At 46.6% G+C, this 71,051-nt stretch overlaps 1 protein-coding gene and 1 long non-coding RNA gene across 7 annotated transcripts; both read left to right on the top strand.

Moving 5' to 3' along the window:
• The first annotated feature begins 1,554 nt into the window (after positions 1-1,554).
• On the top strand, positions 1,555-16,590 carry ANHX (anomalous homeobox). 6 transcript variants are annotated; one of them, XR_009250659.1, is made up of 9 exons: positions 1,555-2,293; positions 4,543-4,670; positions 7,020-7,143; positions 8,176-8,392; positions 8,868-8,988; positions 10,530-10,822; positions 13,740-13,855; positions 15,597-15,678; positions 15,943-15,972. XR_009250659.1 is itself a non-coding variant. In XM_058691600.1 (9 exons), exons 1-9 carry the CDS (start codon positions 2,000-2,002, stop codon positions 16,027-16,029), a joined length of 1,494 nt encoding a protein of 497 aa, XP_058547583.1. In that variant the 5' UTR covers positions 1,572-1,999; the 3' UTR covers positions 16,030-16,590. The 6 variants fall into 6 exon arrangements, 5 of the variants coding, with proteins under 5 accessions (XP_058547585.1, XP_058547587.1, XP_058547586.1 ...); XM_058691600.1 differs by having other exon boundaries at positions 1,572-2,293; positions 13,708-13,855; positions 15,943-16,590; XM_058691601.1 differs by having other exon boundaries at positions 1,573-2,293; positions 8,871-8,988; positions 13,708-13,855; positions 15,943-16,590.
• A 47,873-nt stretch (positions 16,591-64,463) lies between these two features.
• Positions 64,464-69,755, top strand: LOC131489823 (uncharacterized). The gene is made up of 3 exons (XR_009250767.1): positions 64,464-64,642; positions 67,466-67,628; positions 69,133-69,755. It is a non-coding gene; the product is annotated as an uncharacterized LOC131489823 (long non-coding RNA).
• Positions 69,756-71,051: the final 1,296 nt, after the last annotated feature.

A 71,051-nucleotide genomic window follows, 5' to 3' on the forward strand; every position in this document is an offset into this window, starting at 1 on the left:
CAGAGCACGTGCGCTGGAGCGGAAGTGGGGCGCGGGCGGCCGGGCGCGGTGAGTCCCGGCGGAGGGGCGGGCGGGCGGCCTGCCTGAGGCGGGGGGGGCGCTGCGCCGGCCCTGCGGCGCGGAGAGTGGGGGCGCTGGGCAGCAATCGCGGCCTTTGCGGGGGAGCAGCACGCCCCGAAAGGTACGGGGTGGGGGTGCGGCCTCAGCCAGGCTTCGGGGAGGGTGCCCACGTCTGGGCACCTGGCAGAGCCACAGCACCCCCCCCGGGTCCCCTCCATCCCTGCCCGGGGCCGGGTCCCCTCAGTGTCCCCTGGAGGTACCCCCCAGGAAGACACTTTGTTCTTGAAGCCCGAGGTCCCGCCTTCAGGAGCCTGGCCCTTAGGCTCCTGTCCTCTCTTCCTAGAGCCGGTGCGGGGGGGGGGGGGGGGGGGGAGGGCGGGGGTTTGCGCCGGAAGAACCTGGGGTCCTGAGAGGAGCCCTCCCCTTACCGTCCCTGCCGAAGCCCCGGAGCCTCGGCTCCCTGGGGGGTCGCGGGATCCGAGGCCTACTGCCCTTCGCGATGGGGAGAAACACTGGGCTCCAAGGTAGGATCTGGTGAAGCCCGAGGCCGTGGCGGCGTAGAGCTCTTCCCCCTAGTGGGCGGCCCCAGGCGCCAGGAGGCCCCAAGAGGCGGTGCTGGGCCGAAAGAACTAGAAACTGCTGCTAGACCCTCTTTCAAAGAGCGCGCACACAGGCCTGTTGGCTGCAATTCTGGGCACGCATGTCGTCACCACATTTGTGGAAAGCGGTTTGGTAGCATCTACAGAAAACACAGGTGCCACATAGCACTCCCCTTTAACCTTGCTTACATGAGTCTGTTCAGTAGAAGAGTAATCCTGAGCCCAAGGTATTAGGGTTGTCATGCTGCCTAAGTGTCCAGGAGTGGAGAGATGTGGAAAGAAGCCTGGCCCCTACCGTCATGGGCCACTTGACAGGACCGTTCATATGGACCAGGAGATTAATCACAAGCAATCTGTCTCTGTTGGTAAAACTGCTGTATGTATATGGAGATTTTTATAAAAAAGAAAATTCACAAAGCCTTCCGATCCAACTTGCCATAGCTTACCTGTGTGTGTGTGTGGGGGGGGGCGACGGGGGGAGGTTGCGGAGTAGATGGACTGGGCACAGGAGGCCTTACAGATGTTCGCTCCTTTGTGTATATGTTTAACGTGTGGGATTAGGACAATCTTTAAAACTTTGTGTTTTTCAAATAGGTTGGCTTTTTTTTTTGTTGTTTTCAAAATCAAAATAAAAAGCAGATGGTGCTAGTCCTGCCTCTGGAAGGTCCCATGGCTCCTCTTTGTAGAGTGTAAGCAGTGTCTGCCCAGCCCCTGGCCCAAGGTACCTCCTTACTGCTTCAAGAGGCCTTGGCATCCATTGCACAGATACTGGGGAACTCTAATGACCCCAACACACATGGTCCGTGCCCTGATTGAGGTCAGAAACGGAGGGGAAAAAAAACCCCACCATTACCTTGTGTGTATAAGAAAGCAGGGGAGGGGCACCTCGGTGGCTCAGTCGGTTGAGTGTCTGACTTCAGGTCATGATCCCAGGATTGTGGGATCCAGCCCTGGGTCGGGCTCTGTGCTGAGTGTGGAGCCTGCTTGGGATTCTCTCTCTCTGCCCCTTTCCCGTGCTCATACATGTGGTCTCTCTCCCTCCCTCTCTAAAATAAAATTCAAAAGAAAATGAAGAATGTGGGGGACACAGAGAGGAGGAGATAGGAGAAGACCAGGGTGGGGCCTGTGGACAGGACACAGACAAAAGGTTCGCGGGAATGAGATGCGCCATCGCAGTGACAGTACCTAGTGCACAGCAAAGGACTAAAGAAAGGAAACTAGCCGGCATCTGACACCCCTCTGCCTTCCGCTGGGGAGCTCTCACAACCATGTTAAAAATGCCTGTGGCTAGAGGGGCCTCGCAGAGTTGAGGATTGAGGTGCAGCCGGCATGTGGCCATCATGATGACTGTTGTGTTGTTCGCAGAGGGGCCGACCCAACGTGGGATGCAGAGCTTCCTGAAGCTGCTGAGGGAGAGTGGGGGCGCTGGGCCACCCCTGGCGGAGCTGGTGACTCTTGCAGGCAGGCTGTGCCGAGACCTCCAGGATGACCCCGCCCAGGTGCAGCCCTTGGTCACAGCCGTGTTGGACAGTCAGCTCCGCCTGCACCTCTTGGACAATGCGGACGTGGCCTTCGTGTGTGCCCGGGTGCTGGCCCAGCAAGAGCAGCACCAGGCTGCCTGCCGGGTGCTGGAGGTAGGATGGATCTGTGAGGGGGGCGCAGAGAGGTTCAGTGGCCACCACCATCCCAAACACAACGGAGATGTGGGGAGATTTTTTTATAAACGGAGCCAGGATGGTCCACTCTGCTTCACAGATTCTAGCTACTTTGTAATCTGAGGCAACACTGTCCATTTATGAGATCCATTTTGAGTGGTGGTCCTGGCTCGGGGAGCGGGGCTCCCAGGTGGTGAGACGGTCAAACAGAGCCAGGCTTTCGATCCTTGAGCCACAGGTCTGCAGTTGAGAACGCAAACCGAAAGTATCGTTGTCACTCCTCTGGTGATACTTGGATGCTGACTCATTTGGCATTGATGTGACCTGACCTGCACCGAGGTGAAGCCATTTATGGTCTGTAGCCACTTAATGTGACCGTGGTGCATTCTGCTGCCTAAATACCGGTATGTTTGATTCTAATGTGCTGCCTGCCCCAGATGACACTGGGGTGGTGCATATTACGGAGCATATGCCTGTGTTACTCCCTAAAATCTGAGACATTCTGAATTCCAAAGTACATCTGGCTCGAAGGGCTTCATGTAAGGGATTTGGAGGCATCCTTTTCCCTCTTTCACCCCCAGATACAGTTCATGCCTGGTTCATGCTGAGTTTACCTTGGAAATCCTCACTTCTTTCCAGTTCTTTCCGTTTCCACTCCTTCTGCCACAGGCTGTGTGGGGTCCTCCTGGTTGCTCCCCTAATGTCCCCCCCGTCCCCTTGATTTGTCCCTGTAGCAGCCACAGGGAGTTTGAAAACTGCAGATGGGCCATGGTCTGCATGAGTCTGCAGGTGGCTCAGGAGCCTGCCATCTGAGATTGCCTGCTTTTTAGTCTCTCTTTTGGACTCTCCCCCTGCTTCCTTCATGTAGCCATGCTGCTTCCTGCTGTCCCTACAACTCCTGAGATCTTTCTGTGTCTCAGGACCTTTGCATGTGTTCTTGCCTGTGCCAGAGGCCGGAGCCTGGCTCTTTGTGTGCCTGGTGTCTTTCTTCTTCTCTGGTTTCTGCTGTAGATGTCACCCTGTCTAAGCAGTGCCCACTTTATTCTCCAGTGGAGAATCTTGTTCACCCTATAGCTCCTTCCTCAGTTCCTAATTAGAAGAATTATTTGTTGGTATTCATTTTGTCTGCCTTCCCTTGCTGCACTGCAGGCCCCATAAGAGAGGGGCTGCCTTGGTTCTGCTTGTTACAGGATCCACAACATGGAACATAACACCTGTAAGTAAGAGGGGCTAAGTTTTTCCAAATTTGTCAAAACGGATCCGGGAAACAAACAAGGGAAAACACAGAGTTGTAATAATGTCTGTTAAGGCACTCAATGATGAAATGTGTCAGTGACACCAGTAGTGAAAAACTCCCAATAGAGGGATTATAAACACAGTCTGGATGGTCCAGAAATGTCTCTGAGAAGGTGACGTATAGCTGAGACCTGAGAGATAGGATGGGGACACCACACCAGGAAAGGATGTTTCCTGTCCAGGGCCACATCCTGCAGGTAGCAAGTTTCCCATATACATTCCCGGACGGCTGTGCCCTCGGCCAGTGAAAGTCACAGCCCAGAAAAATGGGCTTTTCTGATGCTGTGGAGAGAAAGCTAAATGATTGTCAGCACCTCCCTTGCCAAGATGGTCCTGAGGACATTGGAGTTAAATGCAAGAACCCCACACACTGACTACAGCAGCTGGGTTCTGGGGGAGGCCAACCGCAGGTATCCTTGGCCATCTCCAGAGTCTGGTTATGTGATCAAGTCCCACTGGATTAGTGAGCTGTCACGGGGCACAGACCAGGACTTCATCCCACTTGACTCAGAATGCACTCGCTGGGCACTGGAGGGGCCAGCTCTGCTGGGTGGGAGAGAAAGGTCTTTCATGCAAGATGTGGGTCAAGCCTTGGAATCCCCATGTGGTTCTAACTGTGGCTCTGCCTCTTGCGTGTTGTGTGGCCCCAGGCCAGTCATTTGTGTTCTCCTTGCTTCCTGCTCTTCATCTGTAAGCAGTGACTGAGAGCTGTGTTCACCTCATGTGTTGTGTGGGAGGGTTGAAGGGCTGACGTGACCTGAGTGGCTGGCTGGGCCACCAGGGACAGAGCCTGCTGGTGATTGGATTGCTGGGTTCATGCCCTCATTGCTTGGCACATCAACAGGCAGCTCTTCTCAGGGATCAGGTCGGGTCAGATGGCAGTGCTCCAGGCAGGCAAGGGCAGCCCGGTCTCAGCAGGCTTTTCTCGGCAGGGTTGCCGTGTGCCCGGAGGCAGCCAGGAGCTGGTCCAGCTCTGGAACGACATTCACTACCATCTGGTCATGAAGCGGCTGGGCGTGGCTGTGCTAACCCCAGTGCAGAAGTTCCGCTGCAGAAAGAGGTATACTGCTGGTCTGTCTTTGTGCTTATTCCCTAGGACTCCCGAGGGCTGTGCCTTCTAAAACCACAGGGGGGCCGAGGTGAAATAGAGGCAGGGAGATAAATGCAGAAGTCAGAAGAGGCGGTAGTAGTCAAAAGATCATAGGCTCTACGTCAGCCATTGTGCCCCACGCTGAGTGTGTGCCACACTCTCCACCTACCTGCGCAGCTGGGGGAGGGGTGCATTCCCATTTATGCTTGCAGGGTAAGGAGAAGGAGCCTTTTCCAGGGCCCAGGCAGAGAGTTCTAGTTGCGGCAGGAGACGCTGCCTTCTGGTGAGGGCTCTGCAGAGAAGGGGGCAGCAGGGGGGCGCCCTGACCTTACTCCCTTCCTCGCCTCTTCTTCTCCCTTGGGAAATTTCCAGCACCTGTGTCTTAGGTCATCTGATTCTCGCAGACAGGCTCTGCAGGTGCCATGGCCTGGATCTCAGTGCCATCCCTTAGGGCTGCAGGACATTTTATTTTATTTTATTTTATTTTTTTAACGTTTATTTATTTTTGAGACAGAGAGAGACAGAGCATGAACGGGGGAGGGTCACAGAGAGAGGGAGACACAGAATCTGAAACAGGCTCCAGGCTCTGAGCTGTCCGCACAGAGCCCGACGCGGGGCTCGAACTCACGGACCGCGAGATCGTGACCTGAGCCGAAGTCGGACGCTTAACCGACCGAGCCACCCAGGCGCCCCAAGGCTGCAGGACATTTTAAGGAGAATAAAGAGGAGAGTGATGCAAGCATTAGAGGAGATACGTGTGGTGCTTAGAAGATTGCCTGGCACGTGAGAGATGCTGGGCCCATCCTCAGCACCAAGTAAACATTACAAGTGCTAATTATTATTATTATTACTGTCATCACCATTCACAGATGAGGAAACTGAGGCACAGAAAGGTCAGCAACTTGCCCAGGGTTACACATGAGAGAGATGCAAAGCTAGGCTTCCAGGAGAGACACTGAGGCTGCACAGCCTTTGTTCTTCATCTTGCGTGTTCCTCTCTGACCAGGAGGAGCTGCAGGTCTCGCTCTGAGCTCCTGCCAGCCCAAGTGACAGGGGGTTCCTGTCCCACAGGGCCTGGTTACTGGCCTGGTTACTGGAAGAAGAGATGGATTCCTTCTGGATCAGAGAGAATTATTTTCCCAGTGCCCACAAAAGAGTGAGATATGCCCTCAAAACCCAGCAGTTAATCAGCCTTGGGGTCTTCAGGAAAGCAGTCATGTCCCTCCATATAGGTGCTAATGGCCTGCCAGAGTCCAGTGCAATGAAGTAAATGATTTGGGATCAGTATGCAGTATTTGGAAGGGGCCCCTGATTGCTGGGTGCTATTGGAGGTGCTGGGGGTAATGCTTGGGCCCTACTCTCCTGGGCTGACATTGGGTATGGACAATGGGTGGTAGATGAGGAAACACTGTGGATTCCATAATCAGAGTGGGGAGTACTAGACAGAGAATGTGCTTAGTAGAGGACTATCCTGCCTTTGTTCTTTGCTGTGGGTTGGAGGTTGCAGGCAGGCTCACCTAAGCCTTGGCTTGGAGGCCTGAGCTCTGGGACAGCAATCCCTAGATGTGTAAGGAGGGGATGATATTGGGGTTACAGCCATCATGGTTGGTACACTGCCTAAGTGTGGCAGGGTCTCCTAAAGGTGGTTAGTACAGGAGCAGGGGCAAGAGGTTCTTGGGAATCTTTGGGAGTGATTGTAGAAAGGGTTGTGTCAGGGCAGATTTTGGAGGATTTGCTGACGAGTGAGATGTGTTGGAGGAGGTAAAGAGAATAAAGCTGGACTCCAGGGCTCTTGGTCTGATTGACTGGAACACAATGGTTTCTCACTGAGATGCACAGAACTGGGGGAAGATCCGAGAGCAAAGGATCGAGCTCCATTTGGGATGTGGTATGTGTGGGATGCATTTTTGACATCCATGGTGATTTGTTCATTTGGTGTTTGGGTACCTTGGGTGTTCCCCACAGGTAGTATTTGTTTATACATCACTTTTTCCTTTTGGAAAAACTCGTGTATATACACAGGAAAGAGTAGCATAGCCCACCTCAGTGTCTTCATCATCCACTTTCAGTAGTTACCAGCCATTGGTCAGCTGTGGCATCTCAGTGAGCGGTAGTGGAAACCTGGTGACACCCCTCTGAGGTGCCCTGATATGTGGGCCCCTCCTTTCTTCAGGGGATGGATGCTTGGGACTCTGCAGCTTAGAGAGGAGGAGCAGCCAGTGAGATGAGAGGATGTCTGGGGGTGCAGTGTTTGAGAGCACACGAGGTGCATCCAGGAGAAGGGGTGTCTGTAACCACCACTTCACTGTCTTTATCCAGAAACCCACCACCCCTCTCCCTCTGCCCTGATGGCCTGAAGAGCCGAAACTTTCCCAGAGAGGTTCGCCGGAAGCTGCACGACTTTGCCTCGAGCGTGAGCACCAACCCCAGCAAGGCCGAGCGGGTAAGAACCCAGGAGATCGAGGCTCGACAGCCCCCCGTTTAGCCTACCCCCCTGACCTTAGGCGACGCCACCACCCTTAGATGACTCACACCTTTACCCTCCCCTCCTCTGGACCTCCCCAGTGGCCCGTCTGCCAGGATGCTGGGGGCTTCCGCCTCTCTCAGAACTTTCCTGGAGACGGGAGCTCATTGGCTGGCAGCTCGTGACCATCCAGCCTGCACTCGTGGAGGGTCTAGTTTTCAAACGTGGGGTCATCATATCCCCACTGCTGTCGTGGAGCTTCCAGCCTGAGGGAGGCAGGTATTTGCGGAGCTCAGGGCCAGCAGGGCGCCATCCTCAACGTAGCCCCGGGAAACTGGAGGGACGGAGTGGAGTGGGGTGAGGTTGCTAGGGGTAAAGAGGCGAGACACGACTAGTGGGAGTTTCCCGGTGCTCCAAAATCCCGGCCTGTTCTCTCCGCCCACTTCTCTGCTCTGTCCAATCGGCAGGGCGCTCCCGCGTTAGCTCCACCTACTTTCTCCCCCTTTCTAGAGCTTGTCCAATCAAAAGGGCACTCCTGGTGCTTGCTCCACCCACCATGTTACCTGTCCAATCAGTAGTGCTCTCCCAGTGATCACCGCGCCGGCCGCGTAGACTGGGTTCTCCCGAGCGCCGAGCGGGGGCCGCAAGAAGAGATACTCTGCGGGGTCCTGGGTCACAGGCGTTGGTCACGGGCCGTCGCTGCCCCCTGCTTCGGAAGGCTCCGGCCCGGCAGGCCTTGTCCAAGCCCTCCGCGTTTCTGGGTTATCGTTGGCGAGGCCGCCGTTGCGGCGCCAGCGGTGAACGAGGCCGGGCTGCCGGACGTGCTGGCGGCGCAGATGGCCAGGCTCGGGCCTCCTGCTCTGAGGCGGCTCAGCTTCTCTGCTGCCCTTCTCCGAGAGTGAGGCCGGGCTCCGGTTCGCCGCCTCGGTGAAAGCGTTGTCGGGTCGCCCTTGTGCACGCCGCTGTTCCGGGGACGGTGGAGGGCCTAGAGGTTGTGCTGTTTTGGGGCAGGAGAACCTGGCCTTGGAGACGAGCCTGACCGTAGAGCAAGTGTACAACTGGTTTGCCAATTACCGGCGGCGCCAGAGGGCCCTTCTCCAGCGCCTGGAGCCAGCGCCGGAGGACACAGTAGAGGACCCCAGTGTGAGGGAGAGGGGTCCGGACCGCCCCCAGCCCTCAGACCACCCCCACCTTGGCTCTGGGTGTGTGGACAGGCCTCAGTGGCCAGGTGAGTGGTTCCAGGGCTCCCCCCTTCCTCGTGGTTGGGGGTTCTTTCTGCCGCCCGGCACCCTTTGTTTAGGGCTAAGCCTAGTTAGGTTCACTCTGGTTATAGGGACAGCACCTTCACTCCCAGTCTGCACTTTGAGGACGTCACCTTGTGGTTAGTGAGATCCCTGAGGGTGAGGGTCAGGATGCCCCTAAGTGGGGCCTGCCACAGGTGTTTTGCATTTAGAGATTATGGTGCGTCCAGGGCCAGGAGTCGAGAAGACTTGGGAAGTGAGCCAGCCACCATGATGTAGGGGTTCATGGGCTTGTAATTATGGATTGGTTTCAGACAAAAGACATTTAAGGGACAAAGGATATTGTATTGAGTCAGTGGTTGACCCCTTTTTTTCAGCCAGTAGGGCTGCTCTTAACCTGCTGGGAAGGAGGCTGGGACTGGGAGCATCAGCAAGTCTCCTTCCTGTCTGATTGGCTTTCAGCAGGACAGGAGGAAAGTGGGCCTGCACAATCCAGAGAGACCGCCCAAGGGCCATGGGAGTCGCTGGCCCTGGCCCCGGACTTTTCTGGAGATGAGACTATGCCAAAGCCATTGCCTCCCAGGTACTGCCATCCCATGGGACCATGGGACCATCACCCTGTCGAGTTTCCCCATCCTGGGTGGGTGACCAGGCCTGGAGCAGGCATGTGAATCCTGGGGCCAGCAGTGGGACCAGGTCAGTGACTGCAGAGATTCTGCCATTCTGGTATGGGAGAGCCACTGGTAAGGAAGCCATGCATGTCAGGGACCCCACACTTGCGCCCTGGAGCCGGGCTCCAGCCGGACTTCATGTATGTACCGGAGAATGAGGAAAACAGATTTGGAAAGAAAAACCTGCAGACTTATTCCTAAAGGTGAACCCTAGCTCTTGTTTCATTTTATTTCTAGTATTTTTGTACTGTTTGCATTTCATTGAGTCAGTAACAGCTAACATTTCTTGAGTTCCTCCTGCATACTAGGCACTGTCCAAGCATTCTCCCTCACCTGGGACGAGGCGTGAACCTGATGTAAGCATAAGGAAAGTGCCAGCCATCAGCAGGACTAGGTCTGAGCGAGGGGCCAGGTCCCATCTTGTGTAACCATCAAGATGTGGACACTTTCCATTTCCCACGTGACATCAGCATCTCTCATGACACTGTCTGTGCCTGGCCCTTCACATGCAGGCTGGCACTGCCCAGGTGTGTGAACTTAGGCAGGTTCCTGTGACCTCTTAGTGCTGTGCTTTTCTCATCTGCGAAATGGAGAGGGCATGCCTTGCAGGTTATTGCAGAGATTATGGGGTGGGTTGGGGGGAGTGGTAACATAAACCCAGCAGTGTTTAGACACAGTGAGTGTTTGTGCCGCATGGAGTCTGATTGTTACTGACTGCTGCCCGGTAATTCCTGTAAGGTCAACCATCATTATCCACTCAACTGTTAGGTTCTTCCTAATCATATCTTGCTTTCATCGTTGTGGAATAGTGCTTTATTGAAGTTCCTTTTGAAGAAACTGCTAATGTATCTTAGGTTTCCAGTAATGTTTGTTTGTTTTTTAGAGAGAGCATGGGCAGGGAGAGGTCTGGGGGAAGGAGGAGAGTGAGTCAGTGAGTGACAGAGAGAGAGAGAGAGAGAGAGGGAGGTGGGGAGAGAGATCGAGTGTGGGGGAGGGGCAGAGAGAGAGGGAGACAGAGGATCCCAAGCAGGAAGCAGGCTCCTCGCTGACAGTTTAGATGCAGGGTTTGAACTCAACGAACCACGAAATCGTGACCTGAGCTGAAGTCAGATGTTTAACTGACTGAGCCACCCAGGTGTCAAGAGACATTGAGAATCCCAAGCAGCCTCCACGCTCAGCACGGAGCCCAATGCCGGGCTGGATCCCATGACCCTGGGATCCTGACCTGAGCTGAAATATAGGGTCGGACAACCAAAGGTCATAGTATTTTTTAAGTGTTCTAGAACCTTAGCAGCTACATGTAGAACAGTGAAGGCAGTGTAATTAGGGACGTGGTGGGCCTCACAGCCATCAGTGGCTGGGTCGAGTCGGGAACCTGGATTCCCAAACTGGGCTGGAGTCTCCTCCTGGGAGTCTCTGCCCTCCAAGGGATGGTGTTTGCTGTCTTCCCCAGGTCTCTGCAGGGTGGTGAGATGTACCAGGAGGGGCCTGGCCATGATCCTGTCACTCTTCCTGCCATCTGCCCAGGCCCTGGCGTCTGTCCTCTGGCTGCTGGCAGTGACATGCTAGACCCTTCTCTGGCTGCCCCTGAGTCATGGCTGATGTCTCTTGCACTGGCGTCCTCCAGGGAAGTTTCCTTCCAGACCGGGCATCTGGTTCACGGGCCTGGGTTGGACTTCATGATGCGCCCTGCAGATGCAGCTGTGGCTGTGTCCGTTACTGCTCTGGGTGAGCCCAGCTCCACAGGTGGGTCCATTCCAGACCACACTCTTCTGCACAAGATGCCACAAGTACTTGGGTCTCATTTGAGGGGTTGTGGGAAGGGCCAATACTCTCCTACTTTTCTAGTTTGCAAAATAAAATGTGCATATGACTAATAGTAAGACAGTGAGGAAAGAGTTAAAACTAATTACACATCTGCCACCCTGCATTCCCCATTCTAGTCCACCTGACTTACCTGTCAACGCTTGCTGCAACAGCAGATGGTCGAGCTTATTGGACCTCCTACAGCATCTCATGATTGAAATATCACTTCTTTAGTTTCTTCTTAGTTGTTATCTAAAGAGTATGTATTTACATATTGTGTAGTCTACCAAATACAAAAGCATCTTGTGACATCTCACCTTGTAAGGAAAATATTGGCACCATCAATTTGTCTGTCACCTAAATTTCTTAATCTTCTATGGGTACCTCCATATTTCCTGGAGTTTGTAATTCCCTTTCTTTTTTCTTATATTACGTGTTTTTATCACATTCTTAACTTCTTCCAGCTTTCCGAGTGTTTCCTCTGAAGACTTATGGCTGGAGCCCTCCTTCCTGTTTCCATCCCAGTGACGTTTCCCTAGACCTGGTGTGGGGTCACCATCCCGAGTGCTCCTCTCATTGTCTCCTTGGGTTTGCATCGGTGTTTCCTGAATTGCAGGTCTTGTTCTTTCTTCCTTGACTTCTTTGTTATGTTTGAGAACATCTTCAATTAATTGTGCAAGAAAGGGTACTTGCAAGATAAATTTTCTGAGTCCTTACATATTGTGAAATTGTCTTTAATCTGCCTTCACATTTGATTAACAGTTTGTCAGGGAAGGAGTTTTGAGTTTAAATATTCTTCCTCCCTTAGATATTTACAGATATATTTATATCATTGTTATTAGCATCTGATGTTGGTGATTTCATTTTATTTTCTTCCTTGCAACGTATCGTTCCTTTCTTGGAGTTTTATTTTTTAAGTCTGGGTGTTCTGAAATTTCACAATGATGGTCTTAGGTGTGAGTCTTTTTAATTCACTTATCTGTTAAGCCTTTCAATTTAGAGAAGATAATGTCTTCTTTAAGGTTTGGCTATTTTTTGGACAATGTTCTTTGATAATTTATCCCTTCCACATTCTCAGTTCTCTTTAGAGCACAAATCTCATTCTGATGTTGGAAATCCTGGACCAGTCTCCCAAATGTTTACCTTTTTTCTTGCATTTCTTTTCTTTTTCATCGTATGTGCTTTGGAGGTGTTAAACTCTGTCTTTCAGTATTCCATTTTGACAGGTAGGCGTTAAGAGAATTCCAGGCTCTTTTTTTATTTGAATTTTCCCTTCTTCGTGCATTCTATTACTTTTTATAGATGCAGTGTCTTTGATTTTCCTGAGTATTCTCAATAGAAGTTTCAAAAATATGTTTTGTTGTCTGAAGGCAGGAATATTGGGGCTGTGGATTCTGGCCCTTCCTTGGATAGGGAAGGAGGAAGGGTCAGAAAGAGGAAAGGCCCTGGAGACTCATTGCTCTGTAGGCAGCTTTTCAGTTTGATCATATCGGTCCCTCATTTCTTGCTGTCCATGTTTTTTTTCCACTGTCAGAGACCTACGTTTGCCTGTCCAAATTTACCAACAAGGCTGGAGTGGGGCAGTCACTGGCCAACTTCACACTGGGACGAGGGGAGCTGGTCTTCACACCAGGTCCAGCACATGTGAGGGGTGATGTTCTCTAGGAACTGGTGAGCCTCCCTGCTGACTGCCTGAGCACCAGGATGTTACCCTGCTCTCCCTTACCGCTCCCTCCCTTCCAACCTCCTTAGGGTTCTCAGGACCTGACCTTATACCCCACCTTCCTTTCGGATGCCCTACCAACATAGGATGTACTTGTGCCCTGGGTCTGCAGACTGTGGACATCTCCCTTCCACTAATTATCCCTTCCCTGACTCTCCCTTTGTTCTGGGCTTTTTGCTTATTACTTGTTTTTCTCTTGGAGGAAGAAGATCTAACCCAGTGATCTTTTATGTTTGAATCAGAAATGCTCAAATCAGCACTTAAACTGTATTTAATGTATCTCAGAGTACTTTTAAAGTTCCACAGAAAAGAGGAAACAGTGGAAAGTGGAGGTAAAATCATACATACACCAAATTGTCAGGAAAGTTCCTTTGGTTTGAGATTGTCTGGGCAGCTGGCTGGCAGGTTGGGTCGTCACTCTGGCAGACAAGACAAAGGACTGTGAGCCCCGCCTGGCTGGCCTGTTGTTCTGAGTCGGAGATCAGGGATTCCGATGCTAGGTTTACCACCTGGTAGACTCAGGGAAGACACGAACCTTCCTCCTTCCCTTCCTTTGCTCCAGAATGTTTGTTGACCCAGAATTGATCAGATTCACCATGGCTTATCTTGAATGATATATGGAGATACTCTCTTCAATGTAGAGAGAAGGAGCCAGGTAAGGTCGTGACACCTTGCACCTCATTGAAATCATGGTGAAACCTCAGGTAAAAGGTGAAAACGAAAATAGCTAAGGGCTGGTGGCTCAGCCTTTAATGGACCAGCACGAGATAAACTGAGAAGTGGACTGCCCATTCCCTGTCCTCATGCAGCAGGGGTGTGTGGGGGGCAGATTTGGATGCTGAATCTTTGGCATTGGGGGCTGGCATGAAGTCTGGGTTAATTAAGCAGAACTTGAAGTCTGCAAAATTGGACTTTGTCTTTGTTTCTGAAGCCTAAAAAGGCCATTGAGATCAACAGTCGTGACTGTTCCTCAGCAAGGGAGGCTGAGGCTTGAGGCCTGCCAGGTTGGATGCTGCTTCTCTCCATGGAGGTCTTGATTGTGCTGCTTGTGGGCTGTGTTCTCTTCTCCCAGCACTGGGTTGTGGACTTTGTTTCTGTGTAGGATTCGCTGACCCACCTGTTGGCAATCCGCAGAGCATGTACTTGGAGGAAGGTCCGGGCACTGGCGGTGGTCAAGAAGAACAACAGGCTGGCGGCTTCCAGGTGACACAGCCCCCGCCACAGCCTCCTGAGTTCATCCTGACCCAGAGGTGAGGCACGCAGAGCCATGGGGCTCAAGCAACATATTCTCAGGCCGTGGGTAAGGTATTGTCTGGTTTATATACAGACTTGTGACCTCAGATGTGCAGATTGAGTCCTTTCCTTATGGGTTTCTGGAAGAAAAACAACATTCTTCCCACCCTGCATCTACCAGAAGAAGAGGGTAGTTTTTCCCTGAGACAAAAGAACACCTAGAAATATCAGAGCAGGTATGAGGTCTGTGTTGTGGATAGTGCTCACGGTTTGTGTCTTCTCCAAGATCACCCTGGGCCCCAGCAGCCTCTTTTTTGGCATTTTCTTTTCCCTAGACAGAGGTTGTCTGAGTTTTTGAGCAGCATCAAGATGGATTTTATATTCCAAACCGTAGTTTCAGAGGTGCTTGGGAGAGCCATGAACAGCCTAGGGGCTGTAGATTTTGGCCGTGGGGCCCAGGACAACAGGCCAGGGGAATCTAGCGGTAGAGAAGAGGGATGGAGAGTGTGAGAAGTTGGGGGTCCTTTGGCGGATCTATGATAGGGGTCACCAGGACCAGGTCCCCAGGGTTCACAGTCTCCCCAGTCTGGGAGCTGAAAGCCAGGTGCCCAGTACGGGCAGAACTACAGTGCGATGTGTGAGAAAGGAGGGGAGCAGTTCTTGAAGTCACTAATTTTCTTGCTGAAACAGCAGATGGTGAGAAAATGCAGACTATGCAGGTGGACTCACTTTTTCACTCGTGACCAGGAACCGTGATGGAGAAAATGCCCCCGCTGGGTACCTTTGTGGTTTGCTTGGTCTCCCCACTGGCTGTATCAGCCTTGGACTCCCAAGGCCCAGCCCATCATTGCTCTGATCTGATGACTTTGATTCCTTCTTTAAAAGCAAATTCATTGGGGCGTAAGTGGCATTCGTTAAAGCAACATGTTTAGATGGTACAGATGGTAGTTTTCTGAGTGCGACTTATGTATCCACCACGAAGCTATAGCTGCTGAGCCGTACAGAGCACTCCCACCAGCTTCTAACCCTGACACCCCCAGGACCATGGATCTGCTTTCTTTATCTGCATTTTCTAGAATTCCGTGTAAACGACATCTAAAATTTTCAATTTGGGTGGGGCGAGGGGTCTGGCTCCTTTCACTTGGCTTGAGTACTTTGAGATTTTCCCCCTGTTGCTGTGTGCATCAGCAATCCATTCCCCTTTATTTGTGAGTCCTGGTCCTTGATGTGGCTGGACCATGGTTTTTTGATCCATCACCGGTTTGTAGTCATTGCTGAGTCCCTGGGTTGGGGTTGCTTTGAGCATTCCTGGACATACGTGTTTGCCTTCACGTCTCTGGGGTGTGTACACAGAATGGCTGTGTAGGTGTGCGTCTGCCAGTTTAGGGAACTACCAGACTATTGTCCCGAGTGGCTGCACCCATTATCTTCTCTGCTCTCCCAGCCTGGTCCTAATGGCCTCTTGTCTCCTTCACACCCCAGGCCTGCCCCTTCTTGACCCTTCCTTCGGGTTTCCACTTGCCGGCCCTTCTCTGTGAGCCTGCCCTGAAGTGCTCTCTGGCTCACCCAAGCCCCCTACTTGAGGTGTCACACAAGCCTCTGTGGCACCTGCACACCGGAGGGCCCTATGAGAGGACAGTGTTCCTGAAGAGCATCCAGCACCTGGAAGGGCTGCTTATGTGCAGAGAGCAGTCAGGGCATGTAGTGACCTGGCGCCCCATTGATTCAGAGCTTGTCCTGACATCGTCTCTTTTCCAGCCCCCTGGAGTTGGCTCCGGGCCCCTCTTTCTCCAGCCCTATGTCTGCTCTGGACCTGAGCCAGCCCTTGCCCTCCAGCCAGGTGAGACCCTACTACCAGGTACCATGGGTTTCCCTTTGAATTCTTGGATTCTCAGGTCATGCCTTTGGAGTGAATAAAGCAGACAAATGGAAAGAGGGGTGGGGATGCCTCAAGGCTGGAGTCAATTGAATGGGAGCCGGGTGCCATGGGCTAGTGTTTCCCATTGAGTCCAGAGAGGGTGGGTCCCAGGGTAGGGGTGCCTGGGTGGGAAGGTGGAGCCAGGCAGAAGGTGCTTCTGTGCGTAACGCTGTGTTGGCTTTCCAGGTGCAGTGGCCCGATGGCCAGGCCTCTAGCGATGCCTTCTGGGGAGCCCGGATGCTCCTTGAGCTTTCAGGGGGCAGCCTGGGTTGAGAGAGATATCCTTTGGGGTATCCAGCCAGTGCCCTGGGGAGCAGATGTGGACATCCAGCCATTCAACACACGTTACAGAGCTTTATTCCGACTGAAAAAAGGACCCCAGAGTTCCTTAGGAGGTTCCAGTGAGAAGCATTGGGGGCCAGTTAGCCCCCTGCCATGTTTCATAGTTTGGTTGGCTGGCAACTCACTGTATTGGAGGAAGCAAAGCACTCGAGAATTCTCTTGAGCCCAGAAGTTAGAGGGGTCTGTTTCACTCAGGCAGCAAGAAATTGTGACCTCAAGCTCCTGGGCAGGTTCTGGGGAGGGAAGGCCTTTCCAGAGCAAGAGGAGAATGTTTTGCTGTAATGACGAGGCCACACTTTACCCAGTTAAGTTGGTTAGTGGGGCATGGGCAGTGTTCTGACATATCTATATCTTGGGGGGGCTTCTTCAGAGGGTTATGTGGTTGGGATGGCTCAGGCAAGATGCGACGGTACATTTCCCCCTGAGGTTGTAAATCATTGTGTTTGTAAAACAAATGTTCTGTTCTATTAAATTACAGTTTAATGTTCTGAACTCCCCCTTTTACTCTTTTCAAAAAATTTTTTTAATGTGTATTTTATTTTTGAGACAAAGCATGAGTGGGGGAGGGGCAGAGACACACACACACACACACACACACACACACACACACACACACACAGAATGAATCCCAAGCAGGCTCCAGGCTCGGAGCTGTCAGCACTGAGCCTGACGTGGGGCTCGAACTCATCAACCGTGAGATCACAACCTGAGCCTAGTAGGACGCTCAACCAACTGAGCCACCCAGGCGCACCCCCCACCCCGCCCCTTTTACTCTCTTAACTACATCTTGGACACCTGTCCCTTTCAGTCCCTGATGGGCACTTCATGGCATGAGTGGGCATTGATTGATGAATTAGTACCCTGTTGATCTGATTGTTTCTAATGTCTCTGTTTTATAAACAGTGTCACAGTGTCCCTTTGCCCTTTACCTATTTTTTGTTGGAGAAAAGAATTTCCCTGGTGCTACAAGCCACCATGTTCAAGCACACCGGGCCCAGGGGGGCCGACTGTGATGTGACTCTTGATGCATGTGACCCTCCTTTGCAGGGGTGACGTTGATACTCCTAATTTTCACCTCCAGGGATAGGTCCTTGGTCCTTGCCTCTCCCATTGTGTCAGTTGACAGATATGTGCTGAGCAGTCTGTGTGATACAGCAGGGAGCAGAGTCCATTTCTTGCCATCAGGCACCTCACAGGATAGACAGAAATAAGGAGCAATCATGGGTAGTTGCATATCCCGGGATGTGTGATGCATTAATGATGAGACACCCAGGGCTTCCCAAAGGGAGGCACCTGAGCTGAGACCACCTATGCTCCCTGCCTTCACCTTGACTCTGCAGACCTTCATTGCCAACACAGCACGTACCGAGCGGCAGCAGCAGCAGCAGTAATGTTTCCACTTGGGGACGTTCACTCGCATTCGCAGTCGGTGTTCCCAGAACCAGCAGTCTTTCAGTTGTCAAAGATTTCTTTATTGTGCAAGTCACAAGCTTGTAAAAAGTTGCCAATGGAACACAAACGTTTCTGATGCCCGTCATTGCTCTACCTCTGTGTCGCCTTTGCATACAGAATTCTACATTCCCATAAGGCAATCATCAAAAAGGAGATCAATACTGATACAGTACCACCTTTTTCCAGACCCCATTAAAGTTCACTCAGTCATCCCACTAACGCCCCAAATTACAAAAGAGCCATCACATAGCACATGCTGCGTGTACTCAGTGCATCTTTTCCTGGCCTGCAACAGCCCCTGTTCCTCCCTTGACTTTTATGACTGACAGTTACTCTGTGGCACGTCACCCCAAACGGCCAGGTCTGATGTTTCCCTGTAATTCAGGGAAGGACTTTTTGGAAGGAATATCCCAGAAGTGACAGCAGGTACTTATGTCTTACAGGTGGCACATGATTTTGATGGTCCCATCATTGTTGGTGCTTATTTTGATCACTCAATTAGGGTTTTTTCTGCCAGGCTTCTCCACTACCAAGTTACTGTTTTTGTCTATTTTGGGGGGTGGTGCTTCAAAACTATGTAAACATGCTGTTTCTCATCAAGCTTTCTGTTGACTCCTGAATTTCTCTAATGGGTGTAAATTCTAAGAATTCATGAACACATTACCAGCTTCCCTCATTGACACCGTGCAGGCTCATGAAGATTTACTCTTCAGACTTCTCATGTGCCAGTCACCCAAGTAGTGATTTGTTTTAATCACTGAGGTACAATTCATTGTGCATTACCTGTCACCTTAGGAAGTGCCCTGTTCAAATTCATCCTGCCCTCAGTCATTCAAAGTCTGCACAAAGTGTCAACACAGTTGATAAACACACTGTAGTGTGAGGGTTAGAGGGTTAGGGACTAACCCTGGGCTGCTGTGAGAGGTACTACCCTTTGGCCTTCCTGGGAAACATGCAGAGCTCTGGACCCATCCCAGCCTTGGCCTTATCTGAGATGCAAGGCGGTAACTATGTGAGGTGGTCACAGTCCGAGGCAAGACCCTTCTCAAAGGGCTGTGCGATGACCTCCCAGGTATCTTCCTTCTTCCTACCCTTTATAGATACTGGGCTCAATACTGAAAGTTCAGAGCACTACTGACTCAGCCAGCTGGAGCATTTCCATTTTGTGGGCAATGGACTATAGTCTCTGGAGCTGACCCTTGACAGACTCCAGTTCCTTTGGAGGGCCACCTGTGCAGTGGTCAGGTGGCTCGTGTGGATGGAGGCTGCTCGGCACCTGTGGGAGGGGCTTCTGCTGAGCATTCCACCACCCAGCCCCCACTCTGAGGCCCACCACTCCCCTCCCTGCTTTCTGTGCTGATCCCAGGCCCCTCTGCGGTGGGGGGGGGGGGGGGAGCACAGTCATTTCTGCCCTCACCCTGTTTATGGGCCAGCCTGGGCCCAGTAGACATAGGTGAGGTACTGTGACCAGGCTGAGGGGCCTCTTTCTGTGCCTTGCTGAGGCACTACCTCTACTGAGATTAAAAAGGATATAGTGGCTATTCCAAATGGCCGATGGCTGACAGGGGCCCAGAGGAGGTGTAAGAGGATGTGATCTGGCCATTCCTGGGCTTTCTGGGCTCCACTGACCAGCTCCAGGGAGGCCAACTCCCTTGCCTCTCCTTTTCTTTATAGTCCCATGGGCCCCACGAGGTTGAGAGCTATGGCCAGAGTTCCCAGTCAGGGTCAGAAGTGACCACCTAGCAGTGGCCTTGGTCTGTGAAGGGCCCTGCCTTAACCCCCACCCCCTATGGTCTGGAGACTGCTGGATAGAGCAGAGGGTGCCTGCATTGGTCTCTTGGGTCTCCTGTAACAAAGCTGCACGAACTAGGTGACCTAGAGTACCAGATCTGTTACCTCACAGATCTAGAGGCTGGAACAGTGAGATTAATGTCATGGTCATGAAATCTTGAGGGGAGCTTTCTCCAGGTTCTGGTTTGGGACAGCAGAGCTCCAGTCTTCACATGGTGTTTTCCCTGTGTGTGTCACTGTCCAGTTCCTCTGGCTTATTCCAACAATCATCATAGTGGAGTAGGTATGATCTAAATGACTTCATCTTGACTTCATTATCTCTGAAGACCGTATTTCCATATCAGGTCTCATTCAGGGGTATTGAGGATTAGGGCTTCAACATATGACATTTTATAGAACACAGTTCAGCCCATTAACTGTGTCCCTGCCCCTGCTGGTGGTCACCTCCCAACTGGCCCAAGGCACTGTGGGGTCTCCCAGCACACCACCTGAGTGGCTCAGGCAGAAGACCATATCCTGCCTGACTGCTGGAGTTGGGGTGGTAGTGGGATCACCCACCCAGGGAGAGCTGAGATGAAATCGTTCTGGGATTCGAGGTGCTGAAGTTTTGAAGGTAGGATGAATGGAGGCCTGTCTCTGGATGCTGAGCCAGAGAGGGCACCTCTCCAGGGGTGTGGGTGCCCACTGTGACCTGGGTAGACAAAAGCACTTGCAGCCCCAGGTCTCCAAATACAAAAGCCCCTTTTGTTTTAGACAGACATCCCCCTCCCTTCTGTGTGCCTGTGTAGCCCCGAGGTTTTGTGGGGAGCCAGATCTTGGTCAGCGGGATGAGGTAGGAACCAGAAGGAATCTTTAGCATCCAGAGCAGGAGAGATGTGGACAGAAGTGAGGTGGAGGCATTTTCTGCTGCAACCAAGTATGAAAATGTAAAAGTATAGGGGCGCCTGGGTGGCGCAGTCGGTTAAGCGTCCGACTTCAGCCAGGTCACGATCTCGCAGTCCGTGAGTTCGAGCCCCGCGTCAGGCTCTGGGCTGATGGCTCGGAGCCTGGAGCCTGTTTCCGATTCTGTGTCTCCCTCTCTCTCTGCCCCTCCCCCGTTCATGCTGTGTCTCTCTCTGTCCCCAAAATAAATAAAAAACGTTGAAAAAAAATTTAAAAAAAAATGTAAAAGTATAAACATGCCGAGTGATTGTACTTCGTGGAGTCCAACCATGGGGAGCCCCAGGGTGGTGTTCAATAGCCTTTGTGTATAACAAACAGCATGTGTTTCTTTGTTTTCAAATGAGGTGGAATTATAAAATGAACTTTTTAAAAGTGTACAGTTCGTTGAAATTTGGTACATGCATAATATTGTGCAACCACCATCTCTGTCTAGTTCCAAAACATGTTCATCACTCCAATAGGAGACTACCCATGAATCACTTACTTCCCAGCCCGCCTTCCATCTAATCTCTGGTAACTAGTAGTTAACTTTCTGTCTCTGGTTTTACCTCTTCTGGATATTTTATATGAATGGAATCCTATAATGTATGACTTTTTGTGTTCAGCTTTTTTTCTCTTAGTGTAATGTGTTTAAGGTTCATACCTTGATCACTCTGGCTGATTATTATTCTATTCTATTGCTGCACCACAGTTTGTCCATTCAGCTATTGATGGACATTTGCTTTGTTTTTACCTTTTCACCATTGTGAATACTGCTTTTTGAACATTCATGTACAAATTTTGGATTGAATACCTGTGTTCATTTGTGTGTGTGTACATTCCTAGGAATGGTATTGCTAGATCGTATGCTAATTCTATGTTTAGCTTTTTGAGAAACTGCCAAACTATTTTCTATATTGGTTGCAATATTTTATGTCATCATCACCAATGTATTAGAGTTCTAATTTCTGCATATCCTCACCAACTCATGTCAGTGTCCAGTTTTCCCCCACATATTTTCATGTGTCCATTGGCAGTGACATTGAATTGGGCAATAATTTCTTGGGTATGATACCAAAAACACAGGAAATTACAGAAAAAAATAAATTGGATTTCATCAAAATTATGAACTTATGAATATCAAAGGACACTATCAAGAAACTAAAGAGATAACCTACAGGGGTGCCTGGGTGGCTCAGTCAGTTAAGAGTCTGATTCTTGGTCTTGGCTCAGGTCATGATCTTATGGTTCTTGGGTTCAAGCCCCGTGTTGGGCTCTGCGCTGACATTGTGGAGCCTGCTTGGGATTCTGTCTCTCCCTCTCTGCCTCTCCCACACATGCTCTTTCTCTCAAAATAAATAAACTTAAAAAAAAGATAACCTACGGAATGGGAGAAAATATTTGCAAATCATACATGTGATATGGGTTTAGTATCCAGAATATATAGAACTCTTATAAGTCAACAACAAAAGTGCATAGGAGAGAGATTTGCTATGGCTTCCCCAGAGAGACTTCATCTTCAATAGTGAGCATAATCTCTTTCTGACTTTCTCAGTGGCTTACCTGTGCTTTCTCATGTAGTAATTCACACAATGTATTATACAAAATGGTTCCTTTTAAAAAAAATGTTAGAGCAGCAGGGAAGGGGCAGAGAGAGAGCGAGAGAGAGAATCCTAAGCAGGGGGCTTAATCCTTGAACCGTGAGGTCATGACCTGAGCTGAAATCAAGAGTCGGACGCTTGGGATGCCTGAGTGGCTTAGTTGGTTAAGTGTCTGACTCTTGGTTTCAGCTCAGGTCATGATTTCGTGTTTCGTGAATTTGAGCCCTGCATGGGACTCTGTGCTGACAGTGCAGAGCCTGCTTGGGATTCTGTCTCTCCCTCTCTCTCTGCCCCTGCCTGCCCCACTCAGTCTCTCTGTCTTTCTCTAAATGAATAAATACAATTTAAAAAAAAAAAAAAGAGAGTCAGAGGCTTAACTGACTGAGGCACTCAGATGTCCCAAAATGTTTCCTTTTATCAAAGCTTTGGCAGCTCATAATCGTGGCACACCATAGTACTTTTCACAGACTGTGGCTGTTTCTGGATCCAGCCAGAAGGCTCCAGCACAGAGAAAGGAGAAACACAGACCATCTTGGCTGCAAGTCCTTGGAGTGATGGGCCAATCCCTCAGCCACCCCAAGGCCAGCTGTCCCCATGTTCTTGCCCTCATGAGTGAAGGTCTTTTTGTTGTTTCAGTGTTGACACAGTTGAAAAAAATATATTGACAACTTGAAAACTAGATGTATGAAAACATGGAAGTTTAAATTTATGAGTACCCAAACCAGAATTTATTAAAAATGTAACTTTCTGTCAGGGAAGTAAACTCATCAGTTAAATGGTTCTCTTTTGTTGAGAAGTTAAGTGGCAGCATATTTATAATTACACATAAAATAATGTTTGTATTGCGAACATTGACATCCTACATTAGGTGAAATATGTAAATATATATCAGGCTTTGATATTAAAATGAGAATTTGTTAATGCTCAGTTAACTGTCCACTGGGAACTGTGAACCCATATGGCCCTGGGGTATTTTCCAGTGGGAGATTTCTAGGCAGCACTGCAAACTTTTCTATGCTAATTGGCCAGTTTCAGTTTTTCCTTATTTTAGGGTCTATTTTATTCATGTGTATTTTTACTAGTACATCACCCCTTCCTCTAGGTTTCCAGTTGGCTGGAACATGCTCTCAAGACAGCTTATCACAGTATTAACTGGTCAGTGGCTGAGGTAGTGTTTGTCAGGCTTCCCCACTGAAGTTCCTCTTGTCCCATGTCCTTACTGTGTGTCCTCTTTATTTTTAAAAAAAAATTTTAATGTTTATTTATTTTTGAGACAGAGACAGAGTGCAAGCAGGGGAGGGGCAGAGAGAGAGGGAGACACAGAATCCCAAGCAGGCTCCAGGCTCAGAGCTGTCGGCACTGAGCCTGACGCGGGGCTTGAACCCATCGATGGTGAGATTGTGACCTGAGCCGAAGTCGGACGCCCAACCTACTGAGCCACCCAGGCGCCCCACTGTGTGTCCTCTTTAAAAGGAAGTCACCATGTGGAGCCCACACTTGAGGAGAGGGGGGCTAGTTCCACCTCTGTCATAGATGGCTGAGTGTCTACCTGAATTGTTTGGAAATCTTCAGCAGAGATTTCTAGTCACTTAAAAAAGTCTATGTAATCATTTATTTTTACCAGTATGGACAGGTGGGTAGTTATTTTAGGCTCTGGGTTATGCTCCAGGACTACAGTGTTTGGTGGATCCGTTGATTTCTGCTGTGATTATTGAGAGCTTTTTCCATTGGCTCCTGTATGCTTTTGACATAATTCCATTTTTGTGGAATTTTTATTGTTGATACTTCGTTACTTTCTGATACTTAAGGATTATCCTGGCTCCTATATTTACTATCTCAGTCATAGTAACAGCCATTTCTTCAAAGAGCCCTGGTACCTTTTATTAGAGGATGGTATTCAAAACTTCAATATGGGACCTAAATATGCTCAGCTAACAATGCAAGGAAATACATGCATGTGCTCCAACCTATATATGATTATAAAATTTTTATGAAAATAAATAAAGGAAACCTCATTTATTTTCTTTATTTTTAAAAAGTTTTTGTGTGAATTCCAGCTAGTCAACGTACAATGTAATATTACTTTCAGGTGTACAACACAGTGATCAACACTTCTGTACAACATCTGGTGCCCATCACAAGTGTCCTCCCCAGTCGCCATCACCCATCTGACCCATCCCCCCGACTCACTTCCCCTCTGGTAACCATCAGTTTGTTCTGTATAGTTAAGAGTCTGCTTCTTGGTTCACCTCTCTTTTTTCCGTTTGTCCATTTGTTTTGTTTCTTAAATTCCACATGTGAGTGAAATCACATGGTATTTGTCTTTCTCTGACTGACTTGTTTCACTTAGCATAATACACTCTGGTTCCATCCATGTCATTGCAAATGGCGAGATTTCTTTTCTTTCTTTCTTTCTTTCTTTCTTTCTTTCTTTCTTTCTTTCTTTCTTTTTTTTTTTTATGGCTGAGCAATATTCTACTGTATCTGTACCACATCTTTTTCAACCATTCATCAGTCAATGGACACTTGGGCTGTTTCCATAATTTGGCTATTATAGATAATGCTACCATAAACATCGGGGTTCATGTATCCCTTTGAATTAGTGTTTTGTAGTCTTTGGGTAAATAGTAGTAGAATTGCTGGAGTGTGGGGTAGTTCTATTTTTTTTTTTTTTAAACATTTTTATTTATTTTTGAGACAGAGAGAGACAGAGCATGAACGGCGGGAGGGCCAGAGAGAGAGGGAGACACAGAATCAGAAGCAGGCTCCAGGCTCTGAGCTGTCAGCACAGAGCCTGATGCGGGGCTCGAACTCACGGACGGTGAGATCGTGACCCGAGCGAAGTCGGACGCTCAACCGACTGAGCCACCCAGGCGCCCCAAGGGGTAGTTCTATTTTTAACTTTTTGAAGAAACTCCATACTGTTCTCCAGAGTGGTTGCACCAGTTTGCATTCCCACTAGCAGTGCATGAGGGTCCTCTTTTTCTCCATCCTTGCCAACACCTGTTGTTTCTTGTGTTGTTGATTTTAGCCATTCTGACAGCTGTGAGGCGGTATCTCATTGTGTAGTTTGGATTTGCATTTCTCTGGTGATGAGTGATGTCCAGCATCTTTTCCTGAGTTTGTTGGCCATCCACATGTCTTTAGACAAATGTCTATTCATGTCTTCTGCCCATTTGTAAGTTGGATTATTCATTTTTTGGGTGTGAGTTTTATAAATTCTTCATATATTTTGAATACTAAGTCTTTATCGGACACGTCACTTGCAAATATCTTCTCCTATTCTGTACATTCTGTAAATTGACTTTTAGTTTTCGTGATTGTTTCCTTTGCTGTGCATAAGTTTGTGGGGGTTTTTTCCTTTTTTTTTTTTAAATGAAGTCCCAATAGTTCATTTTTGCTTTTGTTTCCCTTGCCCCAGGAGACATATCTAGAAAGAAGTCACTTTAGCCAATGTCAAAGAAGTTACTGTGTTCTCTTCTAGGATTTGAAGTTTTCCTGTCTCACATTTAGGTCTCTCATCCATTTTGAATTTATTTTTGTGTATGGTGTAAGAAAATGGTCCATGTTCTTCTGCATGTTGCTGTATAGTTTTTCCAACACCATTTGTTGAAGAGACATTCTTTTCCCCATCGGATATTATTTCCAGCTTTGTCAAAGATTAATTGACTGTATAGTTGTGAGTTCCTTTCTGGATTTTCTATTCTGTTCTATTGATCTATGGTGTCTATTTTTGTGCTGTTATGGAACCAGGCTGGATCGCTGGCGGAAAAACCAAGCAGCACTCCAAGATCTTGGTGGATCGGAGTTTTATTTTACACCAGAGGGCTCAGAGGAGATTCCTCTCCAGACATCTGAGCCCTGAGCACAAGCATGGGGGGCAATTTATCACCTGGTACTTCTACATTCCGCATTAGTAGTAATTTGGCATGCGGCAAGTGGGGCAGGAAGAAGCCAGAAGAGGAGTCTCTAAGCTAGGGACTAGAGCTTATGTGAGTCCCCTTGGCCATCTTATGGTGCATAATTTTACTTATTTTCCCAGCGGTGCCAGTACCATAGTGTTTTAATTACTATTGTTTTGTAATATAACTTGAAGTCTGGAATTGTGATGCCTCTACCTTTGCTTTGCTTTTTTTTCAAGGTTGCTTTGGCTATTAGGGGTCTTTTGTGGTTCCATACAAATCTTACGATTGTTTGTTCTAGCTCTGTGATATATTGATAGGGATTGCACTGAATGTGTAGATTGCTTTGGGTAGGGTAGACATTTTAACAATGTTTGTTCTTCCAATCCATGAGCATGGAATGTCTTTAAGGGAAACCTCATTTAGATGTAGTTGGGATACCCTGAAGGGGGAGTTTCCCTGCAGGAAGCGCTCATTGCAGACTGCATAACCAGTGGAAGGAAGGAAGATTGGAGACATCTTCATGGGGGAGGACATTTTTCACATAGGAATTTCATCTCTTGCTTTTATACAAAGAAGGAAGATCCCTCTCTGCCCCAGCACCTACCAGCACTTGCAGCCAATAAGAAGTTATCACCACCCTGAACTGTTATTCTTCTATAGTAAACTGTTGTTTAAAACAACTCTCAAAAAAAAAAAATACCTCCCCTTTAAGAGTACATTTATCCTGATGAATACCAAGTGATGTATAGAATTATTGAATCACTATGCTGTATACCTGAAACTAATAAAACACTATATATTAATTATACTGGAATTAAAATAAAAAAACCCCAACCCACCCTAATTTCATACTAAAATCTAATAAAAGGTGACCTTTCTTTTTGTCTTGTTGGATTTGTGTATGTTTTGCCATAATTTGCTCATCCCAAACGGCAATTCCTCTGCTTTTTCTTTTTTTTTTTAATTTTTTTAACGTTTTTTTAAATTTATTTTTGAGACAGAGAGAGACAGAGCATGAATGGGGGAGGGGCAGAGAGAGAGGGAGACACAGAATCGGAAGCAGGCTCCAGGCTCTGAGCCATCAGCCCAGAGCCCGACGCGGGGCTCGAACTCACAGACTGTGAGATCGTGACCTGAGCCGAAGTCGGACGCTTATCCGACTGAGCCACCCAGGCGCCCCTCCTCTGCTTTTTCCAAAGAAACTCATGTTGCTGGTAAAATAACTGGCTATTTTATTTTATTTTTTTTTAAAATTTTTTTTTTTTCAACGTTTTTAATTTATTTTTGGGACAGAGAGAGACAGAGCATGAACGGGGGAGGGGCAGAGAGAGAGGGAGACACAGAATCAGAAACAGGCTCCAGGCTCCGAGCCATCAGCCCAGAGCCTGACGTGGGGCTCGAACTCATGGACCGCGAGATCGTGACCTGGCTGAAGTCGGACGCTTAACCGACTGCGCCACCCAGGCGCCCCAATTTTATTTTAAAGGTTGATAACTTCTGTGTGGAACTGTCAGTATCCATATTAAGGTAAAGATGAGTTCAGACTGATGTCTCCAATTGGCTACATATTACTTGGACACTAATCTTCTGCAGTTGCTTATCTGTAACTTCTCCAATAGTGAGAAACCCAGCCCCCACCATCTGTCATTGAATTCATTGCCCCCTTCTAGATTATATAGCTATTTTAGCATTGTTAGCTACTACCCTCCTAGGAAAGAACTTTATCATATAGACTTCATGGTTTATGTATGGGTCATTTTGCCTTTAGTCTACAGATTATATTCATTCCTAAACTTACTCAGTTTACCACTGGTTGCCTCATCACAGGTAGTGATTTTCCATACATTTCATTACAGTTAGATTCTTTGTCGCTTTCTGTATCCCATCCTGTGACACTCTCGTACCCTGAATAATTTAACTTGAATAGATTATGATTTACTCATCCATTGTAAAAATCTACTGGTTTAGGAAAATACATAATGACAGATATCCATTATGTGGGAAACAAAGGCAGAAGGAAATGGCAGATAAAATTAAATTTCCTTATAACCTGCAGCCCATTGACAAATACTTGAGGCAGGCAGAGTAAAACATTTCTCCAAGAACTCCCTCCAGTCTTATTGGTTTGCTAGAGGGAAAAACAACCTTAGCTTGACAATAGCTAGGCCTCCAGTATCCTGTGAGTCTTCTTTACCAGATGAAAATCTCTTTGGAAACTTCCCCTGGACTTTACCTCCCCCAGATCCCAAGTATATAAACAGTTTCTCCTTAGAGTCCTGATCAGCTCTTTCTGCCCACAGGTCCTGTCCCTGTGCGTTAATAAAATCACCTTTTTGCACCAAAGACATCTTCAAGAATTCTTTCTTGGTTGTTGGCTCTGAGCCCCACTATCACCCCCAAAATGTCATCATCCATCATTGAAGTATTCTATGGAATATTTCCAACCCACGACCACATGACTTATTTACAATCTTTCTAGTTTTGCCTTTTCAAGACTGTCTTATAAATGGAGTCATACAGTGTGTAGCCTCATGAGACTGGATTCTTTCCCATCGCAAAATACATGTAAGATTCACCCATGTCTTTGTGTGGGGTGATGGTTCATTCCTTTTTACTGCTGAATAGTAGCACATTGAATGTATAGGGGAGGAAAAATATTATTTCTGCCCTTCTAGGTTCTTGGCTGAGGCCCTTTCCCACAAGAAAAAATTAGCAGGAGAAAACCAAATTTAATAACAGGTATACATCCTGTATACATGGAAGATACTCAGGAAAACTAAATAACTTCCAAAAATGGCCCAAGCTATCACCCTAAATGCCATCTTCAGCTAAAAGCAAAGAAAGATTTTTGGTGGTGGGAATGCCAGTTACTGTGAATGAGGGTATGGTTGTTATGCAAATTTAAGTCTGTGTGTTCTTTGATAAAAGTGTCCTGAGATGTTGTCATTCTTCTGTTCCTGGTACAGAGAGGGACACCATTCCAAACAGAGCTTTCCTTCATAAACGTAAAATTTGGTCACCAAACACCAACTTCTGCTAGGTTTTCAGAGATTCTCTTGTGTCTATTGTTTGTAAATATTAATCAGCCCAAATTATCCTTGTGCCAAAAGAGGCATATTTTGGGGTGGCATATTCTGCTTACTTCATGTGGATGTGTTGGGAAAATGAATAAATTTTACATCATAAGGTGGCTGATGGGACTAAAACAAGCTCTGGTCTCTGGCTTAGAAACCCTTCTTCCAGGTTCTTCTTGCCCTGTTTGCCACGCACACGAAAACTCCCCCACAAGTATGAAGGCTGACAACTATAAATTACCCTTCCCGCTTGCATTCGGCGCTCAGATCTTTGGAGAAATGGTCTCCTCTGAGCCCACCGGTGTTAAATAAATCCCCGATCCGCCAAGATCTCTGAATGCCTCTTGGTTTTTCCGCCAGTGTTCCTGCCCTGTTCCATAACAAATTTGGTTCCCTGACAGGGAAACCCAACTGCGTTGGCACATTGTTGCCACCGGTTTGGGAGAATGGCGAGTCGGTGACAGAATGAGGGATCTCAAGGGAGAAGGTGCGCTCTGCCTGGATTTCGGCAGCCTCCCCGCTCGGTCGCCTCAGGCTGCCTGCTCCACTGTTCCTGCCGGACTCGAGGAGGCTTGGCAGGTGAGGACCTGGACCCGACGTCAGAACCGGTAAGGCCGGGGCCCAATCTAGTCAGGCCCACTCGCAAGAGTGGAAGGAGGACCTGATCACTCCCTGAGACTTCAGAAGTCTTACAGGTAGGAATTCTATGGGAGGGAATGTAATAACCTCAGATGTGTATGTGAATTTGAATGTGTGACTCAGTCTAGCTTGCCTGCCGAGTTCGATTCTGTGGCTCTGCGCGGTAGCCCTTGGGGTCTCCAGGGGCCCACGGAGTCTGAGTGGGCCCATCTGTGATTCTGTGATGGATGGCGTGTGGTCTGTGGTGGCATCAGAGTGGGTCCTGATCATGGGTTGCAGGGCATGGTTTGCATTTAAAGTTATCTTCTTCCAGAAACGCTGTGGCTGAGCGTTGCCTGAGTTCCTTCGGGACATGGCCAGGTGGCCATCTGGCTGGTCTCCTCATTGGAGGGGGAGGCCCTGCCTTCTGTCTGTCTTTGCCATACCACCTCACGGGAGCATTGTCGGGTCTGGACAGAGCAAGGAGGGTTTTTTTTGGGAGACTGTGGAATTGGGATAGCCCCCGGCTTGTTGGGGACCCTCTGTGAGTTGGAATGGCCCACTTTTGGTGTGGGGGGGCCCTCTAGGGGTACCTTGGATGTCTGATGGTCGGCTGCATTTGGCATATTGTCTCCAGAGACCCAGGTCACCCCGATCAATTTCCATACGTCGACTCCTGGCTTGAAATTGCCTGAAATCCTCCGCCTTGGGAGCGATTCATCCATAGTACGCAGAGCCAGGCAAAGGTTTCAGCCACTTTAACTGGAAACTCACCCAGGGAGCCAAAGAATCGACCCATGGCTCCCCTAATGTTCCACCTCCTCATGACTCATTAGGCTCCCTCCCCCCTGCCCCTGAGCTTGAAACTCCTCCCCTGACTGTCTTGCCACCTTCTCAGCCACCCATTTCTCCTTCCCTTCCGGCCTGGAGAACTCTCCCCCACAAGGACCAGCAGCCAGATTGTGCCCTCAGCCAGGCACAGGCGCTCTCCAGATGCCAGGTACCAAGAGGCTCTCCTCCAGGGGATCACAGCAGGGGCTGAGAAGGCCATAAATATGCCCAGCAGCAAGGGGATTCCCCCTCCCTCCTGCCCCCTGCCCCGCAAGAGGGATTATTATAAGGGGCTAAGCGAGGCTTACACCCTGTTTGCTCCAGAGGCACAAAAGAGCCATGACAAAAGGACAGGGAAGGTATAGCTGCCAAAAGGGGGGAGACCCAGAACCTCCTTAGCAAGGGGTCAATGAACCTACTGCAAGGGGAAAGGACATTAAAAGGAATAAGTGTCCCAACCAGGGAAAGTCCCAGAAACCCAGCCGAAAACAGGAAGAACTTTAAGAAGGGGAACTTATTGTGTTGCATCCACACGACTCCTGAAACAGAATGCTACGGGCACCAGTGACAGTCACAACAAAGTTTATTACAGTGAGAGGCAAGGCTGACCGATCAGGACCAACACTCTTGATAAGAGTGTTGGCCCCGAACAGCTGGGGTACAGAGTTTTTATAACCGATCACATCGTTTTATCATCACCTGGGAACAGAACAAAGAAACAGTTCCCAGGTGAGTTAGAAACAGTTGCCAGATGAGTCAGAAACAGTTATTGAATGAGGTGATTATTTTAGACTTTCTGCCGCTAAGTTGCAACCAGTGGATCTCTTTGACCTTGTCTCTGATGCTCTTTTTTTTGAGCTTTTGTTTCCTTCATTGGTAAAGCCTGATTCACAAGAGTATGAAGTATGATTTACAAGAGTAAAAGCAGGGCTGTTATCTTTTGACCTTCAGTGTCAGAACAAAGTTGTTATCTTTCAAGCTAAGCGTTAGCCCTACAGTACAATTTAACCCTTACAATCGGTCTAGCCGAGATAGAACCTGACTAAAAGGGGACACCGACTCTCTCTCTCTCTCTGTTCCTCTGCTTAATAGATGTGAGGGATTCTCCCCCATTTCCCAGGTTAAAGGCTATAATTGGAGCCAACAGTGGTCAGTCTACCTTGGGACAGGGACTTTAAGGAATATTCCCAAGCAGTTGCTTCGTCTACCTTCCCCTCCCCCTCATGTTTCTGCGCTAACTTGGGTGTGGTCCTATACCAACCTCAGTGCCTCAGGCACCATAGGTTCCTCCTCCCACCCTCCAGGTCAAGGAGTAAAGTGCACCCTCCTTGGGCCACCCATTTCAGATACCTCCGCTGGCGCCCCAAATGAAAATTGACAATGGGGAAAAATTGATTGACTTTAAGTGGATGCAGGTGAAACATATTCGATGTTTAAACTAATTTAAGTTTATTGGACCTGCCTTTAAAGTTATCGGCAAAGGTCAAATAAGCTTATGTTATCTCTGTTGCAATTTGTTAATGATAGTTAATTTTGTCTGTCTCAAAGTTTTCATGGGTAATTGTTAAGATAACATTCAAGGTCCTTGGTAACCTGAAACTTTCCAAATAGGATGGAATGCTAAAACTTTGATTATTGAACATAGGTTTGTGTTTTTAACTTCTTATTGCTGAGAAATTAAGGCTATTCGGACCTATTGGAAAACATGCTTTGTACTTATTGGTTCATGAATTTACCATCTAAAAAATTCTGATGTAAACACCTCTCAGTTGGTTACTAAGTCCTCAATTGGAGACTAAGATTTCCTAAGAGTTAAAATTCTGCTAAGTGTACTTAAGACTGATGAAAATAAAGAAAGCAACCCTGTATGTAGGAAAGTAGGAGGTATATAAAAAAGACATAAGGAATGGAAATACAGTTTTGTTGAGGGTAGAAGAAAGTAATTTTGTCCTAAATGAGACTGGTTATTTGGAAAGAAATGGCTTTGGGACAAAATTTGAAAGCAAAAGGAAGTTTTAGAAGGTGGAGATGAATGAATTTTTTTTTTCTTTTTTCAACGTTTTTTTTTTTTATTATTTATTTTTGGGACAGAGAGAGACAGAGCATGAACGGGGGAGGGGCAGAGAGAGAGGGAGACACAGAATCGGAAACAGGCTCCAGGCTCCGAGCCATCGGCCCAGAGCCTGACGCGGGGCTCGAACTCACGGACTGCGAGATCGTGACCTGGCTGAAGTCGGACGCTTAACCGACTGCGCCACCCAGGCGCCCCTGAATGAATTTATAAAGTACACTGGTGCAAGGTTGAAATTCTGCTTTTCTCTCTGCTCAAATGACAAAGTTTTCTTGAACTGTTGATCTGCTCTTGATTAGACAATGCAAACAAAGATTTGTCCTCTGGGAAAATCAAAGTTTTAGGTTTCATCTTTATCATGTCTTTGATTACTTAGTTAAAACTTCTCAATGTTAAAGGAGCTAGGTTTTGAGAACAACTATATAATGCTATATATTCACCTTTGGGATCTTTTATTGCCACTTTGTTGAATAAATATAATTTTAAGATTTGTAATGATCTGTAATCCTATTTAGGATATACTTATGACTTCCTGGGGTTTTAACAAACTTCTCAGGACTTAAATGGTAAATGAAGTCTTTTTGACCAATTAGGGATCCTAAGTTCCTTGGAAAAGCACTGTCATACAATGGTAAACCTTAGGCTGTATTGCACAGGTAAATGTTGTAACTGCCCAAGTATATACGCAATTCCTAAAGTTTTAATGTTTTGATATAAGGTCATCACTTAATATTCTGATTACTTGAAATGTTATGTGTCACAGAAATAACCTAATTTGTTTGTCAATTGCACCATAATGAACTCTCATCAGATCTTTAACAATGTCTATTTCTGAGATTTTGTCATTTATAACTGTTCTTATTCTCTCACAAAGCGTGTTTCTTCAAGGAGATTTATAAAAAGGACTTTGGGGACAAATACAGGTATTCTACATCTTTAAGATTAATACTAAAAGGGGTAAGAATTTCCAGAACTAAAAAGCTGCATTCAAATTGAACAAGAATTAGGAACATGGGATTAAATGAATTGATGAAGATTATAGTTTTGTGATTCTTGTTGAAAGTATTGTTGGTTCTCTACTGTTTCCTCTTCCAGATTAAGGAAACTTTCTCTTAAGATATCTATGATATACAAAAATGTCATAAACTATTCATTTGTAAGCTGAAGTATTTATCTTTTCTCTCTACATAATTCCCCTGAGATTCAAAATCTCTTAATGAGTATTCTTTCTTTCATGGCAATTACAATTGTTTGCATAAGTTCAGTAAGAATCTGTTCATTTTGTAACAGGTCACCATTGGAAATACTGGTTATTTTACCAAGGCTTTGACTGGAATATCATATTTGAGGATGACATTCATAGACTCAGATATGACCAGACAACTTTAAGGAACTAGGGTTGGCTTTATAAAACATGGAGTCATAAAGCCCCTTGGAAATGTTGGCCTGGTGCCTTGCTTACAGAGTTCCCAGCAGCCTCACCAAGTGAGTAAAGAAGGTCACTTCCTGGCAGGTGCAGGAACCTCAGGATATCTTGGGGACCTCATGAAGAGAAATTCTTCCAATTCTACAGGTATTTCAGGCCTATCTGATGGCAAGTATTTGGCTTGGCTTCTGGCTTCTTGGCTTCTGGGAACCTTTCTCATAAAAGGTTCCCACAAAGCAAACTTTAAAAGATCCTCATAATCAATCGCTATTCTTGCTGAGCCTATGTAAATAATTAGACCAGGTTTGTGAAGACTGGACTTGTTCTACAAAGGCATTGGTCTCAATTTGTCTATCTCTGGAAAGGGGGGTTTTTTAGAGAACAACTATGTTTCAACAATGCACCGTTATGGATGTTAAATTCCAGTTCTGATTGTCTTTAAATCTTTGTTGTTTGCCTAAACTAGACAACTTGAGGTAAACTTCAGAAAAAGTGTCACAGTATTTCATGTATAGACAATCTTCTGTGCCTGTTATTCTGTGGGGATAATAATAAGACCCCATGGGCATAAGATTATTTAAACAACTGGAAAACAGGATGGATCTCTAAATATGCAAACCATATCTTCCCTAAACCTGATCTGACAGTTACCAGAAACCCGCCCCTTTTGAAGACTTGGAGGTGGACTTTACAGACAAACAACCAAATAGAGGATTCAGTTGCAGGTATCACCCCATGGGTCCATCACTCCAGAGCTAAGAAGGCCAACTCAGAGGAACCCTCAACCTGGAGAAGTGATCCAGATCCAGTCAACCCGCTTAACCTGACCCTCAAAAAGACACTGGCCCCTGAGACCTCCAGCCCTGCTCCAGCCACACCCCGGAAGCTGGCTGGCCTGTACACGGCAAAAGCTTGAGGAATCAATGTGTGGACTGAGCCCAGGGGTTCGGATGCAGCTGTACCATCCCTTGCCCCTTACTGGTGTCCTAGTCCTGATCTTGCTTCTTGCTGTTGGGCCAAAAGAGACGGCACCAACAAGCTGGCCGTGGAACGGATGGCAGACTCCCTGGGAACCCGACAAAGCCAAATCAACTCGCTGGCAGCAGTGTCCCTCCAAAATAGGCGAGTCCTCCACCTCCTCACTTCAGAAAAAGGAGGAACTTGTATCTTTCTGGGAGAGGGACGTTGCTATTTTGTAAACCAGTCAGGGATAGTCAGGACTAAGGTTAAGGACCTCAAGGAAAGAATGCAATGGAGACAACAGGAAAATATCGGTCAGTGGAGAGGTTGGGATCTCACAGACTGGGCATCCTGCTTCCCTGCCCTGGCAGGGCCCCTCCTTTCCATAATTTTACTTATGACCATCGGCCCCTGTATACTAAATACCCTGGTACGTTTTATTGAAAACACTGTTGCTCACCAAACTGCAGCATGTATCTTAACCCTCCGAGGGTACCAACCCCTAGAACTAAAAAGTGATGCCTAATAAAAGATTTTAAAAGGCATCAAAGGGGGGAATGTTGGGAAAATGAATCAAGTTTTACACCATAAGATGGCCGACAGGACTAAAACAAGCTCTGGTCTCTGGCTTAGAAACCCCTTTTCCAGGTTCTTCTTGCCCTGTTTGCCACGCACACGAAAACCCTCCCACAAATATGGAGGCTGACAACTGTAAATTACCCTTCCCGCTTGCATTCAGCACTCAGATCTTTGGAGAAATGGTCTCCTCTGAGCCCGCTGGTGTTAAATAAATCCCCGATCCTCCAAGATCTCGGAATGACACTTGGTTTTTCCATCAGCGTTCCAGCCTGCTTCCGTAACAGATGCATCCCCGTTTGCTTAGGAATTCATCTAATGAAAGACATGCTGATTTCTTTAATTTTTTAGCCATTATGAATAGAGCTGCTGTGCATAACTGCATGCTTAGTTTTGTTTGGAAGTAGTTTTTCAAGGGAGTTGTCTAACTACTAGAGGTGCTCTTGTTGGATGCTAACGTGAGATTTATTTAGCTTCGGAAAAAACTGTCAACTGTCTTCCGGAGTGTCAGCATGTGCATTCCCCAGCATGAAGGAAAGTTCCTGTCACTCCTCACCCTCCAGCAACTGGTATTCTTTTTTTTTTTTTTTTAATTTAGCATTTCTAATAGGTGCAGTGCTATCTCGTTGTTTTATTTTTATTTATTTATTTTTAAATTTTTTTTAACGTTTATTTATTTTTGAGACAGAGAGAGACAGAGCATGAACAGGGGAGGGTCAGAGAGAGGGAGACACAGAATCTGAAGCAGGCTCCAGGCTCTGAGCTGTCAGCACAGAGCCCGACGCGGGGCTCGAACTCACAGACCTCCAGATCATGACCTGAGCCGAAGTCGGCCACTCAACCGACTGAACCACCCAGGCGCCCCTACTATCTCATTGTTTTAATTTGTAATGTCCTAATGATGATGTTGAGCGTATTTTTGTATGCTTACTTACTATCTGTATATCTTTTTTAGTCAGATATCTGTTGAGATCATTACCCAATATCAGTTGTGTTGTTTCCTTTTTTAAAAAAAAATTTATGTTTATTTTTGAGAGGGAGAGAAACAGAGTGCAAGTGGGGGAGGGGCAGAGAGAGAGGGAGACACAGAATCTGAAGCAGGCTCCAGGTTCCGAGCTGTCGGCACAGAGCCGGACGCGGGGCTTGAACTCGTGAACTGTGAGATCATGACCTGAGTGGAAGTCGGATGCTTAACCGACTGAGCCACCCAGGCGCCCCTTGTTTATTTGCTTATTGTTGAATTCTGAGAATTTTTTTTTTTTGGTATATTTTGAGTACAAATCCTATTAGATGTGTGTTTTACAAATATTTTCTCCCCGTTTGTGGCTTGTATTTTGGCTGCGCAAGGTCTTTCACAGGGTATAAGTTTCAATTTTATAAAGCTCTTGTTATTTTTTTTAACCTTTGTGGATTGGCTTTTGGTGTGATGTCTTAAAACTCATCACCAAACCCAAGGTCATGTAGATTTCCATTTATGTTTTCTTTTTGATATATTTTTTAAAAAGTTAAAAAAAATATTTCAGAGAGAGAGAGAGAATCCGAAGAAGGCTCCAGGCTCCCAGTGTTAGGCAACCTGGTCTGGATCACGGGGGGGGGGGGGGGGGGGGGGGGGCGTGGGAAGAACCAAGCTGCCCTCTGAGATCTTGGAAGGCAGGAAGTTTATTTCACACCAGCTGACTCAGAGGAGATCACTCTCCAGAGGCTTGAGCCCCCAGAGGATTAGCAGAGGGAACAATTTATAGTCTGCTACTTCCGCTTTCCGCATTAGCGGTAACTTGGCACCTAGGCCGGTGGGGATGGGGGGGGAGGTGGGGGAGGAGGGTAGGAAGAACCCAGAAGGGGAATCTTCCATTGGGGACTGGAATTTCCCTATCAGTCCTCTTGCCATCTTATAACAGATTTTCCCTATCATTAGCGGTTAGCACAGAGCCCCCCGCGAAGCTTGAACTCAGGAGCAGTGAGATCTTGATCTGAGCCAAAGTCCTCGCTTAAGGACTGAGCCACTCAGGTGCCCCTCTTTTTGATATTTTGACAGAGTTACATCTTAAATATATCTACAATTTTGAGTGAATTTTCGTATAAGTTGTAGTTACTGCCTACATTTAGTTTCATTCGATATGGTTTTCAATTGTTCCTTAACAATTGTTAAGGAACTTAAGAATTGTTCCTTAAGTATTTGTGGAGAGATCAGCGGATATTGGGCCGCATTTCAGTTCGAAATCTCCAAAATGTAATCAACTCAGCTGGAGCCGGGAGCGGGGCGGTGCCTCCACTGAAAGGCGCGCGCCCCGACCTGCTTCTTCCCCCAGCGCCCGCAGGGGGCGCGCGAGCCCTGCTCCCTGACCCCCGCGGGGCATGCGTGCTCCTGCCTCGTCCGCCTGCAGTCGGGTCCACAGGAGCCCGGTCTCCTCAGGATCCGCTGTGGGGGATTCGAGAGGACGTGGAGCCGCGTCCACGCTGACAGGAACCGTTCTCCTCAGGACTCACTGTGCGGGCTTCGAGGAGACGTGGAGCCGCGTCCACAAGAACAGAAATCAGGTCTCCTCAGGACCCGCTGTGGAAGATTTGTGGTGACGTCGGGGCTGCGTCCCCAGGGACAGGAACCGGGTCTCCCCAGGACCCGCCTTGTCGGAACTGGGGGGACGTTGGGCCTCATCCACGCCAAGAACCCGGTCTCCTCAAGACCCGCCGTGGGTGCTTCGGGAGGACGCGGGGCCGCGTCCACACCGCTCCGGGCTCCGGGGCCGCGGGGCCGCGCGTCCGTGTTCCTGTTCCGCGCCGACTCGGTTCCCGCCGCGTCCTCACGCGGCTGGCGGTCCGGGAGCAGGTGCCCGGGCGGTGCTCGCGATCCCGGCGCTGTGACCCTCCCACCGCCTGTTGCTCGCGTGGCTCCCACCGCGGGGCAGCGGGGTCTCAGTGTGGCCCGGCCTCCGGCACCGGCTTGCGCGTGGCCTCCGCTTCGTGGCGCGAGGCGTGAGTTACTTACTGTGCGGTGACTGCAGACGTGCAGTGAACTTGTCGCAGCCGCACAGATGCTCGTCATCCCGACACTCCGGCTCCCCAGGCGGGGCTTCTTCGCCACATTTGCCGCTTCCCGTGTGTTTTACCCCAAACAGGGTCACTCCCCCGAATGAGGAAATCCCTGCGGTTTCCCACTCCGGCAGCCCCACCTGCGTCCCCACCCGCCTCCCCCGTCTGAAGTGTGTTTCTCGGTTCTGATCCGGTTTATTCTTCTGGAATTGTTCCCCAGGATTTCCCTTACTTGCATAACCTGGATGGATTTGGGGAGCAAGACGTTCCAGTCTGAGTGGTCTTTTTCCATGAGGCTCGTGGCAGTGAGCCTGTCTTCAGTGTCCGTCCCTGTTGTGACACGTATCGGTTTGCTTTTCGTCGTGATTCGGTGCATGCGACAACACTGACGACGTTTCAAGTACAAAGGTCTGTGGCGGCAACTGCATTCACACCGTTGGACGTCCATGTCCAGAACTTTCTCATTTTTGGCAGTGAAACTATGTGCGTGAGAACACCAGCTCCGCGTTCCCCTCTCCCATCGGTCCCTGCAGCCACAGTCCCTCCACTTTCTGTCTCGGAACTGACTTCTCTGGGTACCCTCGCGCATTCAGTTTTGAGGGGTACACGTCTAGGAGTAGAGTCGTCGAGCCATATGGTAAATCTGGTTTTATCTTTTTGAGGAAATGCCAAACTATTTTACACATAGACTGCATCATTTTACATTTCCACAAGCAAGATTTAAAGGTTCCAATTTCTCAGCATCTTTGCAAACGTGTTATTTTTAGTTTTCTTGATTATAACAATTCTGGCATGTATGAAAGGGTATCTCACTGTGGTTTAAAACTGCATTTCATTCTGACTAATGATGTTTAACATCTTTTCATGTGCTATTGACCATTCGTTTGTCTTCTCCGGAGAAAGGTCTATCCAAGCCCTTCATCCACTTTTAAAATTGAGTTGTCTTTGTTGATAAGTTGTAAAAGCTCTTTTTATATTCTGGATAACAAACTCTTATCAGGTAAGTAATGTGTGAATATTTTCTCCCGTTCTGTGGGCTGTCTTTTCACTTTCAGGATAGCATCCTCTCAGACACAAAGTGTCTAATTTTGAGGCAATTAAATTTCTTTATTTTTTCTCTTCTTGCTTGTGTTTTTAGATCTAAGAGCACTGCTAAATCCAAGGTCATGAAGATTTATCCCAATTTGTTTCTTCTAGGGTTTGTAATTTTACCTCTTCCATTGAGACCTTTAATCTATTGAGTTAAGTTTCTATGTGCTGTGAGGTAAGGGTCCAATTTTATTCTTCTGTACAGGGATAGCCAGTTGTCTAGCACCATTTGTTGAGAAGACCATACTTTCCCTAGTGTAATATTGTCACCCTTGTCAAAATTCAGCTGGCCATGGATGAAGACTTTATTTCTGGGTTCTCAATTAAATCCCACTAATCTGTACGTATATCTTTATGACACTATCACCATATTTTATTTACTGTGAATTTGTATTAAGCTTTGAAATTGGGAAATATGAACTTCAATATTTGATTTTCTTTTCCAAGATTGCTTTGGCTATCTTTTGGTTCCTTGAAATTCCATGACTGTTAAGATTAGCTTGTGGATTTTTCCCAAAGGCCTTAGTGAATTTTCCTGGGAATCACATTGAAGCTGCAGAGTGCATTGTGCACTATTTCCACTTAGCAATAGTACATCTTTAAAAAAAAAATGTTTTATTCATTTATCTTAAAGTAAGCTTCATGTCAAATATGGGGCTTGAACTCGTGACCCTGAAACCAAGAGTTGCATGCTCTACCAACCAGGCATCCCAAGCAATAGTAAGTATTTTCATCACCATGGGTTACCTTCGCATTTATTTAGGTTTTCTTTAATTTCTTTCAGCAGTGTTTTACAATTTTCAGTGTACAAGTCTTGCACCTTGATTACATCTATTCCTAAGTATTTTATTAACATTGATGTTACCTAAAATGAAATTATTTTCTTAAATTCCTCTTCAGATGATTCATTGCTAGTGTATACAGATAAGAGAGATTTTTGTGTATATGTATATATACATATACACCACATTTTCTTTATCCATTCATCCATCGATGGACATTTGGGCTCTTTCCATACTTTGGCTATTGTTGATAGTGCTGCTATAAACATGGGGGTGCATGTGTCCCTTCGAAACAGCACACCTGTATCCTGTGGATAAATGCCTAGTAGTGCAATTGCTGGGTCATAGGGTAGTTCTATTTTTAGTTTTTTGAGGAATCTCCATACTGTTTTCCAGAGTGGCTACACCAGGTTGCATTCCCAGCAAGTGTCCTTCTTAATACCCATCACCCATCTAGCCCATCCCCACCCAACTCTCTCCAGCAACCCTCAGTTTGTTCTCTTAGAGTCTCTTATGCTTTCCTTCCCTTCTCTTTTTTCCATTCCACCCTCCCTTCATATGTTTTGTTTATTAAATTCCACATGAGTGAAATAATATGGTATTTGTTTTTTCCTGATTGACTTACTTTGCTTAGCATAATACACTCTAGCTCCATCTACATTGTTGCAAATGGCAAGATTTCATTCTTTTTGATGCTGAGTAATATTCCAGTGTGTGTGTGTGTGTGTGTGTGTGTGTGTATATATATATAATATATATATATATATATATTATATATATATATATATACCACATCTTCTTTATCCATTTATTAGTTGGTGAACGTTTGGGCTCTTTCCCTAATTTGGCTCTTGTTGATAATGCTGCAGTAAACATCAGGGTGCATGTGATGTGCCCCTTTGAATTTGTATTTTTGTATCCTTTGGGTAAATACCTAGTAGTGCAGTTGGTGAATCATAGGGTAGTTATATTTTTAACTTTTTGAGGAACTTCCATACTGTTGGCTATTTGGATTCTTTGTGGTTCCATACAAATTTTAGGATTATTTGTTTTACTTTTGTAAAAGATGGTGTTGGTGTTTTGATGGAGATTGCATTGAACCTGTAGATTACTTTGTGTAGTGTGAACATTTAAATACATTAAATCTTCCATTCCATGAGCTTAGTTTATCTTTCCATTTGTTTGTGTCATCTTCAATTTATTTCATTATTGTTTTATAGTTGTAGAGCACAAATTTTTCACTGCCTCAGTTAAATTTATTCCTAGGCATTTTTGGGGTACAGTTGTAAATGGGATTATTTTCTTAAGCTCTATTTTTAACTAATTAATTAATTAAATATATAATTCATTGCCAGTTAGCTAACATATAGTATATACAGTGTGCTCTTGGCTTCGGGAATAGATTCCCGTGATTCATTCCTTACATACAACACCCAGTGCTCATCCCAACAAGTGCCCTCCTCAATGTACTTTACCCATTTTTCCCTTTCCCCTGCACCCCGCCCCCATCAACCCTCAGTTTGTTCTCTGTATTTAAGAGTCTTATGGTTTGCCTCCCTCTCTGTTTGAAATTATTTTTTCCCCTTCCCTTCCCCCATGGTCTTCTGTTAAGTTTCTCAAGTTCCACATACGAGTGTAAACATATGATATCTGTCTTTCTCCGACTGACTTATTTCACTTAGCATAATGATGGAACATTCCAGTTCCATCCACATCATTGCAATCTTTCTCATTGCCAAGTAGTATTCCATTGTATATATAAACCACATCTTCTTTATCCATTCATCAGTTGATGGACATTTGGGCTCTGTCCATGATTTGGCTATTGTTGAAAGTGCTGCTATAAACATTGGGGTACATGTGCCTCTATGAATCAGCATTCCTGAATCCTTTGGATAAATTCTTAGTAGTGCTATTGCTGGGTCATAGGGTAATTATATTTTTAATTTTTTGATGAGCCGCTACACTGTTTTCCAGGGCAGCTGCACCAGTTTGCATTCCTACCAATAGTGCAAGAGGGTTACCATTTCTCCACATCCTCGACAACATCTGTTGTTTCCTGAGTTGTTAATGTTAGCCATTCTGACAGGTGTGAGGTGGTATCTCAGTGTGGTTTTGATTTTGATTTCCCTGATGATGAGTGATGTTGAGCATCTTTTCATGTGTTTGTTGGCCATCTGGATGTCTTCTTTGGAAAAGTGTCTATTCATGTCTTTTGTCCATTTCTTCACTGGGTTATTTGTTTTTCAGGTGTTGAATTTGGTAAGTTATTTATAGATTTTGGATATTAACCCTTTATCCAATATGTCATTTGTAAATATCTTCTCTCATTCCATTGGTTGCCTTTTAGTTTTGCTGATTGTTTCCTTCGCTGTGCAAAAGCTTTTTATCTTAATGAACTCCCAATAGTTCATTTTTGCTTTTGTTTTCCTAGCCTTTGGAGACGTGTCGAGTAAGAAGTTGCTGCGGCTGAGGTCAGAGAGTTTGCTGCCTGCTTTCTCCTCTAGGTTTTTGATGGCTTCCTGTTTCATATTTAGGTCTTTCACCCATTTTGAGTTTATTTTTGTGTATGGTGTAAGAAAGTGGTCCCATTTCATTCTTCTGCATGTTGCTGTCCAGTTCTCCCAGCACCATTTGCTAAAGAGTCTTTTTTCCATTGGATACTCTTCCCTGCTTTGTCAAAGATTAGTTGGTTATACATTCGTTGGTCCAATTCTGGGTTCTCTATTCTAATTTTAGTATATGTGTTGCCGAAGCAAGCACTGCGTTCTCTATTCTATTCCATTGGTCTATGTGCCTGTTTTTGTGCCAATATCATACTGTCTTGATGATTACTTGATGATTTAGAGGCTAAAGTCTGGGATTGTGATGCTTCCTGCTTTGCTTTTCTTTTTCAACATTACTTTGACTATTCAGGGTCTTTTGTGGTTCTGTATAAAATTTAGGATTGTTTGTTTTAGCTCTGAGAAGAATGACGGTGCAGTTTTGATTGGGGTTGCATTGAATGTGTAGATTGCTTTGGGTAGTACTGACATCTTAACAATATTTTTTCTTCCTATCCATGCATGGAATGTTTTTCCATTTCCTTGTGTCTTCTTAAATTTCTTTCATAAGCTTTCTATAGTTTTCAGCATACAGATCTTTTACATCTTTGGCTAGGTTTATTCCTAGGTATTTTATGGTTCTTGGTGCAATGGGATCAATTTCTTGATTTCTCTTTCTGTTGCGTCATTATTGGTGTTTAGAAATGCAACTGATTTCTGTACATTGATTTTGTATCCTGCGGCTTTGCTGAATTCATATATCAGTTCTAGCATCTTTTTGGTGGACTCCTTTGAGGTTTCCATGTACAGTATCATGTCATCTGAGAAAAGTGAAAGTTTGACTTCTTCTTTGCCAGTTTGGATGCCTTTTATTTCATTTTGTTGTCCGATTTCTGAGGCTAGGACTTCCAACACTATGTTAAACAACAGTGGTGAGAGTAGAAACCCCTGTTGTGTCCCTGATCTCAGGGGGAAAGCTCTCAGTTTTTCCCCATTGAGGATGATATTTGCTGTGGGCTTTTCATATTATGGCTTTTATGATGTTAAGGTATGTTCCTTCTATCCTGACTTTCTTGAGGGTTTTTATTAAGAAAGGATACTGGGGGCGCCTGGGTGGCGCCGTCGGTTAAGCGTCCGACTTCAGCCAGGTCACGATCTCGCGGTCCGTGAGTTCGAGCCCCACGTCAGGCTCTGGGCTGATGGCTCAGAGCCTGGAGCCTGTTTCCGATTCTGTGTCTCCCTCTCTCTCTGCCCCTCCCCTGTTCATGCTCTGTCTCTCTCTGTCCCAAAAATAAAAAAAAAAAAAAAAAAAATAAAAAAAAAAGAAAGGATACTGTATTTTGTCACATGTTTTTTCTGCATCTATTGACAGGATCATATGATTCTTATCCTTTCTTCTGTCAATGTGATGTATCACATTGATTGATTTACGAATATTGAAACAGCCCTGAAGCCAGGAATGAATCCCACTTGATCATGGTGAATAATTCTTTTAATACACCGTTGAATTTGATTTGCTAGTATCTTGCTGAGAATTTTTGCATCCATATTCATCAGGGATATTGGCCTGTAATTCTCCTTTTTAGTGGGGTCTCTGTCTGGTTTGGGAATCAAGGTAATGTGGGCTTCATAGAATGAGTCCAGAAGCTTTCCTTCCATTTCTATTATTTTGGAACAGCTTGAGAGGGATGGTACTAACTCTGCTTTAAATGTCTGGTAGAATTCCTCTGGGAAGCCACCTGGCCCAGGACTCTTATTTGTTAGGAGATTTTTGATCACTGATTCGACGTCTTCACTGGTTATGGGTCTGTTCAAATTTTCTATTTCTTCCTGTTTGAGTTGTGGTAGTGTGTGGGTGTCTAGGAATTTGTCCATTTCTTCCAGGTTGTCCAATTTGTTGTCATATAATTTTTCACAGTATTCTCTAATAATTGTATTTCTGTGGTGTTGGTTGTGATCTCTCCTCTTAATTTTTTGATTTTATCTACTTGGTTTCTCTCTCTTTTTGAGAAGTCTGGCTAGGGTTTATCAATTTTGTTTATTTTTTCAAAAAACCAGGTCTTAGGTTCATTGATCTGTTCTACCTTTTTTTTTTTTTTTGTTTCTATATTGTTTATTTCTGCTCTAATCTTTATTATTTCTCTTCTTCTGCTGGCCTTAGGGTTCTTTGCTGTTCTGATTCTAGTTCCTTTAGGTGTGTGGTTAGATTTTGTATTTTGTATTTTTCTTGTTTCTTGAGATGGGCCTGGATTGCAGTGTATTTTTCCCCTTAGGACTGTCTTTGGTGCATCCCAAAAGGTTTGGACTGTTGTGTTTTCATTTTCATTTGCTTCTGTATATTTTTAACTTTTTTCTTTAATTGCCTGGTTGACCCATTCATTCTTGAGTAGGATGTTCTTTAACCTCTATGCATTTGGAGGCTTTCCAAATTTTTCTTTGTGGTTGATTTCAAGTTTCATAGCGTTGTGATCTGAAAATATGCATGGTATGATCTCAATTCTTTTATATTTATTGAGGGCTGTTTTGTGACTCCATATGTAATCTATCTTGAAAAATGGTCCATGTGCACTTGAGAAGAATGTGTATTCTGCTGCTTTTAGGTGAAAAGTTCTGAATATGTGTGTCAAGTCCATCTGGTCTGGTGTATCATTCAAGGCCATTGTTTCTTTATTGGTTATTAAAGCCCCCTGCAATTGCCATATTCTTATCAATAAGATTGCTTATGTTTGTGACTAATTGATTTATATATTTGGGTTCTTTCAAGTTGGGGCCATAAACATTTATAATTATTAGCTCTTCTTGAAGGATAGACCCTGTAATTATGATATAATGGCCTTCTTCATCTCTTGTCACAGCCTTTACTTTAAAATCTAGTTTGTCTGATATAAGTGTGGCTACTCCAGCTTTCTTTTGACTTCCAGTAGCATGATAGATGGTTCTCCATCCCCTCACTTTCAATCTGAAGGTGTCCTCAGGTCTAAAACGAATCTCTTGTAGACAACATATAGATGGATCTTGTTTTTTGTTTTTTGTTTTTTTTAAAATCCATTCTGCTACCCTATGTCTTTTGATTGGAGGCTTTAGTCCATTTACATTCAGAGTTATTATTGAAAGAAATGAATTTAGTGTCATTGTGTTACCTGTCGGTTTCATGCTTGTGGTGATGTCTCTGGTCCTTTGTAGTCTTTGCAGCATTCCACTCACAGAGTCCCCCTTAGTATCTCTTGCAGGGCTGGTTTAGTGGTCATGAACTCCTTCACCTTTTGTTTGTCTGGGAAAGCCTTTATCTCTCCTATTCTGAATGACTGCTTTGACAGCTAAAGGATTCTCAGCTGCATATTTTTCCTATTCAGCACATTGAATAATTCTTGCCACTGCCTTCCGGCCTGCCAAGTTTCAGTGGACAGGTCTGATACTACCCTTGTAGGTTAAGGCCTGTTTGTCCTAGCTGCTTTCAGAATTCTCTCTTTATCTTTGTATTTTGCCAGTTTTACTATGATATGCTGTGGAGAAGACTTATTCTTGTTGAATCTGAAGGGAGTTCTCTGTGCCTCCTGGATTTGGATGTCTGCCTCTCTCCCCACATTAGGGGAGTTCTCAGCTATAATTTGTTCAAGTAAACCTTCTGCCCCTTTCTCTCTTCTTCTGGAACTCCTATGATATGGATATTATTACATTTCATTGAGCCATTTAGTTCTCTAATTCTCCCCTCATGGTCTAGTATTTTCTTATCTCCCTTTTTCTTGGCTTCATCATTTTTCATAATTTTATCTTCTATCTCACTTATTCTCTCCTCTGCTTCCTCTATCCTTGATGTCCCCACATCTAGTTTATTTTGTACCTCATTTACAGGATTTCTTAATTTGTCATAAGTATTTCTTAGTTCCTTGATCTCTACAGCAATAGAGTCTCTGCTGTCTCCTGTGCTTTTTTTCAAGCCCAGCTATTAATTTTATGACTAAAATTCTAAACTTTTGCTCATATATATATATATATATATATATATATATATATATATATTGTTTATATCTGTTTTGAGCAATTCTAGCTTTCATTTCTTCCTGGGACTTCTTTTGAGAATTCTTCCATTTCATCATTTTGGCTAGTTTTCTGTCCCTTATGTGTTTTAATATCTTATGTGTCTTGTACCTGCGAGCACCATTATATTAAAAAAGGATCATACACTGTCCAGAGCCTGGTTCTTCAGGAGGTGTTTTTGGAATGTGTTGTGTGCTCTCTTTTGTTTTGACTCTGGTTGCTTTATCTCCCTACTTGTAGTGGTGGTTTGGGCCTTCCACCAGGTGTGCTTTGATTTGTTCATTGAAGTAAGTAACCCTGGAAAAATTTTAAAAAGTGGGGATGGTGGAATAAGCTTTATCTCATAGAAAGAGAGAAATGACAGGGGTGGGAGAAAAGAAAAGAAAAAAATTGACCAGCCAGAGAATCAGAGAAACTATATGGCTTAATCAAGAGAGAGGGAGAGGGAAATAAAGAAGTAGGAGATACAGAAGAGGTGTGAAAAGAATAGATTAAAAATGTCTGCTTAGAATAACCAGAATAGAGAAAGGAAGAAATAAGCAGAAGAAAAGGAAGAAGGAAAAAAAATGTATATGTATATATATGTATATAAGAATTGACCAAGAATCAAATCAGAAAATGCAAAACTGCTGGACCCATATCTAATGGTGCCTTGGAAACGGTGGCTGTGCTGGTCTGGGGAAGAGACTGTCAGTCTGGTCAGTGTCAGTTTTGCTCCAGTAGATATGCAGTTACCAGGTGTGGAGGGATGTGTTTTGGTGTAGGCGGTTCCTGCCTCCACTCTGGGCCCGCTGTCCATTCCCCGAAGCCCCACCTTGTTGGTGATGGGAACGAAGAGGCTATACCCCAGTCTCTTCCCCCCAGACAGAGTGTTCCAAACCACTCTGTTCAGGCCATCCTCACAGTGCCTCGTGGGTGCAAGTGCACCGGTTTGTTCCTCTCCACAGTCTCATGTGCCTCTCAGGTGCTCTTCTGGGATTCAAACACCAATATCTTAAAGGATCCTGCTCCATGCACCCTAGTTCCAGGGTAGAGCCATTTCACCCAGCCAGCCGACAAAGGGCCTCTGGCTGGCGGGAATCTGTAGGGTCTTTTGTCCTTGGAGGCTATATGCCTTCTTCCTACAGCACTCAAGGGAGAGGATTGCTCTCTCCAACTGTGCCTCTGAACTGGCTACTGAGCCTGGGCTGGCTCCCCTTCTCCCCAGGCATGTGCACAGGGTGGCAGACCCCAGTCCTAAGAAAGCCCCACAACCCTAGAATGAGATAGAAATTGGTTCTTTCTACATTTTTTCCATTCCCCAGTCTGTGGTATTTCTCTTGTCCAAATTCAATCCTACACTTCCAGAGGCTGTCTCTTTCTTCCTTTTGTCTCTCCACAGAAGGGGATCCCTCCCCTCTGTGCCTACGCCACCCATTTTATCTCTTCCAGTGTGTAATCATGCACCTGTGGGCCACCAAGTTGTCCCTGTGGGCCCCTGGAGATGTTTCTGTCACTCTGTAGCCCAGATTCTTGGAATTCCAAGTCTTACTGCCTCAATCCTTCTGTGTTTGAGGGATGAGGAAACTTTGGGTCTCCCTAATTCTCTGTCATGTTGACTCCACCTCCAAACCAGTAAGCTTTTTTTATGGAAAGACCCAGAGATGACTTTTTAGGCTTAGACCTTAGGCTTAGAGCCACAGAAAGTCAGTCAGGAAGATCTGTCTTGGGCACCCCTCTGGCGGACAACACAGCACTGACCAGCACCTCCATGTGAGGAAACTACCCAAAGTCAGTGGGAAATCACATGAAATGATTCGAGGGAACAAGTGCCTGGCACTGATAAGGGAGCATAAGGCAAGCTGAGGGCCAAGCACAAGCTAACAGCACACCCCTCCTCCACCAGGTGTGTGGTATTCCTCGGACACTCCTGGCTGCCCAAGAACAAAGAAAAGGAAAGAAAGCAAATGATTGACTGATAGAGATCACAGTCATGCAGGACAGGAGTCTCCTTCAGTTTATGGATAACTTATTAACCTGCAAGAAAAAGGCAATCTGATCCATAGCCTAATCTCCAGAAACCTATAGACTCCGTTTTCTGGGGCCCTAAAATCACTCTCGTCAAGATGTAAGGGGGCTTAAGTGCTTGCCATCGTGATGTGGGACCCAAGGCAAATGAGAACTTAAATTCCCTTACTGCCTATAGCCCATTGACAAGTCCTTGAAACAGGCAGAGTGACCTTCTTCTAGGTGCTCGGCTGCCTTGATGGTGATACTTTGCTAGGGGCAAAAGGGAATCATAGCTTAACATTATCCTGACAACCCCCCCCCCCCTCCAGGATTCTGTGAGTTTCCTTAAATATACAAACATTTTTGCAAACCTCCTTTATCTTTAATCCCCAAGTATATGTTAGCAATTATACAATGAGCATATGGCCCCTGAAGGGTCTCATGACTGAGGTTTTACTAAGCAGTAATAAATGATGTATTCCTAACAACAGCTAGCCCCTCAAGGTCCTGGAAACCTTGCTTCCAAAATTCCTTAGACTTACACTGTCCCTAACCCCCTCCCAACCTGATCAGTTATCCATCACGACCCCAGTACAGCTCTTTCTACCCACAGGTCCTATCCCCATACTTTAATAAAACCACCTTTTTGCACCAAAGACATCTTCAAGAATTCTTTCTTGGCTGTCAGCTCTGAACCCCTCAGCACCCCAAAACCCCATCAGTGCTCACAGGGTGCTGGGAATGGGGCTTGTTCCCAACAGTAGACTGAAGTTAAAACAGCCCTATAATTCATGGGATGGAGCACTCAGGAGGCTCTTCCCTCAGTAGCGGGAAACTAATTAACCCTGGACTAGCACTGCTCTGGACCACTTCACAAATCCTACAAGCAAGACCTGAAATGACCAAAGAATTCCCAAGTAAATGAATCCCTGAACAAAGCTCAAAAGCTCAAACTTTTTGTCAGCTTGCCTTATGCTCCCTCATCATTGAATTTCTACCACTTTGTTTACTTCCATGTGAAATTCACTTATATTTTATAATATATTGCTAATTCTATCCATCTATGCCCAAAGGTAACACAGCTGCCATGATGTCTGTATTATTGACATTGTTTCATTTCAAATCTGTTTTTGGCATAGGGTGTAAGATGGGCATAAATGAAGTTAGATAAAACTTAGCACATTTGGGGTATCTATATCTGTCTAGAAAGTCCTAAGTATTAAACTTCAAGTCAGAGGCTATGATTATAGCTCCCAATAAAATCATGAAATGTTTTGTTAAGAGACAAGCCCATATTGTTGGGGTAGAAATGTGTGGTGTAAGATTGAATACTGATATGTACCACGAAGGATAATATATTTTATATGCTAAGTTTCTTATGTGTCCTCTGTGCCTATTACAAAGTGCACATTTTCTGTTAAAGTCTGGAAATAGTGTCCATCTATCTGTAGGTCATGACCTAATCTGTGACTGTTGGGTTCCAAGCTCCTTGGGAGCTTCCCAGATGTAGTCTGAACCAGCCCTTGTTTGGATGACAGGGAGAGACCAAAGAAAGAGGCAGGCCACCCCACATTGGTAGGTGGCAGGTTTAAGAAGCATGGGAACTTGCATATGTGGCTTGTATTGGGCAGAAGCAAAAAGAATAGATCTCCATACTTGCCTGCCACCTTTTAGAAGTTTATATAGAGGCCATAAAGGAGTTCAGTCACATATACCATCCAGATAGTCTCAACACCACATCACTATCTCAAGACAGCCTCTAGGAGCAAGGAAGAAAAGCAGACCCAGTTTCCAAGGACAGGGGAGGGGATAAGGAGCCTCTGATTGCCTGAGTCCATGTCACAGCAAGTGGTGGTCATGTCATCTTGAAGACCTTTTCTTACATGCCAACCCTCATGACTGGCTCTTACAATCTCATGTGAATCTCTCTTCTGCAGTGTGCCCTGACTGTTCAGGACAGGGTTTCAGTAGCAAGGAGATGGCTCCTGTGGCACCTCTCTGCCTGTGTTGGAGGCAGATGCCACAGCAATAATATAGGCACATGCAAGAGAAAGCACAGGTTAAGGCAGAGATTCCAGAAATGAGAAACAACTTTTTCCACCAAGAGGCCCATGATCCCAACCACTGAATATTATACTAGGATAGAATCACACAGGACATTCCCTTGTGTCCTCATTTAAGAAACATAATATGTTAGCATCCTCATCAGGTATGAACACACAACATTCTGTTTGGATAATGGCACAGGTGCCTCCTTGCAAGGCAGCAATGATGTCCAAGGCTATTGAATTTTAGAGTGATGAGGGAGAGTGGGGCAAGCTGAGGACAAAGTACAAGCAAACAGCACCTCTCCCCACCGGGTGGGATATGTGTGATATTCCTCAGACACTCCTGCCTGCCCAAGAACAAAGGAAAGGAAAGAAAGCAAATGATTGACTGAGAGATCACAGTCATGCAGAACAGGAATCTCCTTCAGTTTATTGATAACTTAGTAAACTTCAAGAAAAATGCAATCTTATCCATAGCCTAATCTCCAGAAACCTACAGACTCTGTTTCCTGGAGCCCTAAAATCACCCTCATTAAGATGTAAAGGGGTTTAAGTGTTTGCCATGGTAATATGGGACACAAAGGCAAATGAGAAATTAAACCAAACTGGCTAAGGGTTTATCAATTTTGTTAATTCTTTTAAAGAACCAGCTCCTGGTTTCATTGATCTGTTCTACTGGTTTTTTTTTTTTTTTTACTGCTATAGCATTGATTTATGCTCTAATATTTATTATTTACTGTCTTTTTCTGGTTTGAGGTTTTATTTGCTGTTCTTTTTCCAGGTCTTGAAGGCATACGGTTAGGTTGTGTATCTGAGACCTTGCCTTCTTCTTTAGAAAGGCCTGAATTGCTGTATACTTCCTTCATGACCATCTTTGCTACATCCCAGAGGTTTTGGGCTGTCGTTTTTCCATTTTAATTGGCTTCCATGTACTTTTTAATTTACTTTTTAATTTCTTGGTTAACCGATTCATTCTTTAGTAGGATGTTCTTTAATCTCCAAGTATCATTGTCTTTCCAAATTTTTTCTTGTGGGTGATTTCAAGTTTCATAGTGTTGTGGTCTGAAAACATGCACAGTATGATCTCTATATTTTTTAACTTGTTGAGGGCTGATTTGTGTCTCAGTATGTGATCTATACTGGAAAATGTTCCACGTGCTCTTGAGAAGAATGTGTATTCCACTGCTTTAGGATGAAATGTTCTGAATATATCTGTTAAGTCCACCTGGTCCAGTGTGTCATTCAAAGCCTCTGTTTCCTTATTTTCTGTTTAGATGATCTGTCCATTGTTGTAAGTGGGGTGTTGAAGTCCCCTACTATTATGGTATTATTATCAAGGAGTTTCTTTATGTTTGTGATTAATTGATTTATATATTTGGGTGTTCCACACTGGGGCATAAATGTTCACAATTGTTAGATCTTCTTGGTGAATAGACCCCTTACTTATGATATAATGCCCTTCTTCATCTCTTGTTACAGTCTTTATTTTTTATTTTTATTTTTATTATTTATTTATTTATTTATTTATTATTTATTTATTTATTTTTGGGACAGAGAGAGACATAGCATGAACGGGGGAGGGGCAGAGAGAGAGGGAGACACAGAATCGGAAACAGGCTCCAGGCTCTGAGCCATCAGCCCAGAGCCTGATGCGGGGCTCGAACTCACGGACTGCGAGATCGTGACCTGGCTGAAGTCGGATGCTTAACCGACTGCGCCACCCAGGCGCCCCTATTTTTATTTTTTTTAATGTTTATTTATTTCTGAGGCAGAGAGAGACAGAGCATGAGTGGGGGAGGGTCAGAGAGAGAGGGAAACACAGAATCAGAAGCAGGCTCCAGGCTCTGAGCTGGCAGCACAGAGCCCGACGCGGGGCTCGAACTCACAAACTGTGAGATCATGACCTGAGCCGAAGTCAGTCACTCAACCAACTGAGCCACCCAGGCGCCCCTACAGTCTTTATTTTAAAAGCTAGATTGTCTGATATAAGTATGGCTACTCTGGTTTCTTTTGGCGACCATTAACATGATAGATGGTTCTCCATCCCCTTACTTTCGATCTGAAGGTGTCTTTAGGTCTAAAATGGGTCTCTTGTAAACAGTATATAGATCAATTTCATTTTCTTATCCATTCTGTTAACCTATGTCTTTTGATTGGAGCATTTAGTCCACTGACATTTAGAGTGAGTACTGAAAGATATGAATTTGTTGTCATTGTGTTGCCTGTAGAGTTGGAGTTTCTGGTGGTGTTCTCTGGTCCTTTCTAGTCTTTGCTGCTTTTTGTCTTTTTTGTTTTTTTCTCCCCTTAGAGAGTTTCCCTTAAAATTTCTTGCAGGTCTGGTTTGGTGGTGAAGAACTCCTTTAGTTTTTGTTTGTCTGGGAAACTCTATCTCTCCCATTTTGAATGACAGCCTTGCTGGATAAACAATTCTTGGCTACATATTTTCTGATTCAGCACGTTGAATATATCCTGCCAGGCCTTTATGGCCTGCCAAGTTTCTGTGGATAGGTCTTCTGCAAACCTGATCTGTCTTCCCTTATAGGTTAAGGACTTTTTTCCCTTGCTACTTTCATAATTCTTTCGTTGTCTGTGTATTTTGTGAATTTGACTATGATATGCCTCGTTGATCGTTGGTTTTTGTTGAATCTAAAGGGAGTTCTCTGTGCTTCTTGGATTTCTGTGTCTGTGTCTTTCCCCAGGTTAGGAAAGTTTTCCTCTATGATTTGCTCACATAAACCTTCTACCTTTTTTTTTCTATCTCTTCATTTTCTGGGACTCCTATGATTCAGATGTTATTCCTTTTTTTTAAAATTATTTTTTAAATGTTTATTTATTTATTTACTTATTTAGAGACAGAGCATGAGTTGGGGATGGGGAGAGAGAGACACACAGAATCTGAAACAGGCTCCAGGCTCTGAGCTGTCAGCACAGAGCCCGATGCAGGGCTCGAACTCACGGACTGCGAGATCATGACCTGAGCCGAAGTCAGACACTCAACCGACTGAGCCACCCAGACGCCCCGTGATGTTATTCCTTTTTAATGAGTCACTGATTTCTCTATTTCTTGTATCACGTTCTTTTGCTTTAGTTTCCCTCTCTTTTTCTGCTTCATTATTCTCCATAATTCTGTTTTCTATATCACTGATTTGCTGAGCCACTTCATCCATCCTTGCCGCCATGGCATCCATTCGAGATTACATCTCAATTACAACATTTTAAATTTCATTCTGCCTAGATTTTACCTCTTTTATCTCCGCAGAAAGGGATTCTATGCTTTTTTTTCAACCCCAGATAGTATTCTTATTATCATGATTCTAAATTCTACTTCAGACATCTTGCTTATATCTGTGTTGATTGAGTCCCTGGCTATCATTTCTTCCTGTTCTTTATTTTGAGGTGAATTCCTTCATTTTGTCATTTTGGAGGAAAAAAAAGAACTAATAAAATAAAATTTAAGGATTAAAAAGATTAAGGACAACAAAAAAATCAAATAAAGGGAGCTAGATCCTAGGTATATTTTGGTCTGGTTGTTGAAAGAAGCTTGACTGAATAGAGAAGAAAAGGGAAAGAAAAGAAAAGAAAAAAAAGAAACCATTTAATTTTTTAAAATGTATACAATAAAATAGAATAAAATGAATTGAAGAAGGTAAAATAGAAAAAATAAATTTATGAAAAATAAAAACATATAGTAAAATTTTTAAAATTTATGTATATATAAAGACAAAAAATAAAAAATAAAATTTTATCTTTCTGTATGCAAGAATAAGAAAAGAAAAAAAAAGACAATGAATAGATGGACTAGTGAACAGAATGAAATCCAAATGAAATTACATCCAGTTTCCCCCAGAAGTCAAAGTATGAAGCACTTAATAGTCTGTACACTAAGCAGGTGGAGAGATGTGTAGTGGTCCTCTATAGCTTGGTTGGTGCAGTTGGATGGAGCTTGGTGTAATGGCTCCATTCTCCTCTAGGTGGTGCTGCTTAGCTCATGGGGTGGATTAGTGTGGCGACCCAGCACATGTGTGCGCCTGTGTGCGCCTTTGCAGGAGAGGTGAAAATGGTGTCACCCAGCTTCCCAGTCTCTGGCTTGGGTTCTCTATGTGCTCACCAACCAACAGTAAAGCACCCTTCCTTTGTCTCTGGCTTCCATCTACTCCCTACTTCTATACTGTCCACATCCAAGCCATCAGCCTGCGGGCGGCACCTCCCTCCTGAATTTTATCTCAGATGGTGCTGTATTTCCAAACCCCTCACTTTTGAGGGCCCTGTAGCTTGGACCCACTCCAGTCCTCTGGGGGAAGGTCTCACCAGTCAATGGCTGGGTGCTGGCTTGCCCCCAGGAACATTCCTGCAATCACACCTCTGAAGAGGCTCAGAGATTGTGGCTGGGTGTCAGCTTGCCCCAGAATAAGTTTGTGCGATTGCATAGTGGCAGCAGTTCAGGGAATATGGTAAATCACAACATACAACCAGTGCCAGGTTTCACCACAGGCTGGCATGTTCCAGTACCAGCAATCATATTCTCCGGGGTCTGTTGGGACCTTTGCCTGTGGGGAGGCCAGATGGCCTTTACTAAATGCCCTCCTAGCAGGGGAACTGCTTCTCCTGTGTGGCTCAGAGACCCCTCAGACCTTGCTGCCTGCTCCTGAGGATTCACCCTTCCCACCAGAGCACCGCCAGATGCTGCAGAATTTCTGATGCTGCTCTCGGCTGTTTAGAGTCCTAATGGTATTGAAATCCTCTCCTCCTTTTCCCCTTTCTTGTTCAGTCACTTGTGGTGTTTCCACTGTCTTTCTCTCCAGCTACTTTTGGGGGGCAAAAGTACTTTTCCTGTACTCTACCTCATTTCTCTGTCCTCTCTTTGCAAATACAGCTCCCCACCCTCCATGGCTTCCCTCTTCCCCATTTCACCTCTTCGTGCTGCAGAATCAACTTCATCCAAACTCTTGTTAATATTGCTATTTTGACTCCTTCCCCTGAATCATGAATTTTTCTATATGTCATCTAGAATATGGGGCACCTGGGTGACTCAGTCGGTGGAGCATCCAACTTTGGCTCAGGTAATGGGTTTGAGCCCCTCATCAGCTTTGTGCTGACAGCTCAGAGCCTGGAGCCTGCTTCAGATTTTGTGTATGTCTCTCTCTGGCCCTCCCACTTGCGCGCTATCTCAAAAAAATATTAATAAACATTACATTTTTCTTTAATTTGGGATTTTTTTCCCTCCTGTTAATTTGTCTCAGGTCAATTTGATTTTTAGATCAGATTGAAGAACCTTGAATGGTAAAGGAAACATTTCCTGCACCACTGTTGGCATAATCAGCAAGATAAACTTTAACTGGCTGGACACCCCTGCAGCTGAGAGATTCTGGGACCTCTGACAAACATCCAGAAGGTTATAATCCTTATGATGTCAGCCTGTGGATCTAATGGAAGCAAGAGTCATGAGAGTCTCTTTTCTCTCACTTACTAAATTTAGATCAGCAAGAGAAATATTTGTGGAAATAGTTCCTTGGGCTTAGTGACTCCGTAAAGTTTGGCAGAGTACTCTTGGTTTGACTCATCCATTTCCTCTCAAACATGGTTACCATTGTGCTTTTGTGTATTTGTCATAAATACACATGGGGGTGGGGAGGAGGGACACAGGTATATGGAATCTAGATACCTGATGTTCAAGCCAGGCTCACAGAATGGCAAGTTCAGAGTTGTCATCAACCTATTTAGATAAACTTTGCTGTGGGTCCCCTATGTGAAAAGAGATGTGTTTTCTTTCATCTTGTTCTGTGTCCTAAGAGCTTGGTTTTATGACCAATGAGAATACTCCCTCTGGTCTCTGCCATTTAGAGGCTACACCTACTTGGGTTCTACTTGGTGTCCTGTCAAATAGACTAAGTAGACTAAGGTTCTAAGATAAGCAGTTACAAGCAGCAGCACTTTGTCTGGCTATACCAGTTCTCAGGGGAGTTTGTGATAAGAGGTTCACAGCACATAAAGGGGACTTGCCTTTATCATTTCAACCTTTGTTGTTTGTTAGTGCTGGAAAAACCCCATTCCGGTAGTGCCTGCCTGGTACTATGGATGAGCAAGAGTATGACTGGAAGTGTCTCAAATTTGGGGCAGACCAGAGACACCGTTTTCAACACACTATCCTCACTGCCTGTGTAACTGATGTGGGGGTCAAAGGCAAAAGGAAAAAATTAAGTTTCCTTACAGCTTACAGCCCATTGACAAGTTCTTGAGACAGGCAGAGTGACCCTCATCTAGGAACTCAACTGCCTCGATGTTAATGCTTTGCTAAGGGCAAAAGACAACATTGACTTAACATTATCCTGACCTCCAAGATCCTATAAGTCTCCTTTTTAAATATTTATTTATTTTTGACAGAGAGATACAGAGCATGAGCAGGGGAGGGGCAGAGAGAGAGGGAGACACAGAATCCGAAGCAGGCTCCAGGCTCTGAGCTGTCAGCACAGAGCCTGACGCAGGGCTCAAAGTCACAGACCAAGAGATCATGACCTAAGCCAAAGTCGGATGCTCAACCAACTGAGCCATCCAGGCACCCTGTGACACCACTATTTTAAAATCAAAGTCAGAAAGTGTCAGTCCTGATTCTGAATAGAGACTTTTACAGAATACAAAAAACAGCCACAGCCTTGAAGTAAGAAAATCCTTACAGCTTGCCTTTAAAAATTACAGTGCCACTTCTAAGGAGTTTTTTTTGCTTGATTCTGTCAAGGAGTGCAAGAAGCCCCATATCCCCTTGTGAGAGACCTGGGTGGATGCCCTTGAGAGGTCTTTGGTGAAAACAGGTCCCTGGGCAGGTGACATGCCCCTTTTACAGACATTCTTCAAAGCCTTTGTCATTTCTAATTCTCTTTAAAGCTCAGTAAAGGAAGGACGACCATGCCTGCAAAGTGGCCAGATGGTAAGTTCTGGGCTTGTCCAAGATTTTGTGGTGTGCCCCTGGCCAACCCTGATTACCGTTAGGGTTAAGGATAGCAATTAGGGGTTAGGGGCTAGGGTTTAGGGGTTAGTGTGAGGGTTAGGGGTAGGGTTAGGATTTAGTGTTAGGGCTAGGTTTAGAGTTAGGATTAGGGTTAAGTTTAGGTCCCGGAACAACAGGGGCCAAACCAACACCAGTGCAGTGATCTCTTTGGAGGGCTGAGTTGAGTCCACCTGTTAGGGTGCATGATTGGCTTAGGTTTTGGGTCAAGAGGACTGCTGATTTTGTGTTCCAGGCTTAGGTTTGTTTTGTATCCCCTTGTGCTGCGGTTTCTGTGCTGTGAGAATGTCACTGCGATTTTGTTTTTTGGTGAATAATCCTTAGCCAGTCATGGGCCCCAAATTCCATTTTTTCCTCAGAGCTAGGATGTGGGCCACCTTAGGGAAAGAGGCTTGACTAAGTTGAGGTTAAGTTCCCAGGAGTTGTCAGGGGCCGAAACACCAGCACTGTAGTGATTTCCCTTGAGGTTTGAGTTGAGGGCATGTGTTAGGGTTTGAGTCAGGCTTCAGGGTTGGGTGTAGGAGCCAGACCATGGGTTGTTCCAGGCTTAGGTTTGGGCTCAAGATCCCTTGCTGTAGCTCCATCTCAGCCTTGAAAATGTCATGGCCAAATTCTGGGTTCCTTGCTGAAATGTTCTGCACTGGTTCTGGCCCCAAGTCTGTTCTTATCTCAGACTTCAAATCTGGGCCCCCTTTAGAGCAAGAGCCATGGCTAGGGTTAGGATTAGGGTCAAGGAGGAGGCAGGGACCAAACCACCATAGGACAGTGATCTGCCTGGATTGCTGAGTTGAGGGCATGCGTTAGATGCAAGTCAGGCTTAGGGTTTGAGTTCATGGACTGGATGATTGTGTGGGCCAGGGTTAGGTTTGACCTCAGGATCCTCTTCTGTAGCAGCGTCCCAGCCCTGAAAATATCATTGTGAATGTCTGAGTTTCTTGCTGAATAACTCTGTATAGCTCACGGTCCCCAAATCTGTTCTTTCCTCAGACCTGGGAGGTGGAACCCCCTTAGGGGCAAGCCAGGCTAGGGTTAGGATTAGGTCCCAGGAGGCATCATGGACTGGACCACCAGCATTGCAGTGATCTCCCTGGAGTGCTGAGTTGAGGACCTGTGTTACGGTCAGGTTAGGGTTAGGGTTTGGGTTTGAGAGGCAGACGATGTGGTGGGCCAGGTTGAGGTTTGGGCTCAAGATCCGCTTGTGCAGCTCTATCCCTGCTGTGGCAATGTCATAGTGATTTTCTGGGTTCCTTGCTGAATAATCCTGTGCTGGTCATAGGCCACCAGTCTGTTCTTTTCTCAGATCGAGGAAGTGGGCCTCCTTAGGGAAAGAGCCTTGGCTAGAGTTAGGGTTAGGTCTGGGGAAATGTCAGGGGCTGAACTGACACCAGTTCAGTGATCTCCACAGAGAACTGAGTTGAGGGCACTTGTTAGAGTGTGGGACTGGCTTAGGGTTTGGGTTCAGGGAATTGGTGATGGTGTGTTCCAGGCTTAGGTTTTGTGCAGCTCCATTCTGACCCTGGAAATGTTATGGCGAACTCCTGGGATCTTTGCTGAAGAAGGCTATACCACTTATGGGCCACAAATCCATTCTTCTCTCAGACCTTCGATGTGGGCCCCCTGATGGCCAGAGCCAAGGCTAGTGTTATGGTTAAGTCCCTGGAGGTGTCAGAGGCCAAACCACCAGCACTGTGGTGATCTTTTTGGAGGGCTGTGTTGAAGGTGTATGTTAGGGTGTGAGTGAGGGTTAGGGGTTGGGTTCAGGAGCCAGATGATGGGGTGGTCCAGGTTAGGTTTGGGCTTAGGATGCCCTCCTGCAGCTCTATCCCAGCCTTGGAAATATCATGGCAATATTCTGTGTTCCTCGCTGAAATGTTCTGTGCCAGTCCTCACCCTAAATCTTTTCTTAATTTCAGACCTCATAGCTGGGCCCTTTAAGTTCAGAGGCCTGATGATTTGTGGGCCAGGGTTAGGTTTGGCCTCAAGATCCACTTCTGCAGCACCATTCCAGCCCTGAAAATATGGTAAGCTTCTGAGTTCCTCACTGAATTATTCTATGCAGGTCATGGGCCCCAAATCTGTTCTTTACTCAGAACTTGAAGGTGGAACAGGCCTGAATAAGGAAGCAGGTCCTGCCTTGGGGTGGGGAGTTCAGACAGGACCATACCCCAGCCCACATTTTCACCTCATGGGGCCTGGCTAAGCCTTATCTGGACCCTTGACCTCAGACACCATGAGATGTTAAACGTGCCTTGTTTCAAGCCACCCAATTCACTGTAATCTTGTTTATGCCAGGATCACTGACGCCAGTGTCTTCCTATGTTGAGCACACTTACACCCTTCTCTTTGAAAGGCACCTGTGCCTCTGGGAGGTGGTGCCACACCAACGGACTGGTCCCTGTGAGCCACACAGAGACAGTCACCGTGATTTCTTTGTTGCTCACAGCAGCTGAGCACGTTCATTGAAGATCTGTGCCTGTGTTTGCAGGGATGACCCAACACAGGCTCTGTCATGGGCATGAATCTGCACAATTCAGGGTACACAAAGTACCACACTGCCTTCCCAAAGGGGCATCGTGGTGAGTAGAGTGTCAAGTAGAGTAAAGATGCCAAGAACAGAAAGGATTTTACTGCCTCCACTCTGACCGGGGTCTGTAGTCTCTAATTGACTAATTGTTCCAGCCACCCCTGAACTCCAGCAAGAGACCCCAAAGGCAAAGCATCCCTTGCTGGAACTAACACTACACCCTCAACCAGCAAGGACTGCCCTGAGCTGGCAAGACCCTGCCCGGGACTGACCCCACGACAATGAGGGGCCTAACCTCAGTGTCCCCTTACATGCACCCACCAACCTCCCTGGCCCCCTGCACATACCCAGTGTCCACCTGCACCCACCCTCATCCCCCAAGCACACACCCACCTGTTCCCCTGTGTGTACCTATATGGCTCTCCTGCACGCACCAACCTGCCCCCTGCCCATACCCACCTGCTTCCTGCCATGGATGCATCTGTACCCCAGCACACACCCACCCACCTTCACTCTTTCTGTAGGAACCCACCCACTTCCCTGCCCCCTGCATACACTCAACATGCCTTTACTCCACCTGCACACAGACACATGCCCATCTGCACGCACCCACTCTTCCTGCTGTTCCCCTACATGTACCATCATCCCCCATGCACCCACTCACCCACCCTCCTCCTGCACACACCCACCTGCCCCTCTACATGTGCCAACCTGTTCCCCTGGCCCCCTGAATGCACCAACTCACTCCCTTGCCCCTACGCATGCCCCCACCTGCCCCCCTGTATGCACCTACTTACACCCCTCTGGAACCAACCTGCCCCCTTGCCCCCCTGCGTGCACCCACAGCCTCCCTGTACATGCCCAAATGGTCCCTCTACATGCACCACCTACCTGTTCATGCACCCACCTGCACCCTTGCTCCCTGCATGTACCCATGGGCCCCTCTGCATGCACCCACCCACCTTCACTCCCTCCTGCACATACCCTGGGGCCTCTGTTTCAATTTCCCTTAGATAAACCTGGATGTGTTTTCAGCTCTTGGGTAATAGTCCCTGAGACATTGGTTCACTATCTTCCTGGTGTCATCATCACTGAAATGAATTACATTCTTGTGTCACTCCCACTCTTCTCTCTGCCTCTGGATTCTGTCATCATCGAGTGGCCATACCCAGTCTGTTTGGGGCCCCTGGAGCTGGTGCTCTCGTATCCCATGCCCTGGTTATGGGACGCAGCAGTTGGAGGAAAGAGACAAGGCCAAGTGCTCCTGAGGAGACCCGGTACATCTGCAGGAAAATCCCAGGGCACCCCCCTCCCAGGGAAGAAGTGTGCCTAGGCTTGCAGCAGGTGCAGCCAAGGCCCTGATGCCCTGACAGGCTTCACAACATGACTGGAGTCTGGGGAAGCTCTCATCCAAGTTGGAACATGAAGAGGAGAGTTTCTCTCCACATCTTTCTGGATTCAGGTTCACGTTGCTGGAGGTTCATCTCCAGAAAGAGACCATGAGTGGAACTTCTGACTTGTCCCGTAATGTTGTCCCTAGAGGAATGGTCTGCATGGGTGACAAGATGATTCTTCCACATGGCTGTAGGCAGGTGTGGGGTCTCCAGGCTGGCACTGCTCTGCCCTCAGTGGTGTCCCTACTCTGCTCCTGTCCTGCCTTCTCTGGGTAGCTATGAAACAAGCAGGGAAATGGAAGAGCAGGTGAAACTTTGGAAGAGGCCACATCCCCTTAGATGCTCAGGACTGTCAGACCTGATGTTCACACAATTGCTACTGTGAGTATGGTCAGAGGAAACACCCATGGACGTAAAAGGGCTGTTGGCATGAATCATTACTAACAATCACAGCGTCTGCAGTTTCATGGCCTGAAATGGGTCCTCTTGAGACACACCAACGTGTCTAATGGCCCCCATTGCCCATAAACACTCACAGGAGCTGGGAAGGCACCACTCCCACCTGATGGATTGTGCCAGTATCTGTTGGACCCACCTGCTTGGAGCAGCCCAGGCGGCAGGGATCCAATTACAGACTGGCTGTCCCTGCCTGGTACAGCACCTGCTCTCTAGAATCTTCCTTGTGTCTGTGTTTCTCATCCCTTTCCCTCTGCCTTTCTGTCCCCTGTCCCTAACTTCATGCTGAGTATTCTTACAAGCCAGCAGTTCAGCTTAGGGGAAATTGGGTGGCCAAGAGAGGCTCACCACACTCAATGAATTTCAAAACATTCTGGTTATTACCTCCCAGGCCAAAAGACTATCCATTTCCCTGGGTGCATCCTGGCTCTTTGCTGGAAATGAGGGCACTTTTAAAATCTTCATTATTTTTTTTTTTTTTTTTTTTTTTTTCAACATTTTTTATTTATTTTTGGGACAGAGAGAGACAGAGCATGAACGGGGGAGGGGCAGAGAGAGAGGGAGACACAGAATCGGAAACAGGCTCCAGGCTCCGAGCCATCAGCCCAGAGCCTGACGCGGGGCTCGAACTCACGGACCGCGAGATCATGACCTGGCTGAAGTCGGACGCTTAACCGACTGCGCCACCCAGGCGCCCCAAAAAATCTTCATTATTTTAAAATAGCAAGTATTGGTTGGGATGTGGAGAAAAAGGAACACTCATGCACTCTTTTTTTTTTTTTTTTTTTTTCCCTCATGCACTCTTGGTGGGAATGCAAACTAGTACAGCTACCTTGGAGAACAGTATGGAGTTTCCTCAAAAAGTTAAAAGTAGAACCACCCAATGGTCCATAATTCCACTCCTGGGTATTTACCCAAAGGAAAGGAAATCACTGTCTGGAAGAGACCTCTGCACCCTCACATTCATAGCAGCATTTTTCATAATGGCCAAGTCACGGAAACAGGTTAAGTGTCCATCCAATGAGTGATGCTTATACAAAGGAATATTGCTCAGCTGTAAAAAAGAATGGGCAGATCTGGAGGACATTATGCTGAGTGAAATAAGCCAGACACACAAGAAAAGGATGTGTGGTCTCACTTACATGCGGAATCTGAAGAAAAGATAGAAGCCAAGCACAGAATGGCCTGGGGTAGGGACACGTTGATTGTGGGGCACACTGTGGCAGTGACGCAGGAGGAAGCCTGGAGACCTGGCGCCCAGCATGGTGACCAGCTGACAGCCCTGTACTGAGTGTGTGTGACTTCAGATGCTGTGACCACACACAGATGGTAACTGAGTGGGGAGAAGGCGGGTCCAGAGCTTGGCTCCAGCTATCATGTCACTGGTACGTGTGCCTCAAATCACTGTGCCAAACATCCTTAATAGATGCAGTTCTCACTAAAATGTTTTAAGTTTTAAAAGTAAAATAAAACAACCAACCTGTGTGGAGATTTTAGGGACACAGGTGCAAAGTCCAAACATCAGGTCCATGAGAATGTGTCTCCAGTACTCACTTCGATACCTAAGGTGTCCCAAACCATTGGTGCCACTGCCTGCCCTCCAGGGACTCTAGGTTGCTAGGTAGATGTGGGTCAACAAAAGGGGCAGGACTTGCACCTCTTAGGACTGAAGCTACCTGTGAGCCTCTGTGTGCTAAACTGGGGTGACAGGAAGGAGCAGACACCCTCATCCTGTCCATCCCAGACATCCACCTGTGGTGGACCAGATGTGCTGCTGATTCTGCCTCGGGAGGTGTGTCACTTGTGCCGGTCTTTACACTGGCCTCCTCAGATGGGAGGTGGCCCGGGGGAACCCCCCTGAACCCCTGTTGTGTGGGGAAACTGGAATTCGAGACCCCTTGTGAGGAGATCCTGGGGATATCCCAATATGTGCAGAGCCCCTGGCACCCCACTCAGGCCTGCTGGGGCCCAGAGATATCAGTGGGAGCCCCACTTGCCACATACAGAATTGTGCAAAACAATACATGCCTGTTGCTTCCATAAGGGCATTTCTGTGGTTTGGATACATTGATAGGTGACCCCGGCAAAGTCCAGCTCAGTGTTTTGAGCTCAGCTGCCTTCAGTGGCATACATCCCTCTGGTTCTCTTGCTAGCCCTGCCCTCCCAAGAGAAGCTTCTAGATGCTGGGTGGGCAGACTGAAGATGGACGGCCTGAAAATGGGTCTGCTCTCTTTGCTCCAACAGGCCCCTGGACCTCCAACAGCCCAAGATGATTCTCTGTGCAGCAGCCTCAGCAGCCACCTGAGATGCAACACAATGTCCCTGGTCAGCACGGGCGGCCACCCTACTCCACAGTGATCCAGCCCAGAGCCCCTCAGTGCAGTGATGAAGACCCGGGCTGCAGAGGCTGGGCTGTGGCACACAGGTCAGGCCCTGTCTCTCTCAGTCTCTGTCTCTGTCTCTATCTCTCCATGTCGTCCCTCTACTGGGTGCCCTCAGAAGCCAGCTTGTCACATGGATACTACCCATGCGGGTGTCCCAAGAGAAGTGGGCACAGCTGCACAGCCACTTTGGTGGGAACCTCAGGAGTCCACCTGGGGAGCTGTGGGGGATCCAGGAAGAAGACCCAAATTGCCCCCTCCTGTTCCACCCCAGACACACTGCCTGGCTGGATCCTCCCTTGCTCGCACGTGGACTCCACAATCCTCAGGGGTGGCAGGCAGCTTCCCACCTCTCTTCCATCTGGAGGTGACACCCTCCCTGCAGCTCCCCTGCACCTGCTCTGTCTGCTGACAAATGATGTTTACAGAATGAAGGATGAAAAACACATCAGTTCAGTCTGGTTGGACAGGAATGAATATGTCCATGTGAAGTACTCAGGCTGAGATTTGGTAAAGCTATTTCCAAACAAGAAGTTTGGGCTACAAATATTAGAAAGCCCATCTCAGAGGGGCTCTTATGGTAATGGCATTTAGTGGTATCACCGAAGACATAGTCAGAGCTGGGGCCAGAGCTGAATGATATCTCCAGGCAGGAATGTCCTGACCTTCTGTTTCCCTTCCCAGCACGAGGACCTTTAGCCCTCATGCTACAAAATAGTTACCAAATAGCTACCAGAGCTCCAGGCATGACACCAACATCCCACACTAGAAGGAAGGGGCTGGGGGAAAAGCTGATGGGGTCTCTAGCAGATATTTTTTTTTCCTTTCTTTTTTGCCTCGCAGAGTCCCATTCACCCCCTGGAACAATAGGTGGCAAAGGAAAGGGGCGTTATTGCTGTGACCATGGGTGCCCCTGGGTTCTTGTACTCCCATGTTTTCCTCCCACCTCCCCCAGGATGTCAAAGGCACTGCTAACCCAGTCAGCATGTCTGGGGAAAAAGTGTCCCAATCCAGGCCCACGTCCCTGCAAGTCTGTCTCCTCTTGAGTCTGTCTCATAACTGGTCCCTTCCTGGCCAGCTCTCTGATGCCTTCAGACCTTTAAAAATAATTGGTGCAGCTTTTCCACTTGTGTTCAGCAGAAAGATTGGATTGAATTTCCTAGTCTAACATTGCAAGTCCACAAATCAAATCTTACAATTTTGAATACTGGGGGTATGTTTTGAGGGTAAAAACACTAAAGTGAAGAGATAATAAGGTTTGGCTAGTAATTACAAATTAACAAGTATGTTTAATTAGTAAATATAAGTGGAAATTAGTAAATACATGTAATCTGAGTTAATGCCCCAGATTGATCTAATAATTCATGCCCCACATTGATCTAAGAATTCATTCGCTTATTCAACAAAAATCTTAAAAAAATTTTTTAATGTGTATTTATTTTTGAGAGAGAGAGAGAGAGAGAGAGAGAGACCGAGTGCAAGTGGGGGAGGGGCAGAGAGAGGGAGACACAGAATCGGAAGCAGGCTCCAGACTCTGAGGTGTAAGCACAGAGTCCGACATGGGACTCAAACCAACAAACTGCGAGATCATGACCTGAGCTGCAGTCGGGCACTTAACTGCTTAACCGACTGAGCCACCCAGGCTCCCCTCGACAAAAATCTTTAAGTACTCACTGTGAAACAGGTACTGCTCAAGGGGTTTAGAACTTTTTAGGGAGCAAAACAGTGGAGGACCCTTCCCTTTCAGGGGTGTGCCCTGCATGGTCTCCTCGACAAACACCCTCTGTCTTTTCCCCAAGGCACAGATTGACCATGCACTCTGAGGCACTCTAGGCAAAGGCCAGATTGCAGGTGTTCTAGAGAGGGACAGAAAGATGGAGTTGGGTGGGGGTAGAAAGAAGCAAGCAGGCAGGGGCCATGGGCAGAGTCCCGCTGTGGTTCCTCCTCCCACATTGGTGAGGAGGGTCCCTACCCCATCTCTTTTCCCCGCTAGTTAATAATGTGTCCCAGGTGCCGTGAGCCTGGCTGACATGGGGCACAGCTCCAGTCCTGTCCCACAGCCCCATTGAGAGCTTTCACTTGGTGAGGTCACATGCGAGGTGTTTGCTCATCAGCACAGTGTCCTGAGGATTTGTAGGAACAAAGCTATTGTCCTCAGTAACTCTTGACTTTTCTCTTTCTGAGGATGATAATGCCTTAGCAGACTACAGTCGTTTCCTCTGGTCACCTGTGCAGGGGAAAGCAAAGGCCTCGTGATTGGCCAGGAGTTGGGAAGGAGGTTTTCCAGTCGCTGGGGAGGTCGGGGTCAGCTGACTACCCTCATGACCCCCCACACCCCACATCCCAGCTCAGAGAGTGTCTTTCTGTGAGCCCAGTGGGCACCAACCTCACCTTGTGCTATAGTCCCTGCCCTCTCCTTCGGGAAGTCTCCCTTCCCTTACCCTGCCACCTACTGTACCTGTGTGCTGAACACTCTTTTTGGAAAGCTAAGACTTGACACACTCAGAGACATAGAATGACACCAGCTTCCTGCAGAGATGATGCCCCTCCTCCTCCTACTGGCCTAAGTCCAGTTATAGGGATCGCAATGTTCTGTGGGACTCTGAGATGTACTGGGAGCTAGCCTACAGGCATAGAGGAGCCCCAGACTGCCCAGGAGGGTCCCAACCAAAGTATGGGCTATGATACTCCCCACCCGCCTTTGCCCATCTGAGATATGCTGCCTTTAGGTGCTGCAGAACCTGGTGGAAAAGCTGAGTCCAATGTTACAGGCAGCTTCCTGGGGGCCAAGCCCCATCCAGGTGCTCACCAACTTGTTTTCTTTGTGCTGCCTGATCCCACCTTTTATGTTTTCTCATCTTTTCTAGCTGTCTTCAGGAGGACGAGCAATCTAACATACCAAGGCCTCTGACATCAGAGGAGAAGCTATTTTTTTCATTGGAAAAATATTTCAGATGATATGAATCATACACAGTAAAGTTGAAAACAGACCAAAGTGGGTTTTGCTGTTGCCAAAACCCACTTCTACAGGTAATGACCGCTAGTCAGTGAACTTTCTCTCAGAACCTGTCCTTCTGTGTATACACATATGGGTTTGCAGTCACCAGCACCATACCCTGATGTGTTTCTGGTGACATTGACACATAGCCACTCTCACATCAGAGACAAAGCCACCTGTGGCCCCATGGGGACATCACACAGCTCTGGGACTAGTCTTTTGCTGGTGGAAGTTCTTCATATTCCCCTTTTTCCTGCTTTGTGAACAATGAACACTGTATGTACACTATTGGCAAATGTGCAGGCATTTCTTCTGAAAATTATTCTAGAAATGAGTTTACTGGACCCATGTGTGTGTGCATTGTGAATTTTGATAGGTACTTCACACAGTTAAATTTTACTCCTAAAAGCTGCACTGGAATATGAAAGTTCCCATTTCCCCATTCTAACCATCTTGGGCTAGTGACAATACTGATTTGTTTTTTTTTTAAATATTTTATTCATTTTTGAGAGACAGAGACAGAGCTTGAGTGGGGGAGTGTCAGAGAGAGAGGGAGACACAGAATCTGAAGCAGGCTCCAGGCTCTGAGCTGTGAGCCCAGAGCCTGATGAGGGGCTCGAACTCATAGACCATGAAATCGTGACCTGAGCCAAAGTTGGATGCTTAGCCAACTAAGCCACCCAGGTGCTAATTTTTTTTTTTCTAATTTGATTAAATGCTAGAACACATTGTATGGGTGGCTTTTCATGGCTGCAGTCAAGTCATGACCAAGATGTTTGTTGATCATTTGGATTTTTTTGGTTAATTGCTATTCATATCCTCTTCCCAGTTTCCAACCAGTGTTTCAGCCATCACAGATTTGTAAATGCTCCATGTGTCTTATGAATGCTCATTTCTGTGACATAATGCTGCCTTTGCCGATGGTCCAGGAGGAGATGCGTTCATTAACCTAATGACAAAAACTATCAGCTGCCAGGTCAACAGTTATATCCCTGCCCACCCATATATCCCAAATGTTATTTTATTTATAATACCTTATTTTCTGGGTTAACACAATTTTAATTTTATCTCCTGCCAGCCCCAGAAGATGAAGTAAGATTGGTTGAAGACCATGGGGCAGGCTTTCATTCCACAAAACTGGAGAAGTATAGAAGCCCAGGCCTGTTTCTGACCCACAGGAGAGAAACATGGCTCTGTGACAAGGAGGGAGGCCTCAGAGAAGACCCTTATGCACCCCCTTTCCATTTGGTGGGCCTTCAAGGCCTTGATGCAGAGGGAGACTCCCGTGCAGTTAAATGTGATGGTTGGAGCATCTTCTGGCAGGAAATTAGTAAATTCTTCACCGTGTCTGCTGCTGTTTCCAGGATTTCACTCTTAGCTGAACACATCGTGGCCTGGGAGGCCTGTGTCACCTTGTGGGAGGCTGAGCAGGGCTGCGAGCACCCATTAGTGTCTATCCTGTCTGGGGTCATCTGTCCCTGATACTCAGGTCCTCCATGTCTCCAACCCTGACATTAATGTTTCCTCTTCTCCCAGGGCCTGGCCAGAGGATTTCCATCCCTGAGCACTGGACCAGGAATGTTCCCAGCACAGGGACTCTGGCAGGGAGAATCTGTGTCTGTATGGTCCCCTGTACGTGCTGAGGAGATTGGCCAGCAGTGGGCTGCCTTCAGGTGTCCATCCCAGGGAAGGCAGTGCTTGCAGCAACTGCCTGGCCTGGTTCCATCTGAGGCATCAGTGGTTCCCGTGAACACGAGCAGAACCTGGAGCTGTCATCCACGTGTGGCCCATGACAGTGGCAGCTTTGTGATACCCTGTGCCATGTCCAGTCTCCACATTGGTAAGTGTATGTCTGAGCAGCAGGTCAGCCTGGGGCAGGGACCATGGTTCCCAGGGCCCCTCCAGAAGTGCTTTCAGAGCAGTGCTTGCATTTGTTAGACCCTCTGAGTGGGGGGAGTCACAGTCCTGGTCCCAGAGATCCTGGAAGTCTGCCTAAACTCCTGAGACTCAGCTTTCTCACCTGTAAAATGGGAGTGTGGTTCCCACCTTTTGGGGGTAGGGGAAGAATGAAGGAAATCACATTGTAAATGACTAGTGTAGTAGAGGAACTTGGTGATGTCATCATGATGTGCTTTTCAGGGGGCATTGAAATGTGATGGAGAACAGGGAGGAACTGTGATAAACAGGGAGGACGACCAACAAAGGACTGGTATCTAGATGCTGCCCACCCATGCATCTTGGCTCAGGCAAGGGGGCTCAGGGTCCTGTGTCTGCTGCTGAGATGAAGTCCCTCCATCCCATGGGTGCTGTTCATGATCCCAAGGTCACCTGGGAAGGGTGGGCTGCAGGGCCCTGAGGGGGGCACAGTGGCTGGGCAGCTGAGGTGAGCCGGTTGTCACATTGTGGAAGGGAGCGTGATGGGCTTGTGGGCCTTGGGACCTGGGGTCTGGGGGTGGGGAAGGAGACACAGATAGCAAGGAAAGAGTGGGGGAGCCCATGGGGGATGGGGCAGAGTCTGTGCAGAGTGCTGAGCCTATGCAGGTGGGCTAGGAACCTATCTGCTAGCTATCAGATGCACATAGAAGCCACATTACTCAGAACCATGGGGCCCAGGTGGGGCCCAGGGTTGGAGGACCCTGCTAGTGTGTACAGAGGGTGCAGCCAGAAAGTCCCTCAGGACACATAGCCTGGGGGCAGAGAGGGAGAGTCTTTCGTCCTGTAAGAAGTATCCTGTAACCCTCTACCTGCCTGCTCAGGGTGTTTCTTCCAAGACACGCAGGGAAATACACGCTGCGAATAAGAAGTCGTCCTTCTCTTTTGCTTGGACCTTTTACAAATGCAGCTGATGAGCACTTGTGAAGAAAGCACACGGGTTGGGGAATGTGGTCTGGCTCAGCTCTGCTGCTGAGGTCCTGAAGACTCGCACAAAGCACAGAACTGTTGTGATTCAGGACAGATCTGTGCCCATGTGCCTCCCCATCATCAAATGAGCTGGGCATGCACACATCTCACTAGGCCGGTCAAGTCCTCTGTCTCCACATTAACTACATCACCGTCATGCATGGGCACACAACTGCATCTACATGGTTTTTATAGATGCTGGGGAAGTGATGGCCATGCATTTGAAAGAAGGGTACCCAACTTAAGTCGGGGTTTTCTCCATCTGGCCTCATGACAAATTATGTTTCACATACTTTGGGAGCTGCCTGCATTCTCCCTGGAAGGAAGCAGGTGTCTTAGTCTGGGTTCCTCCAAAAGTAGGAGTTTTTTTTGGAAGACAAGTCCAGGAGGCACAAGTGGGGGGAAAGACGCAGCGGGGAAGGGAGAACAGCCACAAAAGGTGCATTCCTGGTCACTATCGTGGGTGGTGGGGTTCAGTCCCATGGGGTCCCTCTGAGACCCCAGAGGACACCCAGAATGTCCTCCATACATGACAGGGTGGGCATGCCCCAGTA

The sequence above is a fragment of the Neofelis nebulosa genome, chromosome 11 (genome assembly GCF_028018385.1).
Source record: "Neofelis nebulosa isolate mNeoNeb1 chromosome 11, mNeoNeb1.pri, whole genome shotgun sequence".
NCBI lineage: Eukaryota > Metazoa > Chordata > Mammalia > Carnivora > Felidae > Neofelis > Neofelis nebulosa.

Bases quoted from the DNA above. Each gene is read 5' to 3' on its own strand.
- ANHX (XM_058691600.1), top strand. From the start codon at position 2,000: ATGATGACTGTTGTGTTGTTCGCAGAGGGGCCGACCCAACGTGGGATG. The intron at 8,989-10,529 runs GTACTGCCATCC...TGTCTTCCCCAG, and splicing joins CCAAAGCCATTGCCTCCCAG to GTCTCTGCAGGGTGGTGAGA. The intron at 15,679-15,942 runs GTGAGACCCTAC...TTGGCTTTCCAG, and splicing joins AGCCCTTGCCCTCCAGCCAG to GTGCAGTGGCCCGATGGCCA.